The 72,089-nt window shown below is 43.8% G+C and overlaps 1 protein-coding gene across 2 annotated transcripts; it reads left to right on the forward strand.

Annotated features, from left to right (window-relative positions):
* The first annotated feature begins 9,600 nt into the window (after positions 1-9,600).
* Positions 9,601-59,594, forward strand: flrt2 (fibronectin leucine rich transmembrane protein 2). Of its 2 annotated transcripts, none has more exons than XM_084031063.1 (2): positions 9,601-9,716; positions 52,646-59,594. In XM_084031063.1, the coding sequence occupies exon 2, from the start codon at positions 53,111-53,113 to the stop codon at positions 55,091-55,093; it is 1,983 nt and encodes a 660-aa protein (XP_083887189.1). In that variant the 5' UTR covers positions 9,601-9,716; positions 52,646-53,110; the 3' UTR covers positions 55,094-59,594. The 2 variants fall into 2 exon arrangements, with proteins under 2 accessions (XP_083887189.1, XP_083887188.1); XM_084031062.1 differs by lacking the exon at positions 9,601-9,716 and adding an exon at positions 49,658-50,559.
* Positions 59,595-72,089: the final 12,495 nt, after the last annotated feature.

A 72,089-nucleotide genomic window follows, 5' to 3' on the forward strand; every position in this document is an offset into this window, starting at 1 on the left:
AGGTAGCAGCGGTACATTTCCTTGTGAGTGTGACCTTGCCCCGTTTCAGCCCAAGCAGCTGCTCAGTCTGTCAGGGCAGCTGAGGAGCCATTTTGGTTGCCTGATGCATTCAACAGCTGGTGGTGCCAAGCCCAGGGAGGGCGTAGAAGGTGGAGGGAGGGGGAGCACGTGGTCGCCCGTCCATCGAGCCGTGGAAACACGGGACGCGGAGCGTAGCGGACAACCGGCACGCAGCCAAAGGGCTAAACAATGTTTGCAGGAGCAACGGGAAGAGCACTTCCCCGGCTTCGCTCTTCACGGAGCTGACGTCTAAAATGAGCTAAACTGCAGCCACATCACTCAAACTGCTGTGTAACGCGTAGCATGGAACTGGCCCACACGCTGCATGTTTCAGGGAGGAGAGGCCGGAGCTGGCTTCGGTTTCCCAGCCAGGTATGCATGTGTGCGGTAGACAAGGCAGCGATTGTGCATTTTTGGGAAGTGAGCTTCACTTTTCGAAAGTGTGGAGAAAAAAAAAGGAAAACGTGGATGATATCCCATTCTGTGTTTACATAAAATCAACCTTGGTGTCAGGTAATAGAACACTCGCTGCCGGCTTGAATGTTTATGGACACGAGAGGATATGAGGGAGGGGATCGTTTAGCGAGTGACCTTTGTCTCGGAATATCTCAAACCTCGAGCTGCGACTCGGTAATGACCGTTCTCATCCGCAGCCAGATGTTCCTCTCGGCTGCTGTTCGGAGGGCGGTGTGCAGAGAATCGGTTTGGTTAAAGTCACGTAGAGAGTGAAGGTGGAGTTTCCTGTAAACATGCAAATCCTTCTGCATCTCTGACCCGACACTCCTTCATGTTTCATGGCTGTGTGTGCGTGTTTGAGATTCCCTCACTGCTCCCACATCGGAGCCTCTGTGTACTCGGCCTGTGTGTGCAAGGAGAGTCTGCAGAGACGACGAGACTGCTGAACAGAAGAAGGAGACAAACATTTGGACAGGACACGCCAGGTGGACGCCGAGGGGTCTCCAGATGGCACCGAGACAAATCAGACGGCCAGACGTATACGCTTACTCAGTGTTTGAATTGGAGTCTATGCAATTAAAGGTTGAGTAGGTAATTCTATTCAGAAACACTTTCTGTTATATTACGTTAAATCCTCCTAACATACTGATAGCAATGAATACATTAAATGCTCTGACATGAAATACATGTCATATGTGGCCGTGGCAGGACTGTAAATACCTCATCCAATCACAAAGTCTGGCCGGATAAAATGATTGGACGGCCTGCCTGCCTGTCAAAGTTTACTTCCTGATTGCACTCTGCTGATCTCAAACATTTTTTTTTGTGTGTTCTGGGGGAGTGACTTTGAACAGAGGTCTCAACGAAGGGGGCGGGACTTTGTTGGCTCAGCGATGCATTCAAAGTCTCTGGTTTTTCCAAATGACCTACTCTGCCTTTAAGAGTGAATGAATGCACCAATGCTGTAGATGGTAAATGGATCTGCATTTATAAAGCACCTTTCTGGACTTCTCAGCCACTGAACATGATGACATTCAGACATCTTTGGCCACTTGGAGAAAGTGACAGTAACTTGACTGTCAACGTCTCTGGGGAGGTTTGATTTGGCTCACACGTCTTTGCTGATTGTTTCTGGCTGATGTTGGGTTAAATAGTTTCAGAGATTTCTGGTGTTTCCACAACATTCACCTCCATCTTGCATGTGGTTTTGCTTTCGTCCGGCTGTCCTCTCTCCTCGTTCTTGTTTTTGCCTTCAGGCCTGACGCTGCTTCTTTCATGTTTCACCGTCTAACCTCTCACAAGTCTAACAGAGGATTCAGGAAATGGCATAAAAGATCCATCGAAAGAATCACTATTCATTCAAATGCAGATCAATATTAATCTATATGCATATGAACACCAAGGTTTATCACACAACCGAGGTTCTTCTGCGTGATTAGCTGGGATCGGACAGACTGCCCAATCAATAATCAAGCCAATCATGTTTCTGCAAAAAAAACAAAAAAACAACTCAGATGGTGCACAAATGTCCACTTTCATTTGTTTAAATGGTAATGTAAGATGTCGATCCGTGACAGATGCTGCAGATTAGCTCCTGCTCAGCACTTACGTACACACATCTGCTGTTACTTCCTCTTACATGCATGAAACAAGCTGTCACATGATCCGCGTTAAATAAACAAACAAATGAAGACATCATTGCGATTATCATGATAACATTACTCACCAAAGTGAATGCTTGTGTCTGGATGCACAGTGACGTTGCTCTGATACAGTCCAACAGGCCAGGAGACTCAAGGTTGTAAACAGTTATCAGTTTTTGATTCAGTTAGCGATTTAAGGTTTACCTGAACAATCTGTGTTGGGCTTTTTTTCAGGGATGTGATCAGACTGTGAGAGTCTAGGATAAGATGATGACTTGGTGGCCAACATATGACGCTGAATGAATGATGTGGGTCCTTTATCATAAAACCCTGATGAAGACGGCTTAAGTAACCAGTAAACTCAGTAAATGAGGGACATTAGGCAACAAAACTACTGTAAAATGATTCACAGTTGACTTGTGTTGGGACACTAACAGCAGTCTCCTGGGTGAAAGTCCTGTGTTGGTTTGACCCGTCCAACCTCCACTCAGTCATGTTCTGACCACCGAATAATGATGTTGGTGGGTTTACACTGGAGTCTAATGGGATGCCAATGGCCACCGACCAAGCAAACAGATTAGTTTTACTTTATTCCCATTTTTTCAGCATGGAGCCATAATTGGGTGTCACGATCACTTATCCTGATCAAGATATAAAACTCACTTTAAACTTAAATGTTTACTTTTCATCAAGGATGGAACAGTTATTTTTTGTTGTCAAAATCGTAAAGGTCAAATAAATAACGTATAAATAGAATAAAAAAAAAAGCAACATTGTGTGAGTCTGTTCCTTCCGATAATTCCTTTTTCCTTTTTTTAAACAAGGTTTTTTTCCCACTTCTCTCCCATGATAGTGAGCGAGACAGCTTCATTAATCCACTCATGCGACGATATTCACCATCATCCTGATCATGGAAATTGTCCATAATCAACTTATTTTGAGTGTCTCACGATCAGTGATAAAATCCTACATTCCTTAGTCCCTTTACAATGTAGCATGTAGCATGTAAAAAAGGAATTATCAATACAACCGATACGGAGGGAACAACGAGTGCAGGAGAGACCAGTTGAATCTAAAGTCTGCTGCCACATCCAATCAGGAATAATGGCCTGATAGCACACATAGCACCTATTTGTCGACATGCTGTGTATTTGTGTGAAGGATCCTTTTCCCCCTCGAAGCGATCCCTGAAGTACAAATTCCTCTCTGTTTCCTTCATTTGGAGCGATTGCACAGTGGAGGCTCACTTTTACGATGGTTTACTGCGATTAGCCGCCTTTTCCACCAACGCCGCCTGCCACATCCTTATTCGACACACTGCGCCTCCTCTGCTGCACCCAAGGTGTGCCAATGAATATTTCAGAGAGTCCAAAAGGAGAATTCCTCCTGAGTCAGAAGCACAGGCTGCATCGCTACAGGTGGGGCGGCAGCGGCGGCGGCGGGCACGCTCCGAGCACAGGGGTAATGTGTCGGAGCTTTCCGGGCTCAGGCCAGCGGCTTCTTCTGCTCTGACAACAGGTCGCCTGCTGAAGACTAAGCTGCACTCAAAGAGCACTTCAGGAGGACTGTGGCAGCTTTGGCAGCATTTTGTTTCCATCATATATATGAAAATCATTTTATCCACATGATCATCAAAATGTGCTTAAAATGGCAACAAAATATTCAGGAATCATTTTAAATTTTGTTAAGAAACAAAGATTTTGATTGTGTCACAGTTAAGACACCCTCAACATCTGTGTGAAAAAACAATCAAACAATCTGAAATAATATGATCATAAAACATGTATAAATAAAGGATTAATACAGTATTTTTGTATGCCTGATTTTTCAAATCAGGCATTTTTGAATCACTCAAAAATATTTCCCAGTTATCCCAATAATGGGATTTCACCATGATCAACTTGCGAGTGTTTCTTTATCATGTGATCTATGATAAAATCCCATATGGTTCCACCGCACCATTCGTTAAAGTGGCCAATGAGTTCAGATCTCTAACATTCATATTGCTCTGCATTTACTAGCACGTTTGCCTCTCAAGGATTCTGCACACCTCAATTGCTTTATGTTAATGTGGGTTATCCTCGTTTCACTACACACTCAAAATCCCCACCTGCTTATGTATGATTACAATGCACTAGTGAGCATGCTAACACCAACTGGAAGGCGACTCTGACTCTGCCTCTAGCTGTTTGTGTGTCATCCACAAGACTTTAGGCAATCAAGTCCTCACGTCACAAGATAAGCTGCTCTTACAGTTGCTGTACCTCGGTGCTGTACATGTACATAACCAGCATCCTTCCTTCCCAGCAGGATTGGATGAAAGAGGAAATGTGAGTGTTCTTTTCTAAAAATCTCTAAAACAATGCAGGCTTAACAAATGGTAACTTGGTAAACCGTACAGCCAGGATCTTATAAGGAGCCATTCCTTGGCACATTGACTGCATGCTACAGACTTGTTTGTCCAGAACATCCCACAGATACTCGATTGGATTGAGGTCTGGGGAATTTGGAGGCCAAGACAACATCTTGAACTTGTTGTGTTCTTCAAACCATTCCTGAACCATTTTTCCTTTGAGTCATCCACCATCCGCCATCAGGGAATACCGTCTCCATGAAAGGGTCTACATTATCTGCAACAATGTTCATGTAGGTGGTATGTGTCAAAGTAACATCCACATGAATGGCAGGACTCGAGGTTTCCCTGTAGAGCAGTTCCCAAAAGCATCACGCTGCCTCCGCTGGCTAGCCTTCTTCCCATAATGCATCCGGGTACCATGTGTTCCCCAGGTGATTCATCAGACCAAGCCACCTTCTTCCATTGTTCCGTGGTCCAGTTCTGATGCTCACATTCCCATTGTTGAGCCTTTCAACAGAGGACAGGGGTCAGCATGGGACCCTGACTGGTCTGTTGACAGGGGTCAGCATGGGGACCCTGACTGGTCTGTGGACAGGGGTCAGCATGGGGACCCTAACTGGTCTGTGGACAGGGGTCAGCATGGGCACCCTGACTGGTCTGTGGACAGGGGTCAGCATGGGGACCCAAACTGGTCTGTGGACAGGGGTCAGCATGGGCACCCTGACTGGTCTGTGGACAGGGGTCAGCATGGGGACCCTAACTGGTCTGTGGACAGGGGTCAGCATGGGGACCCTAACTGGTCTGTGGACAGGGGTCAGCATGGGCACCCTGACTGGTCCCATACGCAACAAACTGTGATGCACTGTGTTCTGACACCTTTCTATCAGAACCAGCATGACTTTTCAGCAGTTTTATAGCCAACCAAAGAACCATTTTTTATCCGATTTATAATTAATTTATCAAAGTAATAATTTGACGGATTAATTGATTATCAAAATAGCCGTGGTCGCAATCATGAGGTTAACATTTGTGGGGGGTTTTCTGTAAAATATCTCATCAATTATTCACTAGATTGATTTATGATTTATGTTCCCCTCAGGATGAATTGCCCTCTTTATTGCAATTAAATCACAGTACAGTCAATACAGTCAATAACGCATGGTGAAAACCTCCTGTACTGGGTGAGGAGGACCTGCTGAGGAGGACCTGCTGTACTGGGTGAGGAGGACCTGCTGTACTGGGTGAGGAGGACCTGCTGTACTGTGGACCGGCTGCTGGAGAGAATGATGTGTGTTTTCCTTTTCCGTGGCGTTTCCCTGAGCAGGTTTACACTGCAGCCATATGCTCGAGCAAGGAAATGGGCTTTATTAATATGTTTAAGAGCACACCGGGCTCTGCTGACTTATATCACACATAAAGAGGGGGAAAGATGGAAAGAAAAACCTTCTCCTGGGGCCTCGGTGGAGCCGGGGGACCGCCTGGTCTCAGGCCTGCCACGAGGGAGGCGCCTGTTTGAGCTCAGCCTCTGCGTTCCAGGTGTTGCTTTTTAATTGGCAATTCCGCTAGCAATAAAGCATTTCACGTCCTTTCACTTGTAAAGTGCTTTCATTCCATCTCCAAATGATGTAATTACGCCGGCGTCCCAGGCGAGAGGGCAGCAGCTCGCTCTCTCCGCCAGCAGCCTGGCCAACGCGTTCCTGGACTATGTTTTCATTTAGGAATCCAAACACCATAAAGTAAGGTAGTCGTTTGCACAATAAACACACGCTTTCATTTCAAGCTCCCTCTGCTCTGTGAGGGGAAAATATATATATATATATATATATATATATATATATATAAATATAATTATATATAGGTTCTCTTTGATGTATGAAGGCCAGAGTTTGTTCTTTGCTCCTGGACACAGATGGCGACTGATGATTTGTGTTTTTTTATGTCCAACAATAATGAACATTTAGCTGCAGGTGGACATTTTTTGTTGGTTTGAGAACTTCTTTAAAAGAATAACACAATGCTTTTATCATTTTTTTCTTTCATTCGTGCTGTGACTTCACAATATTATCCTGATAATTATCCTCCCATTTAAACCTCTTAAAATGGCACAAAATCAGATTGGAATCACATCACATTTTGTAAAAGAAACTAATATTTGTATTTATTGTCACAGACAGGGGTGCCTCATTAGCACTTGAGGCCCCTGGGCTATGGAGATTTTTGAGTCCCCCCACCATATGCCACTGTAGAGCGATGTGCTCAATGATTTGGTAGTACCTCCAGAGTCCGCAACGTTTATCATCATTATTATTAATAATTATTACTAAGAGGCCCCTGGCTGAAGCCCAAGTAAGCCCGTGCATTAAGGTGCTTCTGGTCACAGATAAAACACACATCGTGTCTTAATACGTCAAATAAGGTAATCATAAATCATAAGGACTAAGCTTGTTCAAGTTACTCATGGCGATATTCACCATTATGCCCATGATGAAAATTTACCAGTTTTTTATTCCGACCCGTGATAAAATCTTCTATCATCCCGTCTCTAGCTGCCATACATTCACAACTTCACTCGCCGATCCAGAGCCAATGCAAATGTTCCGTACTTTTACAGACTGATTTTTTTAACAGGTCTGCGGTTACGTATGCTAATGCCGACAGCTTACCCGTGGAGTGATGTTATCATTTCAAATTTTACAGGAAGGGGAGATTTAAAAAAAAAAAACATGTTCCTGTTTGTGCAGCGTGGAATTCCCTCTGAGACACAAGAAGGTCAAAAGCGAAGCCAAGTTGCCTGTCGGCCAAGCGTGTGGAGACGTGTAACACTAACCTCAAGTCAGTTGACTAAAGCGGACCTCATGATCCACCTGAGGATTGTGAACCCTCGAGAACAAGTTCAGCCTGTCAGGTTGCAGCACGGAGCATCAGGTTGTGAAACATGAACCCCATTTGATCAACATCGCCCGCAGATGAGTGAATTCCACCGAAGCCGTATGACCAAATACCTCGACGGTGTGATGAAGCAACACAAAAGGAGAAAGTCAAAGACACATCACATCTACCTGGCAACGTTTTTGCTTATCAGACCTCCCCGGTGCCTGTCAGCCTTCCAGCAGCTCTGCCAAATCACACAAAAACAAGCTGTTTGGTATTGCTGCTGTTCCCATGGGAACAGGCCCGCAGAGGGTGTGTCCACTCCAACACTCATCTGCACAAACGGTATGCGAGCCTGCATGCCCCCCCACCCCGGTCCTCCAAGAACCGGGGCCTCATGCAGAACCCTTGCTATCAGTGTAAGCGATTAGCTGGCCCCGCTTGTGAAAAGTGCCACAAGGGGAAAAAGGATCAAGATTCCTGAGATGTTGGGCCTGCAGTGCTCATTCACACACACTTCCTGTCCTTAATACGGACCACACATTCCCGGCGGCCGGGGCAACGCCGAGGCCGGCCGAGCTGCAGTTCAAAGCTGGAGAGAAAGTTTGCAGCAGGAAGTCGGCTGGCTATAAACAACAATACACAAATAAATGCCAGGCCACTTCCATCGGCCTCTTTAGTGAGAAAGGGAAAGTCAGGCGGACATTATTCAAAGGCTTCCTTTTATTTATGCTAATTGGTTTAATTGTCTCCTCACAGCTCTGCTGCGTGTCACAGGTGGCACAAACACAATGATGCAAATCATCAGAAGAGGGAATTTGTGCATAAATGAACATTTACTTTACTACGTTGTCATTTTTGTTCTGTACACATAGTTTCTATTACACTTCCATTCCTCTGTAGCTCTCCCTGAGGATTTGTTCCTTTTTTCCCTGTTAAAAAGGTATTTTAGGGAGTTCCTCCTTTGTGGATGGAGCGTCCCGAGACAGAGGATGTCATACTGTATGGATTATAAAGCCCCTCTGAGGCAGATCTGGGATTTGGCACTATATAAATAACATTTTATTGAATATGAACTGCCATTTCCACATCGCCTTTTAGTATCTTGAATAGGTAAAACAGCCATTTCAAAGAGTTACAAATTACAAATGTTGTCATGCTTTGCTAGCTAACTACTTTTAAAATCACACTCCAAATAAGACAGACAGTCTCTGGTTTCTCCACATAGTCTGGTCTGGTCTCTGCACTAATGTGAGCTACTATCTAGACCTCTGGGGGACCACAGACAGTCTGGTTCCTCCACATAGTCTGGTCTGGACTAATGTGAGCTAGAATTTATTGCGTTAGCTGAAATATTTCATGTATGCTGTCTTCAACCAAAGAATTAGCTTGGTGTTTGGTGTGAACATTAGAACTGTATTGTATCTCCTGTATTTCGCGGTAGTTCCACAATGATCCGGATCCGCTTGTAGCGCTGAACTAAATGTTCTCTACAAACCCGTAGCAGGATTGTTCTGCCTGCGACTGTAGTCATCCTCTTTAGCTCGCTGCCCTCTGACTGCTAACATGTGAAAACTCTCAAAAAGCTTTTCTCCCTGAGAAAAACAGCCCGCTATCTAAGTGAGCAATAAATCTGGCACTTGGGAGAGGTTGTCTGTGTGTGCGTATGTGTGTGTGTGTGTGTGTAAATGTGCGTGTCTTTGAGTGTGTTAAATGTACTCGGGTGTCCTCGAGTCCAGAGCCTCCAAGAGCTGTCAAATGTTGCCTGGCCCCTGCAACATCCGTAACCCGTGACCCCTGTAACTCCTGTTTTGTTCTCGGCACTCCTGGCCCCTCAGATATCCCTCCACGGGAACTCCCCCAGATGACAGACCCCCCGCCCCCATGCCACCCCAGTAGCCTTTGACCTCCCTAGCACCTCTCTGCCTCTCTGCCCTCGCATTCCAGTAAAGAAACCTGAGCCCCGCGGTGAGCTCATCGCCGGGCCCGCGGAATCAAGAGTTAAATGATACCGAAAAACAAGAGAGGGAAGAGAAAAAACGGAGAGAGGCGGCCGCTGGCGGAGGACAGGTCTGGAACTGGTTCTGTGTCTGCTCGGCAGCACTGTTCGGGGGTTAAGTTACACCAGAGAAAGCGGGGAGGAGGAAGAAACCGCTGGCGTCTTTGAATCCTCTCTGCCTTTTGTCCGTCTCCGCTTCCTCTCGCCGCCCTCGTCCGGCGCTTAAGTTAACGAGCCCCGTCGGTGTCGCGCTCGTGTCCGGGATGTGAGCGTAACGGCGTGAGGTCGCGATCTCTCTGACCCCTCAGCGCCCACCAAGCGTCCACACGCGGTAAGTGTCCCTTTTCTAAACCCTCTGCCAGCGTGAGTGTGTGTGCAGCGTGGGGATTGTGTGTTGTAAAAAAGTGCAAGTAAAAAGAAACAAGAGCTGTAGCCCAAACCTCTAAATCATTCTGATTCCCATCTCATATTGTGATGAGTCCCATTAAGACCCTTAATCACTGCAAACATAATTAAACCAATCAGAGTGTCTCATTCAAGCCGAGTCTGGAGGAAGACGGAGCTTTTCCAGCCAGCAGCAGCTGAAAACAAAGATCGACTTTTCAAAGTTTTAAGAGCACCATTAGATAAACCTTTTTAAGCATGCATTATTCATGGACGCCGTGTTTCTTTCTAGTTCACTGGCTGTTGTTCACCGTGTCTCTCTCTGACCTTGTGCACTTGTCTTGTCAACCTGGGGTGACGAGTCCCTCTGAAGGCGAGTTTTAAGGATTTTAATGGGTGGCCTACAGGAGACACTAAACAAAAGGTTGAGAACACGTTATTATTTTCAAAAAAATAAAACTGAATAATATAACAGTGTCAGGGCCAGTTTACACTCGGAATTCTGCCGCCTTCTCTTTCTCTTGTGCAATTTAAAAATAATGTTAAGCATTTCCACCGGTAACTTGAAGAATGTCTGAGGTCTGTAATGGTCTCATTATTTAAATGAGTGTGAAGTGCTCTATTGCTCCTCGCGAGCAAACACACCATGCTTCCTGGGAAATAATGACATATCTATGATCAAAAGCTTTAAGAAATCATACTAATGCAGGAAACATGGCCCTGAACGCACCCTTAATTTACAACGCTGTTTTTAACTCCCAGGTTTTCAGCCTGATGCTGCACCGTGACTGACTAAACATTACTACTTACTCTCACAAATACAGTCACACATTTCTATGGATTTTACCTGATCTTTTCCCCACAGCCAAGTGAAAACAACATTATTATACAATTTGATTTCTATATTAAAATGCTCAGTATCATCTAGAACCCTCGTTGTCATTAACTCCAACGATCTAGTTCCAAATGGGATCTTTTAATTTGACCCTACAAAGGCGATCCACCCATTTCAGCTCATTATTTGAACCATTTAGCACTTTGAGCTCCTTTAACATCTTTTCTCCTCAGCTTATTTTCACACAGTCACCACGGCAACTTGGGGCTTTAACCCAGGGATGTCAAACTCATTTGAGTCCACAAACAGTGGGCCGGACCAGTAAAACCAAACAACACAGTGAGGGAACAATCCGTTCACAAAGAGGTGAACAGCTGAGACTAAAAACAGACAATTCCCTTTATTGTCTATGTCATCCTGGCAAGTTCTTATGTTTCTCACCATGATGATGCTGAATATTATATTCCATGATCAGAAAGATGCTGTGGACACACCAAGCACACTGGCTTATCTGGGAACAAATAGGAACCAGTCTATTTTTCTTAGAACACCCAACACCCTCTGTCCACTTTCCTCCTTTTGACTCTCTTCTCTTCTCTTCTCCTCTCCTTCCGTCTCTCTTCAGGTGTGTTGCAGGCATGGCCGTCGGACCCATTGTAGTTACTTTGGACCCGCCCACTTTTACCGTGTCAAAAGTCAGCACATCTGTCTGTCCACTCTGCACTATTTTCAGTTTCAGTTGTGAATGAGTTTAGCATGAGTCCTTTGTAAGGGGGATTCCCTGTTTTGATCAATAACAGCAACATGTATTGTAGTTAATGACCAGGATGAGAAAATTAGTTCTAAATAGAAGCTCAGCTCACGTTGTTAGGACTTGTTATTATCAAAGGGAAAGGGAAAATAGAAGGAATAATCCACAACAGGGACATGTAGTTTATTGGAGAATGTACTTTTGATAACATCAACAGAATTCATTCAACCGGAAATCATTCAAGACAAATTAAAATTGCATGCGAGCATTAGTAGATTTGAACATTTCAAATATTTGACTGATATGGGATTTTGGGGCTGATTCCATTGTTTCATCTAGTCCTAAAATCTAACTTAACTATGGAGTAAAAAAAAATTGGGAAATCAAAAAAAAACTACATTTATAAAATAATTTATAGATATAAATGATATATAATAATAATTATTATATACTACAATATGTAGCAGCAACTACTGTGTTTGATTCTTCAAAAGTTCATATTTTACATCTGCACATATTGACCAGCAGATCATATATCATATATTTCTGCAGGAGGCTAATATCGGCCCGTTAAATTGGCAGAAAGATAAATTGTTCGGGCTCTATATTTGAAAACATCATTGTTGGCTCAGGGAAATTGTCATGCACATTTTTCCCTATTCTCATTAACTGATTAATCAAGAAAATGATTGTCAGATTAATCAACAAGGAAAACAATTGTTTTGGTTGCAACATAATTGATCACATTTGCATTTCGAATCTGCAAAAGCAACTAAGTGGTTTCAAATTACCATATGTTAGTGCAATCTTTCTTTCTTAAATCCAGCGGGGTAGAAGTTTAAATTAGGAGGCCAAACTGAGGTGACATTTGCAAATCTTTCAGAATCACTGCAGATTTCATGCATCAATTTGGCAAATATGCCACTAAGAGTTCAGCGCAGGTGGCAGCTCAACATGCACCTCTCTGGAGAGGAGGGATTGGAGTGCTGAGAGTGAGCTCGTTCACCTTAAATTGCTTTAGGGGACAGGCAGGTAGTCAGAAACAGTTTTATAAAAAGGTACATGAATGAACATATTTGACAGCTGGAATGTGTCTATGTGCGGCGTGGGGGGAAGAAAGAGCCACTGGTTCAAGCCTCTGTTTCACACTGTCCATGTTGAGACATTTAATAGCATAACAAGTATGAAAACATAATGGGCCCTAGTTTCGTGGCGCAGCGCAGGGCGGCGCAGGGTGGCGCAGCCGGCGCAGTGCAAGTTTCGACCCGCGCAGCCTTGCGCACGGTCAGTTTGGCAGTTTGGTGGATCGCCTGCGCCAAGATGGGTGTGGCGGCGCAGCAGGGGGAGGCGTCACAGATTCAGCTTGGCGTAGCGGAAGTTTCGTGGCAAAAAGCCTCGCCGAGACTGCGCTGAAAGCTCGCCAGCTCCAACCTGGTCTACTTTCGGCGCAAGGCGTAAATAAAGTCCATTCATTCAATGCGAATCACAGCTGGCGGAGTGGAAGTTTGGCTGACGGCGCGCAGTGCGCACACGTCACCGAGACCTCACAGGCAGGTTTCCACAGTTCCAGGCACATTTAAATGCAATAAATAATCACAACAAACACTATTTAATGCAACTAATTGAATCAACACGTGAATTTATATCTATATAGATTGTCCCGTCACATCTGACGTCAGATCAAAGGCGGATGGCACGCGTAACGGAAACTCAGCCTCTCGGACCAAAACATCTCCCTCTCTCTCTCCTGTTTTTTATAATATCGGCATTGTTATTATTATGATACGCGCGCACAGCGCGTGATGCGCGTGGTGGGAGCAGCGGCGCTGCTTCTGTCATCGGGTTGTCAAATGACGGAACTTGCACTGAACCTCCCCTAATGGTACAGACACACCAACTCCGGCAGCGACGGATACGGACGGAACGGACGGTCGAACGCACCGGCGAGTGGGCGGTTCTGTGTTCAAGTTGGATCAATTGGATAGACGTCCTGGGAAGTGGGCGGGACTTGAGTTTCGCTCTGCCGTTTCCAACATGGCGGCCGGGCCACAAACGATCTCATTTTACAGTTAAACTACACGCTATAGCATGTTTCTGAAAACATTTGAGGCGGGAAATGTGTAGTGCAGTAACAGAATCTGGATTAATATTTGATCAACACTGCCTAGTTTGATAGTTTGAACGAAGTTTCTGGAGCCGGCGGCATTGCGTTGGACGGACGGCATTTGCATAAAGTTCAATCTATCGAACTTTATGCAAATTCACATACGGCGACTGGGCCGTCAACTCGACGTGCCGTATCCATCATGCGGAGCTCCTGCTCTACATAGACAATGAATGGGATCCGTTGATTTGACGTCCGTTGCCGGAGTTGGTGTGTCTGTACCTTAACGCATTAAAGGTGAGGAGAGGAGCTCATTTGATTGGTGAAGATCTGAATCGGCTGTATTAAGGTGCGTGTCCACAGGGGCGATTTTAAACGCGAGTGGACGCGCCGCTTCCCAGTATTGCACGCTTGGTGGGCTGCCACGAGAGGATGATTGACAGGCGCTCTCCTTTAAACAACACATTTTTGCGAGCGTTCGCGAGCGTTCCCGAGGTGGCGAGACGAGCCCGGCGCCTCTGATTAGCATAAAGTAGATTCGACTTCAACGAGGAGCGGCCAACTCGCGCGCCGTCTCTCGACATTCGCCGCAACGCTACCAGAATGCATTGCACAGCTTTTCACATAGACAATGAATGGGACGCGGGGAAACACCACTGCCTGTGGACACGCACCATTAATCCCAGTCCACGCCTCGTCTCCCACTCACGCCTTCTTCTCCTCCCTCTATCCCACTTGCGCCGGTGGGAGAGACGGGAGGTGTGCCTGCGCGAGCCTGCGCGGTGCACGAAACTTGCAAAGTCCAGGCGGACACACCCCGTCGGCGCGGCGCAGGTGCGCTGAAAGCTGACTGCACCTGGTCTACGAAACTAGGGCCCAATGTGTGAATGCATTATGAATCCATTGTAAAGACAATCAAGTAGGACAAAATAGGGGAAATGTTTCTTATTCATGCACATTATCAATACACCCAAAATGATGAGTGTTTTGGCAGGAAATTAAAATTATCAATATCAATCCATAAAAATCCTTAGATAGATCTTTTAATATTCACTATTTCCTGTATCCTCTGACGTCATATCCTGTGATATGACGGAATCCACTCCACTGAAAGCAGCATCAGGCCCGAAGGCCGATGTCTGGCAGCATTTTGGATTTTGAAGTATGAGGAGAGGAGCGCTGGACAAAGCAAAGCCATAAAACACAGCACGTCTCTGAAACCACTTAACCAAACATGAGCCAGACGTGTGAGCCCAATCAAAGCTCCCTGGAGACGTTGACAGTCAAGCTACCGACACTTTCTCCACGTGGCCTCAAAGAAGTTGCTGTAGTGACGTTCCTATGAAGGATATATGGCCCTACGCTGTTGTGACGACTTGTTGATGTACTGGAACCACGCTACGTGTTAGCTACTCACGAATGGAATGGCGATTGACTCAGCTCATCTTCACAATTTGTCCTTTCACTGCTCAAACGTAGATCCACCGCCTACAACTACTGCAGAGTTGATCTGTGGACTTCTGGAGTGTGGTGGGTCATGTTTAATAAAAAAAAAGTGCTTTCCGGGTCCATTTTTAATGTAAACATTACTATTTTTTTGTAATTCACAAGGTTTGAGAGTTCCATCTTTGTACAGAACTCTTTCATAAACACTAAGTGTGGTATTAAAACTGAAATATCTCTAAATGAATCGATTCGGAAAGTTGGTTTTGATACCCGTGTACCACTACGTGCTACAGAGTCAGCCGAGCAGCCAAGTGAAGCCATGAATCAGACGTTGTCTGATGCTGGATATGTCCCGGGGGCAGAGCTCAGATATGCTGCAAGGCTGCAGAAGGAGAGGGCTAAAAGGAGAGCGTGAGGAAAGCATTGAGAAAGATCCGTGGGTGAGGAGGGGGAGATGCAGAGAGAGAGGGAGAGAGAGTGAGTAGATCATAGACGGGTTCTCTGGCTGACTGGGAGATCCAGCACAAGGAGAAGCTTGTTCACTGTTCTCTGGGCACGGAGCAGGAGGACACGGCCTCTCTTGGATGAAAGGAAAATAGACTCAAATACCAGAGGATAATGTGATTACAGGCAAAAAGGAGAATGAAGGTTAATTGGAGTTAAGTGTCTATAAAAAAACCCTCCCTATATATACACACATCTGTACGTCAGCCTGCATTCTGCCAACAGGGCTTGAATTCTTAGTGCCTCTTTTAAAATAAACACGGTCGATAGTTCAGAAGGAATGCTGGCAGTGTATATTTTTGGAGGATAATACCTGGACATTGGGAGTCCAATCATTATCAGATTATAGTCAATGGTTCAGACATGTGATTAGAAAAACATGAAGACCAATGTGAAAAACACGGAGCCGCCAGAGTGACCTCGCTACGGGTATCTCATGTCTGGAGGTCGGATGGAGCGATTTAACGCCACCCATGATCAATCTCAGCAACGGCTCTTTAAATCAAACACTCGTAATCTCCCACTGGTGACCCCGTTTATGTGGGAGCTCTCATTCAGAGAGACAGTATCCTCACTAAGGTAGGCCTCAAGGACAAAGCCAAACATGGGAGGGAAACAATGATATAATTTTTCAGTACTTCAGCTTCTCTACTGAGCTCTACTCTATGTACTCGTACATATCACACATCAGATATCGATGAACGGAAACCAGTTCTGTTCCATTCTGTCAGAGCTTTAAGTTTTTACACACATTGACGCTGAATAGGTCCACAGGTCAGGTGCTAGAAGGTTGAGTTAAGACCAGGGAGAAACCTGAATGCTGGAGTGCCTTAAACGTGCATTCTCTTTACTGGCCATCAGGGGGCGACTCCTCTTGTTGCTACAATAAGTCTGATTGCATGGAAGTCTATGAGAAAATGACTCTACTTATTATTATCTCCGTAAACATTGCCAACATGAGTTTAAGGTCTCAAAGTCTGGTTCCAAGTCTTCTTCACTCCAGCATGAAGATTTCGTAAATGACGGTCTATTTCATCACATCAGATCCACCCGTCGCTCCTCCACAGTCCAATATGTTAACTTCCTTCACTGGTTGCAAAAACCCAACATGACGATGACCAATATGCCGAAATCAAGGCTTCAAAATTGTAGTCCTCAAACCAATGGGGGATGTCACCATGACTACGTCCACTTCTGATATAGTCTCTGGTTAACACCAGCTTTTTGTGGCCTCCATCTCATCCAGAACATTGTCTTTCAAAAAAGTAAGCAGTAGGCACCGTTCCTTGGATTGTTGTGTTGTATAATCCCACCAAACCAGACTTGAATCAGATCAAAGACTTGTGCATTTCTGGAAAAAGTTGGTGTCAACTCAATGTAGCTGACAACTCAAGTAAGAAAACCAGGACAGTCAAACCTTTCATTTGTACAGTGATGTTGAATAGAATCTTCTATTCCTCTCATCTCTGACAGATGTGCGGTGGATCTCAATATTCATCAGTTCTAGTTCATTACTTTCCTGTTCAAAGCGATCATAAAAACTGTCAAACTGATTGTTGTTGGCACACATGATGTCTCTGACGGGCACAGAGCATATGCCAATGTCCACAAGCTCAGTTTGAAGACGACGAGACATCTGTCGGGTTAAAGACGCCACATATGCCATCAGGAGAAAACAGGTGGACATCAAATCTTGGGGCCATAGCGAGGGTCTCGTCGTCCCAGCCATCCAAGGTTTTCATCATCTTCTGGCAGTGAGCCGCTCAGTGTTGGAGGCCTCAAAAAAAAGGTTCACTGTGGATTGTGAAACCAAAATTCAAGTAAAGGGTATATCAATTTTTAAATTTGGCTTCAGGCACTTCCTCTTTGATTTGTGCCTGTTATGCTTTTCGGCCATCACTGCAGCTCCATCATACATTTGTGTGATAAACTTCAAAACAATACTGATAGCTATATCAGTGGTCAGGATATTAAATCCCAAAAAGGCTTCTTTTTCTCAATTGTACTATTAACGTATCTCAACACTACTGATATTTGAGCCGTGTTTGTGTTATCCGTGTTGTAACTGCAACAAAGGATGCTGCTTGGATGTCATTTCTGACTCCTGATATCCGCGGCAAGGGCTTCGATGAAATCCATCTGAATGGGATTGAATGGGCCGTTAAACACAGTTAAGGAGCTTAAATGTTTGGCTAAATTATCATCTTGTTCCACCGACACATGCAACAGTTCAACACAGTTTCCATGATTGACAGTGCTACTGCTGTCAAGCTGGGGCTTGCTTGTGGAGGTAACTGGAGGCCGCGCTGCTCACCCATGACTGTGTCAACGCCACTCCAGCAGGCTGAGTATACACACTATATATAGTGTGTGTATACATGTATTTGGTGGATAAAGCTAGCGTGTAACGTTACACCAGCGAGAAATTACAAACATCAAGTCACTACATGATTAACTACATGACATAGACTGAGAGCTTTAACTTTATTTAGTTTTAAAATGATCAGTGGTCAACATGTTTCGAGATGCCACCAGTGTCTTGGGTTAACCAGTCGCTGGGTTTTTCTAGTGGTTGGGTTTAACTAGTGGCTGGGTTTATCTAGTGCCTGGGTTTAACCAGGGACTGGGTTTAACTGATGGCTCGGTTTAACTAGTGGCTGGGTTTAACTAGTGGTTTGAGTTGAACTAGTGGCTGGGTTGAGCCAGTGGCTGGGTTTAACTAGTGGTTTGGGTTTAACTAGTGGCTGGGTTTAACTAGTGGTTTGGGTTTAACTAGTGGCTGGGTTTAACTAGTGGCTGGGTCAAACCAGTGGCTGGATTTAACTAGTGGCTGGGTTAAACTTGTGACTGGGTTTAACTAGTGGCTGGGTTTAACTAGTGGTTTGGGTTTAACTAGTGGCTGGGTTTAACTAGTGGTTTGGGTTTAACTAGTGGCTGGGTTTAACTAGTGGCTGGGTTTAACCAGTGGCTGGGTTAAACTCGTGGCTGGGTTTAACCAGTGGCTGGGTTTAACTAGTGGTTTGGGTTTAACTAGTGGCTGGGTTTAACTAGTGGTTTGGGTTTAACTAGTGGCTGGGTTTAACTAGTGGCTGGGTTAAACTTGTGACTGGGTTTAACTAGTGGCTGGGTTTGACTAGTGGTTTGGGTTTAACTAGTGGCTGGGTTTAACTAGTGGCTGGGTTTAACTAGTGGCTGGGTTAAACTCGTGGCTGGGTTTAACCAGTGGCTGGGTTTTACTAGTGGCTGGGTTAAACTCGTGGCTGGGTTTAACCAGTGGCTGGGTTTAACTAGTGGTTGAGTTTAACCAAGCTTGTAGTGACGGAAGCTGTTGAAAACACCACTATAACATGTAGATGTCCTTGTGTCTAGTTTTACTCGAATATGTGTAATAAAATAGTTAATAATAAAATAAATTTAAAAAAAATAAAGTTATGAATCTGAAAAAAGGATCAATGCATGCAGGTCATGTACTCGTAACATACTCTGGTACTTTGGTGACTAGGCACTGTCCACCCTGACTGCACATCACTGCTTCAAGGATTTTTTTGTTTTTGCAAGTACATTGACATTCACGGCGCTGTGGTCAATGTATCTCAGCATTACAGATGACACTTTTTTTTTACAGGCAAATCACTCGACATTTACCGGGATTGTTCTTTACAGAGCGATAAAAAAGAAAAATCACCGCTTTGATAGCTACAATAACAATATTCTGAAGAAGACCTGCAATTCAAACCTCAAAGAAGCCTCATAAACATTCAAAATGGCCATTTAAACCTGGATCATCTGCCAAGAAATCACACCGGCTACAACTGACAATGTGGGAACAGTCATTTGATTGCTTACAATGTCAGTGTTGCTGGGATCTAATTACTTTTTTCATTATATCACTTCAATTCAAATGGACACACAGGCCGTCTACCAGCTGGGGGGGGGGGGGGGGGGGGGGGGGGTCGGGTTTAAGACCCCTTTACCGCCTTTTCTTTTTTTTGGGAGTCTATCTTTTTGAGCACCTTAACTCCTCTCCCTTGAAAAGCAATGAACTCTCCTGTAGCTCTGTCTCTCTGGCACAACTGTGTTCAATGAGGGGAGGACATTATCCTGTATAGAAGTCACAGCTAGGTGATGAAGTTATCTGTGTAGCTAATGCATTCGTAGCAACGGTACTATTGACGGCTATCAATCAGCAGGTAGCCCCGCCCCCTAAAGCATCCCCTGCTTTCTAGTCTGGTGGAATCTAAATGGACCATAATGTACTAAATGAACATCATGCTGGATTGAAGAAGACACCTACTGCTGTAACATGTTATTTCAAATGTCACAAGTAAAAGAAAATGTTATGCCAAATGAAAAATGCAAAAGATAAGATAATATTATGAAGACGATTTTATCCTGTGGGTAATGGGGGCGGGACTAGATAAGCCTTGGCTTCTCCCGCTTTCCCTTTCGGCCATGTGTATTTTACTATTTGAACAAAGATGTGTGATGATGATGATTTAACTGACATGCGCGAAATAAATAAATGAGTTAGAGTAGGTGAGCTCCTGATGGGCAGGTGGCTCCTATGGCACCAGTATATGAATGTGTTTGAATGGATGAATGTAGACATGTAAAGTAAATCACCTTGAGTCCTTGAAAAGACTAAAAAAGAGCTATAGAAATGCAGGTCAATTAAAGTAAATACCGCTAGCTATAAAGCCGGGTAAACTTAGCTTTTACATGACATTTTTTCATGATGTGACTCTTTTTCTGAAGCTTGTCAGCCTGCTTTTGTAGTTTCCACTTTCTGAGTAACTTAGCGAGATAAATATCCTTCCAGATATTTAATGTGTGTATGTTATAACAGGGCTGATGTCTTCGCTAATGGCAGCCAAGAATGTGACCTGCATCATTCTCCATAGGGTATACAGAGCCATGAAGCTGTTTCCACAAATATGTACAATTACATCAAAGTCACACTTCTCAATATAGTTTCATGTTCTCGCAGAAAAATAACTTTTTTTGTTTGACTTTCAAATTGAAAAATTCATCATCATGATTGTGAAATCACTTTATTTCTTCACATCGGCTTGATAAGGAAATGTAAACACTTCCTGGCATTTATTGAAGCCCACTCTGTGTATGATTGAGTGGGCTGACACACAAGTTTTACAGCCTGCGAGCAGGACCGCTCTTGTTTGCTTTGGAGCCTTCTGAAAGCAGCCAAAAAAGCAATGGCGGATGAAAGCCAGAGCGGCTGCCAGCAGGCGTACAGCACACAACACAGAGACCCGCTCCTTGATTTTCTGCTCAACCACACTGAACTTTAAGGAGGCCTTATGCTGCTGGCGCATTTCAGAGCCAAGCAACCCTCACCCCTAACCCTCATCGTTCCCCCGTATCTTATATTTTATGTTCACAACTCATAAAAACTAAATTTCTCCCTTAAGCCTGATCTTATTTTTTAGTCATTTACAAGAGATGTTGCCGTTTGTGTTCCAGCAACGAGAACCCATGGAGAGGAGTTTTTGTAGCAGAGACGCCGCTGTGACTCATTTTTTTTTTTCAGAATGACACCCACACAGCAAACTGCAGACTAGACACCAGAGACGAGGAAGCCATGATACAAGAGGTGGAAGTACTTTACAGTGTACTTGTACTTGACTAGAATGTTACACTTTTCAATCAACCACATTAATGACGCAGATAAGGTTGCTTTTCAGATTAAGATCCAAACTTTTTGGCTTGTGACTCCTTATCTGAATGTCTGGACATCCGTTATTTTGCTTTGACTGTGTAAAATGGTTTCATTTAAATAAATGTTCAGAGACTGAAAATAATGAATATATTGTGTTTGGTGCTATATTAGTCCCAGAATCTATCAGCTTTGTTCTATGGACAATAGTTATAGCAACATCAGGTTCTGACCAGTGAAGCCAAAGCTTAACTGCCTGCATTCTCTCTACTGGCCATCAGGGGGCGACTCCTCTGATTGCATAAAGAAGTCAGATTGCATAGACGTCAATGAGAAAATTATGTTCATTTAGTACATTATGGTCCATTTAGAGTCAAACAGACCAGAAAGCAGGGGATGCTTTAGGGGGCGGGGCTACCGGCTGATTGACAGGTTGCTACCACGCTACCAGCGACGAAGATGACTTTAACCCTTAGCTGTAAAGTTGACCTTGAATTATGAAGCTATTTGCTAATTGTTAGCAGCTTCACACCAGAATCCAGATGGATCCAGATCCAGTAAGGTTGCTGAATGAAATATGATTTTTGGCTCCATAGTCAGATAACATGAGTTACCTCTTCTATGCTCTTTATAGTCAAACACAGCTGGTTGCTAGGCAATGGGCGTGGCAAAATGGTGGGGGCGGGAAACAGCTGGTGACGCCAACAGGAAATCCTCTTTGGACCAGACCGTCTCATTTTGGAGACCGCTTGGTTCGGCCTTCATCCAAACCCATACTCCGTTTTTAAACCAGCGATTATTTTTGTGTTTAACGCATTAATGATCTCACAACCTCTCAGATGGATCTGGTGATCCATGTGAAGGGCTGCCATCCTCAGGTTGGGAACCACCTCGTCCAGCTGCAACAGGAAGGTGTCAGTTTTAACAATCTTGTCGTCTGAAGATATATCACATCATATATCATCCACAGAGCAGTGTGCTTTAATACTTCTCTGCTGTTTACTGACTGGAAGTCGGGTTTGGACCGCAGAACTCACAGCGGAGCAGTTTTATGTTGCTGCGCTGGCACGTTCACATACGATACCACAGTGAGGACTTTGTTCACAGCCAGATGTGATGTCACCATCATATGTTCTGTGTTATGCCTCACAAGTGACGTAACGGACAGTGTGAGATCTGAATTGAGTTGCTTAGTCCTTTAAACATTCTATTTGAGTCTGATTTCAAACCACCTATGACTTCTCTGATTCTGACCGTCCACACTTTAGACTCTGGTCTGAACTTCACCATGTTCCTGCTCGGTGACATCATCCTTTAGTTTATTGTGACTAGTCATGCAGCATGTCTGGTCTAGTCAACCCTATATGGGACAATTCTTCATGATAATCCCCTCAGATTGATTAACTAGACCAGACACGTTGCATGATTAGTCACGGTATTAGCCCCATAATCATCGAGTTCTGTTTAAAACTCTCTGGGAAATGAAATATACTTAGTCACATTTGATTTTGTTAAGAAACAAATATTGTTTTAATTAACATCGTTATTTTGTGAAAAACAATCTAATAATCTTAAATAAGATCATAAATCATAAGGTCTACCTGCATAAATAACCCTGAATACAGGGTAAGCGGTAGACGATGGATGGATGGATGGTAAAATGTGTGCAACTGTTATTATCTATTAATCATCATCAACAATCATTTTTTCTATTGATAATAATTCTTTGTTTATAAAATGATAAAAAATGCCCATTTGCGTTTCCCATCCCAAGTCAACAAACACAGCAGCTTCGACTTCCAAATGTTACTCACAGCCATGATGAAACTCTCTGGATCTCCTGTTATTGCTAAAGTTTGTCTTTATTAAACTTCCTCACAGAAAGGATGAAATGAAACAATCCTTTCATCTGGGAACAGATGTAATCATTCTGTCCCTGTACTGCTCTGAGACCAGCTGATTCAGTCTCAGTGAAGCACGCCTCCCTGCCCGTCCTGCTTCCAGTCAGACAGCTCTGCTGATGGATGGCCGGGCTTTGACAGCAGAGTCTGCATGCTGGCTTCTCTTCAGATACGTCTTTTTGTTTGCTTGCGTTCCCTTCCGCCCGCCTCCCTTTTCTTGTTTATTATGTGTCCCTGTGTTGTATGGATGAGCTTCTCTTCTGGCACTCTACACCATTATTTTTCTATTTTGCATGTCACTTGCTGAGTTAGCTCCTGCTGTCAGCCGCCTGCTGAGTGATCCATTCGCCTCTATCTAAAAAGCCTCGCAGTAATTGCCGGGTAATTGTTTGTCCAGTAATGCAGCGTGCAAAAAAAGTCTGCTCTCTTATTATGTCTGTTGGATTTTGTTGAAACGATACACCGTCAAACAAAATAAAAAGAGATTTCTAGCTTGTGGCAAGATTTTGTCACATGTTTCCAAACCCAATTATTGAAATAACCTGGACTGTATTGAAACAGGGAGGAATAATCTCTCCCAGGTGGCATACAGTTTTCACTTGGTTGTAAGAAAAATAAGCTTTCTTGACTTCCAACAGCCTCTGGCAAACATCCAGCTCAGCAACATTCCACTTTCACATGACCTTCTCTCAGACCTGGCCTGCAGCGAGCGTCCGTCCCTGAACACTCTGTTTGACTGGCCTATATAATTCAAGGCATGCTTATCTTTTCTTCTTCTCCTCCCCCTCCTCGGTGTTTACAAGTTTGACTCAACTCCAGAGGTGCAATTGGCTTGTAAATTTCATTTATGTGTATTTACAGTTTGGTTTTACGAGGACAGGTTCGTCCGTGTCCAACCGCTGGAAGCCTTTGAAATGCATCTTGGTGTCTGGGTGGTGTCAGGGCTTTCTCAGTGTGCAGCGGGGTTGAACATTTATTTATGGTTATGTTTAGACAGTTTTAATATTGAAATCAGTCAACGTGTGCTGAAACAACAAGTACACTTTTTAAATTGAAATTCGAAATGCAGTGGCATTGCAATGGCAACGTAGTTGTGTAGGAGACAGGATTGGTCTCTTATAATATATCTACCATTGGTTAACTTAGCTTAGCACAAAGACTGTTTCCATTCTTGGACCTCAGATAAGCTGCTGGCTGTAGCTTCGTATCCAGATATAAGTCTGCTATCAATATTTTCATCCAGAAAAGCCAAAAAGCCACTTTCCTGAATCGTCAAAGTATTCCTTTAAGGCATTCATTGAGTAAAAACAGTTTGTATTCACTGATTTCAGCTGCTCAAATATGAGGCTTTGCCTTTTTTCACTCTTGTTTTTCTCTGGAAACATCATATTTCATAGATCATCAATCATTTAGCGGAAACACCATCAACAGATTGCTATATAACGATCATGAAAACGCTCATTATTTGCAACCCCACAATCCACTGCAGCAGTCTGCTCTGGGTTTCTATTTACTTGCTGAATAACAGAGGGGAGCTGTGAAGCCGGCGTCTAAAACAGGAAATGGAATTTTGCAAATGTTGGGTGTGTGTTTGCATGAAGGAGTCAGACAGGCGGAGCGGCAGGCAGAACTTTAATATCCCCAATAAGAGCAGAGAGACGGGGCATCTGTTCGAGAATCCCACATCAAACGAGACGGCGTGTCAGCCGAGGGTTATGCATATACTTCCCTTGTTCTCCCCATCCAGCAGGAACAGGGGAGCCGATGACTGGGAGGGTTCGATTGGGACCAAACAGAGAGAATACAGAGATACAGTCAACACAAGGCGATGAGGAATCGATGATGTTATCGGGGCTTTGGTTGTTCTGTGGTGGCGCTGGCGGCGGTGCCGACTTCCTGCGAGGGCATCTGGAGGAGATTAGGCATCCCGGTGAAACATGACTCAGGGATGAATGGAGGCTTTTAGACCTAGTGTCTGTCTTCCCACACGTTGTCCTGCTATTCTTTATTTGTCCGTCACCCAATAAAACACGCACGGCGTTATCTGATACCCAATGCTCCCCGGGCAAACAAGCTCCTGCCGATCTCATTCTCCGCTCTGAAACCTTTACCTTCACGTCAGACGGGGTTTCTCATCGCGTATGGAAGGCAAAGCTTTCGGAAAAAAACAAGACGTCACCCGAGATATTATTAATTTCAAATCAGCTGTGGGCGCAGACTATACATCATTGGAAGAGAATGTAATATGTACGGTCAGCGAATGTCTGTTTTCCCTCTTGTAGCAGAACAGGCAGCGTGAGGGAATGTACCAGAATAACACGAGTCCAGTCCAGCTGAGACCAAATTACCTGCAAACAGTCGGCACTCAGAGGCCCTGTTTTCATACCGTCTGCATTGCTGCGGGTTGAACTCTTAGTAGATTCGCCCTGCGTTTTCACTTGAGGCTCAGGCGAGGCCCTCGGACCCCCACAGCCGACATCCAGTTACATCTGGGAGCTTGCATCGTTCCTCATGTTATGGACTTCCCCATTAATGTTAGGACACGCAATGATGATCAGCTGGGTACCGATACAGCAGACACTTAGGAGGATATGTAGTCGGCATAGGATCATAAGAGAATAGCACGTCATGATTATCCTGTCGAGATCATTAGGGGTCATGATATTATTCAGATAAAACATCTATAAAACTCTTAAAAAGGTGCATACACATACTGGAATCCCCTCTTCATATTTAAAATGAAAAAGAAATAATCAAACAATCTTAAAGGTAATCACAAATCCTCAGGTCTCCTTGAATAAATCAATGATGAATATATTGTTAGCACATTGTGATTATGATACTGATTACATGGTTTAAATCAGGCTTTGTTTTGATTTATTATGAACTAGACAGCTTTTTCTTGTGGTGATATTCATGATTATGCCAATAATGACCATGATTAGCTTATTGCATTATTGTGTTTTTCTATGTATTTTATCATCCATCCCTATATTTTTATATTTATTTCTTTAAATACACACACACACACACACACACACACACACACACACACACACACACACACATATGTACGATTGATATTGAAACATTGACTTCCTGTCACTGTGTTATGCTCGCGTTGGACTTCTATATGCGTGTGAAAGCTGTTTTGTTGCTTCCATAATTGCCCGACTAGATGCTGCCACTGCTGCTGCTGTCATCTTTACTTTTATTGTGAGGAAATGTGCGAGCCGAGGCGTCGTGAAACAACACGTTAACGTGGAGGCGGATCGGTTGGTTTGCATGCTCAGCCTTACAATCCGAGGATGTGTGTGTGTGTGTGTGTGGGGGTGAGATAGAGAGAGAGAGAGAGAGAGAGAGAGAGAGAGAGAGAGAGAGAGAGAGAGAGAGAGAGAGAGAGAGATTCAGGAATTGTACATTTCTTCAACTACACTTGAAATAAACAAATCTGTAAAAAAAAAAGATAATGTTCTGTTTTTCATCAATCCCTAAAACAGAAAATAGTGTAGATTTACAGGATGTAGTCTGTGCCATTCAATGCCATCAAAAAATAAATTGCACTAAAAAATAAATACCACTATCAAACTTGCCTTAAGTCTAAAAATGAGTCTGCAAATCTTCCTGGTGTATCTGGTAACATCAACGGTTCACATGGTTAACAACAGCTGATCAACTCTCTCTAATAAAACCAAACTGAGTAAACATCAACTCCATAACATAAATCATTTTAATCTGCATTACTTTGTAGTTTTATCACAGAGCTGTGAGGAAGCTTTCTCCAAATCTGAAAATCAAATCAAAGTTTTGGTGGGTGATGGCCGCTACCTCTGGCTACTTCCACGCTAGCGGAGGTTCTTGTTCCCACAATGCAATGCAGAGTTAAAAATACGACTAAAACCCCTCTGAAAGGTCGATACAGCAGATTCCTTCATATCAAAACAGTACATTGGCCACATTTCTCCAGACTTCGACTGTTGATCTCCATGAGAGTGCCACTGTCCCTTCTTGGGTTTCAATTTCAACTCCCTCAGCACCTCAATTGCTTCCTACAGCAATTTATCACGGGGCGGATTGAAAGATTCCAAGATGCGAGTCCGTTTGTGTTGGCCGTCAATGTGACTCCCTCCGTGCCTCCGCGTGGCCGGAGCTCCGGCTCATCCCCATCTGGCTTTGTGGGAGCTGCAGATATTGTAACCAGGTCCTCAGGAAAGACAAAGAGACACGGAGAGAGAAAAAGGAATTTTCCAAAGCAAAGACGGAGGATGGCAGCGGTCCCATTAGCTGACCACCAGGCGAGCTCTCTGGAGGCATATTGGCTTACGGCCGTCAAAGCTGAAGAATATGCAGCGTGCAGCATCAAAGCGCGGCGCCGGGCGGCCGATCGCTCGCGGTGACATTGTGCTGCGGGACAGAGCGCTCACCGCCGTCGCAACCACGACTCCCCTCACACGGTCTTTTCATAATCAATTTTCCGTTCTCCTATACGGTGCCGAGGAAGAGAAAGAGAGAGGGGACAAAGAGGCGGTGGAGGGGCCGAACGGGGAGCCGGCACAGAACGGACCCAAGGGGGACGCCGGTCTAAACGGCCCCAGACGTGGGGAAGTAAGAGCAGTTTAGCGAGGGCCATTTCTTTCAAACCGAGGAATAAAAAACACTCAATTCCTGCAGGGTCACACTTCAGAACGGTCACCCTTTTAAATGAGCCAATAAACGGTTTAAAGCCACATCATTATTTGCAACAAAATGGCCTCATTTACAGGCACAAATATAAGCAGCCAGTCAGTGAGGGAGTGCTGCTTCTATTTATTATCAGCGGGGCTTTTACATTCAGCCTGGTATAGTTTTACACGTCATCTGTGTGTGTGTGTGTGTGTGTGTGTGTGTGTGTGTATGTGTGTGGGTGCTTGTGTGTGTGTGTGTGTGTGTGTGTGTGGGTGGGTGGGTGCTGAGAATGCACTCATGAGTGGAATTTGTTTTGATTTGGTTTAAATGTCAAAGGAGGCAAACTGTCAAGGGAAGAAGGCTGCTAAGACATGCACATCTTTGTAAGCCAGATGTAAAATAGAAATGGAGCTGTGTGGGAGTGTGTGTGTGTGTGTGTGTGCGTTCACCCCCTTCCTGAAAGCATTCTTGATGGAGGTGATGAACCCACATTGCAGTGACATTCTGTCCACGTGTGTGTTTCTGCGTCTCTTTGACACTGATATGCAGGAGGAAGTCGGCTCCATGACTGTGTCGGGGAAATATGACCAAACACAGAGACAATGGAGGTCAAGTGCTCTCAGGGACACATCATGGACCCCCCCCCCCCGGGCATGCAACCGGTTGGACGAGTGACGCCGGTTAAAGGAAACAAATGGTGTGATTTATCTCCCGCTTCTTCAGGTCCGCCGGCCTGCGCTGAGCCCTCCGAGTCTCACGTCGTTTAATTAATGATAAAGTAATAATCTGTGACATTTGCTGCTCTGTGTGGAATAGCAAGAGAGCTTCCGCTGCTTTCTGCGATAAACTCGGTGCGACGGGAAGGTCTGGTGACGCACGGCGACTCTACTAGCCAACGTGTTACATTCACTCCCACGCCACGCAAGTCACAAGCCGCCGGATTATTTGTGTTTATCCACGTCACTCTTGCTGAGAGGAGGCGGGGCTTACCTCCATGTCTATCAGGTTTCCTCCATCATGTCTGAAATCCCCACTAGTGCTGCTTTATACACGTTGAAGTCCAGATCCACCAGGAAACCAAACACCAAGCTGGATTCACTGGTTTACCACAGCTGGACGAACCCAGAATAATATATTTAGCTGGGATCGTGAAGGGAGTCTGGATTGATGGGTTCTAGGCTACCAGGACTACATGAGGAGAATCTCAACGCTGATGAGCTTTAGTGACACACCGTCACCCATGCTGACAAGCTATTTCTCACATTGGTGACGGGTATTTTTTGCTTTTTTCTGACACAGAGCAATGATAGTTAAAGCACTTCAAATGCTGGAAAAAATAACAATTGAAGCAGAAATTAGAACATTATTCATATTCACAGGGAAATGTTTGTGTGCTTGCTAACAACAATGTGCAGATGTATCATTTAAAATAGAAGAAATACTAAATAGTCCAAATTCCAAAGTGTACCTGTATGCACTAAATGAAGTTGAAGTGTCAATTTAAGTTATGTTGAAGAAAAGGTGTACAAAGATGTCAGTTGATGTCCACAACGTCAGAGAGTTGGACATTTGATTGACGGACAGATGATCTCTGGGGGATCGCTGGGTAAAACAGAAGCTTCCCTTCAAATAGAAATAGAAACACGGCAACACAGGAGGATTATTGTTGTTTTTCCAAAAATCAAAATCCATCAAAAATCTCACTGACATGCAGTGCTGTCAAGGCAAAACCACACCACTCAAAAGTGAGCGTGATCGCTGCTACTTGGACATCATTTAGAGACCAAACCAAAAAAAACAGTGAAACAAGAGTCAATATTAAAAACAAATGTTCAAAATGAATCACTTCTGCTGTGGTTACCTCACTGGAAATTTAAAGAACAGATGACAAAAGCGCTCTAAAAATGTGGAAATGATTCAATTTATAAGCGGAAAATTTACAGTAAATATTTCTATGGTCAGACATAATTATTTATTGGCTCAAAGCGTAGGAACATTTGGGGAAAATCACCACGTATATTTGTGTAAATGCTGAAGGTTTTTTGGATTTTCTCTATAAAGTTCATGAATGAAGCTGCAGCCTTCACTACACAGACAGAATACAAAGTGAAATACATTGGTGCAGCTTGTCACTCTATTATAGCGGATCATTTATATTGTATTTGATACAGCGCTTATGATTCACAGACTACAGTTACTTTAACAAGATAAAAACTTGAGGTTTTTCTTTTGCATCTCTCCTGGTGCAAAACATTTGGAAGATTTTATTTCAAAATGTTATAATAATAACAATAATAATAATAACTTTACAGACTCAATTCTTTTCACAGAGATAAGTTGAGTGTAAGAGGACTCCGTCTCCTCGTGGCTGGCTTCCTGAACCCCCCCACGCTCTGCTGGAATTATGTGACTGCTTGATGAGTAGTTGTGTCGAGTTGGAAGGTCTTTGGCGAGAGACCTTGGGCACCGCTGGAAGACTATCAGAGTGCAGGGTCATTAGAAATCCCTCATTCCCGCTCCGCTGTGTAAACGGCTCGGCGGCCTCCATCTGAACGGGCCCCGAGGAAGGATCACCTCCGCCGGGCTGAAATTGGATCGTGCACACAGGAGGGGAGTCGAAGGGGGGGTTATGCGTTCCTATTTATTGACTCGGCTGCAGAGATCATGGTTTCAAGGGAGAATAAAGTTTGGGGAGTTTTTCCCATAACCACTAAGCGGAATGACGAGTTGCTTTCATAAAAGCCTTAAATGACTATGGAGAAGAGAATGCCATTGGAAATGTGCGTAAACCCACATCAGCTCCACTATTTATTTGGTTTATTTTTCGTCTTAAGTAGTAGTTTTTAATCCCAGCACAGTAAATGTCCCTGAACACAACTGTAACGGAACCAAACTGTTTATTTGAAGAAAAAAAATGACACTAAAGAACGAAGCCCAAGTGCACCACCTGCATAATAATAATAATTCATTTAATTTATAGCGCTTTTCAAGGACCCAAAGTCGCATAATCGGCACAATTAATTAAATTTAATTACCAGAGGAAGCATATACTCTGTACACTCTGTGCTTTATATTCACAATAATAGTTTGAGGAATTAAAACATGTTTTTGCACATATATTAATCATATTGAAGGCCATTATTTGAGCTTGATTGCATGAGTCCCTGAATCAGTCCATTATCCTCCAAATGATTAGAAATATGAATAGAATATGTCATAGTCCTCAAGGTAATTATTTCAGAGGAATGTGACCAGAATAAGAACTCCTTCAGTCACGGGAAATAGCAAATATATAAATGAATTAATAAATGAATAAACAGAAAGAAACCAACGTGACTACATTTTTTTTTATGTTTGCTTTAATACCAAAAATTGATAAATGTAGCTACTTGCACTTCCTGCAAAATAAGGTAATTTAAAATATTTGTTTTAGCCTAACTCTATAGCTTTACACCTCAATAAATTAGACATTTCTGTTAGTCACTAATTAATATTACTGAAAAACGTAATTACTGCTACTCAAAAATAAGTTTAGAATTTACCAAAAAATGTGCAACATTAATTCTATTATATATGATATATGTGTAGTGTAGTGTGTATGTGTTTTCATCTGTCAAATGTGCCTTTAAACAACTCTGAACTCTCCACATGTACAAATATACCCGGTTCAATCTAGTTTAACAAGCCAGTCATGCTTACCGAGCATTGACAGCTAGCAGACAACATTAGCTTAGCCGCAGTGACAGCTCTCAGTCACAGTACTCGTGATGACCTCGCATTGAAGGTATTCACACTCACTCCAACTCTGACTAACTCAGCTGATTCCTAAATGTAGGCTTAACAGTGGCTAACATTAGCAAAACAACTGAGATGGCCAGTGTCTAATGCTAGCAAGGCAGCTGAAAGTAGCCAGTGGATAATATTAGCAAGGCTGCTGAAAGTGGCCAGTGGCTAACATTCGCAAACCAGTGGCCTGTGGATAATGTTAGCAGTCAAACTGAAAGTGGCTAGTGGCTAATGTTAGCAAGGCGGCTGAAAGTAGCCAGTGGCTTGTTGCAACAACAACAGGTAAATATGGCAGTAAAACAAGTAGTTGCATAAAATTCTTGTCCACATATGAACCCATACATTGATTTCTACTTATTTATATGCTCTTCCATATTTGCCAGAAGTGGAGGAGCGTACTTGCGTGGTCAGTCCATTCTATCTATCTACCATTCTATTTACTATCGAGGCATAAATATGGACATCCTGAATGGTATCCTGAATATCTTTTGTCTCAAGTGTCAAGCGACCCACAGAAGCGCGCCTCGATGTTTACCACAGTCCGAACCACAACGCTGGTTCTAGGAAGCAGGCTCCTGCTCAAAAACTGATGTTGTTGCAATGAATGTGTAATCGAATCCATCATTTGCAGTAATGTAAAATGTCCTTACATGACTTTGGAATACCAAAATGACTGCACCTAAATCATCCAACCCACGTCCAAACTGCAACAAAAGAACAGGAGTGGAATACACAACATTCTGAGTAATGCCTCACATTTTAGTTTGTTTTGGCTTCTTTCACAAGAAGTACTGAAACTTCATGTATCGTAAAAGTAACTCATTAAACGCCATAATGAGCTGTGTGATTGAGTCACAGGAGTGGAAGAAATACAATACACATGTTGTTTAAAAATGATGGTGTGTGTTTGTCAGGCAGCTGTGTACTTTGTGTTCCACAAGCTGCTTTTGATGGATTTCTGCAAACAACAGGATTTTGTGACTAAAAGGAACAGCCAGCGGACACTTCTGACTGTTCCGGAGATAATAGCACGCCGGAATAACAAAGTATTAACACCTCGGCGCAGCACAGACCCGTCCCGTTTGTTCAGTTACATGACAAGTAGAGAGCGAGTAATGCAGCGCTCGGCCTTGAAACTGCTGGAGAGCGGGAGCTGCATTTTACACGCACTGTATATTTGTGCTGTATTGCGTACGTGCAGCGGTCCAAGGCTTTTTGTTGGCATGAGTGAAGGAGGCTAAATGCGGTGGAAGAGGAAGTGTGAGGTCTGCAGAGGAGAAAGGAGAGAGAGAGGGAGAGAGAGAAACTGGTAACGAACGCTGTTTGTAATTAAATTCTGTCAAAAAGCCTTTTCATTCAGGAAGGCCATGTTGAGAGATTAGCGAGGCAGGGGAGAGGCTGTGCATTGCAATGTGTTTGCTCGGCTTCACCCCGATGAAGGAGCAGCAGCCAAGGAGGTGCAGCGGCTCCTCTCCTCCTCTTATCAACCATTACCATCACTCAGCTCAGACTTTATGTTTTTCTTTTCTTCTGCATTTGCCTCTCTCATCACCTCATACACGGGTATGCGCTGTATATCTACCTTGAACTAACCGTATACATCAGAGACAACAGGCCGCAACCGATCATGTTCAAATAGTTTATGTCGTCTGCAGGAGACTTTAATAGCAATGAACCGAGCAACTCTCTTCACAGAGACCATTCTTTCAAGGTGATTCATGTATGTAACTGTAATTGTAACTTCCACCATCCGAGTGGTATCTTTTTGCAAAACATGGTGTCACTTTCTCGATTATAGTCAGGCAACAACCTCCGCTAAAGTGTCTTAAACTTGCATTCTCGTTACTGCCATCAGGGGGCGACTCCTCTGATGGTAATAATTCTGATAGCATGGCAGTCTATGAGAAAATGGTCCTACTTCTCTCTTGATTTATTATCTCACTAAACATTGTAAACATGAGTTTTTGGACTCAATCTCTAGTTTAAAGTCTTCTTCAATCCAGCATGATGTTCATTTAGTACATTATGTTCCATTTAGAGTCCAACAGACCAGAAAGCAGGGGATACTTTAGGGGGCGGGGCTACCTGGTGATTGACAGGTCACTACCACGCTACCTGCAGTTAGCTAGTAAGATGACTTTAACACTTAGCTGTAAAGTTGACCTTTAATTACAGAAGCTAACTTTGTTAACAGCTTAACACCAGAATCCAGGTGGATCCAGATCCAGTAAGGTTGCTCTGCCACCCATCGTTCTTCCACAGTCCAAATATGGTCACTTCCTTCTAGGGCTTTGACTTTTGCCCAAAAATCATATTCGAAGTTTGTTTGTTTATTAATATTAATATTCGAATATATTCAAATAGTTTTCAGAACCTTTATTTATTTAAGGTCAGACACAAACTGTGTATGCATTCGGTTTCGTCAAAATAAAGATAAATAAGCCATCAAAAATAAAGCCAGTCAGGCTACACTGAAAAGACAAAATAAAGGTAGGCCTAAAAACAAAACCCCATCCTACCAGCCATTAACGGCCCATTAACAGATTGTTTCGCTCACATAAAGATCTGACTGGCTGCAGTTTATTTGGCTACAGACTTTTTTAAGTTATTCGCCAAAAATACCAGGTGATTCACATGTTCAGACATTATCGGGGCCGTCAGTGGCGACTGTTCGGCAGTGTTTGTTTGCCTATTTACCGGCAGTATTCCGGGCGGCGCGTCTAGAGTTTACGGTTCTTTGGACGGAGCGCGAGTGCGGGCTGTTGTCGATGTTGACGCGGCCATTGTTCTGCAAAATTGCCGCAAACCAGGACGCTAACATCACCTATAGGAGCCCAGATGACCAATGATAGCCTTGCTAATGAGCTCGCGATTCACACAACTTCACCAGGCGTGAAAAAGCCTCGGAATCTGAATTGAAAACAACGTTCAAGCAAAGACATTTACAAAAAATAATGCCCATAACAGGTTTGAATATTAAGGGCTGTCTAATATTCGTTCGAATATATATATTTTTTTTGATATTCGAATTATATTCAAATAACGAAGTTCGGAGTCAAAGCCTTACTTCCTTCACTGGTTGCAACAATTTCAAGATGCCAAAATGGCCAAAATGCCAAACTTGAGGCTTCAAAACGTCCACTTCTAACTGGTCTATGATCGGGATGGAGACAGGGGACTATGAGATGAGCCTATGTCGGCCCGCTCGCTGGTGATCAATGTCTCTCTGTCAGTGTTGAGCTCAACAGGTGCTGAGATTCAAGCTGTCCTGACAAGCAGCTCCGTGTGTTGAAGTCTCTGATCAATACCTAACGTATCAATACCAACAAAGTCTTGTTTTGGTATTGATAACACCGCTGAAAATGGACCCGTCTAATGTTAGATTGTGTTCTGTGCACATGGACACCTCGATCTCCATGCACACACGCTTGGTCGAGCTGCCGTGTGCATGTGGACCGCGTTAGTCCGGAGAAGATACACCGTTAGCATTCTACTGCTACGTACAGTTACACAACACACCATCATGACTTTATACCTCCCTGTCTTCTTCATGTAATTCCTCCTGCCTGAAAGATTCAGTTTCCCGTTAGTAGACTGTGTGTGTGGGTGTGAGAGGTGCTACGATGAGGATCTAGAGTGGCATTCCTGATGTCAGCACTGCTTTTGTACCTGTGGGCTACGTGTGTGTGTGTCTGTCTGTCTGTGTGTTTAGTCTATGCGTGTGTGTGTGTGACATCGTCGATCACTGTGTGTGTGTCTGTGTGTGTGTGTGTGTGTGTTTGTGTGTGTGTGTGTGTTTGTGTGTGCTTGTCAGTTTTGCGTAGACCCGTGTCCATCTGTGAGTTTATTAAAATCTTTGATATTTGCATTTTGGTGTGTTTCTAGTCTGTTGATGTTTCAGTGTGTGTGCGTGTGTGTGTGTGTGTATACAGCAGGAATAAAGCACCCCATTGATAAGAACAAGTTCTTCTTGTTAACGTATCAGCAGAGCTGGACCCGAGCCAGTGCTGAAGTCTCAGGGGCATATTTCTACACAACCCCCCCCCCCATGACATGGCAGTTACTACACACACACACACACACAGGGCTGGATAGCCCGGGAACATAACATGTGTTAACACTCTCTTTCCAAGAGATACATTGAAGAGGACATTGAGCAATGTTTCATCTTACATCTCTCCAGCGGCCGCCAGTCGTCTAAAACGCTTCCATGTGCAGTCTCTACATTCCAACTACCTTTCTGAGGCATTTCAAGACTCTCCCCAAAGATACCGGACACCCAGGGGAAAGCAGATAGTCATGAGAAATACCTGCTAGCTCTTAACACTTTTAAATAAAAGGAGGGGGACTTTTTGTTGTTGCAAGTTCTCTTCTTCTGTTATTGCACGTGCCAGGTATTGTTTTCCTCTTCCTACAGAGGCTTTTTGATCACATTCACATTGACCAACTCTCACAGCTGCAAAAGGGCATCAGCTCCAATTAGCTGCACTCTCAAGTCCATAAAAATATGGGCCAATATACTGTTCTAATACAGAGGAATTTCCCCACTGTTTTACCAGAATTTTTAACTGCATTAAATTGTTGGAGCAAGAACCTCAGCTAGCAAAAAAGTAGCCCGAAGTAGCGGCCATCGCACACAAAAAAATAATAATTTGGTTTTCAGATTTGGGGAAAACTTCCTCACACTTCTGCTAAGTTGTCAACTCAGTATTCTTACTTTTGTTAACCCATCGATGTTCCTAGATATGCCAGGAATATTTGGAGACTCATGTTCTGAGTTTGAAGCATCATCCAGAGGTGAAATTCACCAAGCTGGATTCATTGGATCTAGCAAGACACACGATGGCTGGTTTATCACAGCTGGATGAACCCAAAATAAACTATTTATATGTGATTTAATATCAATAACCAGATGAAAAGGATGCTGACATTACTCCATAATGATGGTGATCAGTAAAGTGTGAAGTCATGCTTTGTTAGGTCTGTCTGCAAGACCACAAGCTGACAACTTTTAAAATGCTTGTTTTCTGAATGGAGTCTGGTTGATGGGTGCTAGGTTATGCTAACATTGTAACTGCTCCATCAACACTCCAAATAAGGTCATCTAGACATAAATACAGCAGAGACCTTGTTGTTTGTTTGATAGACAGTTTCTGAGATACTATCGTAGACCTCTGGGGGACCACAGACACAGAAGACAACTTTGTTTCCTCCATTTAGGATTCAGCAACGTCAGGACGACATGAGGATGATCTCAGCCCTGACAGGCTTTAAAGAATTTAAAAAAATGGCAGGCTTTCATTTCACAGCGGCATGTGCATTTTTTGTTTGTTGTTGAAATTTGGCTCATTTCTTCAATTATTTGCATTGACTTTGTATGCAAATGCAACACGCGAAGACTTTGCTTGGCTTTTGGTGTGAACACAGTATAAAACATGTTTTAGTCCATGATAGTTGTCAAAATAGTGTGTGAGTGTTTTTCATTTTAGCGTTTTAGGGTAAAGGAAATGTTGGTAAATTTGACAAAAAAGATGTTATAATGATAATTTTCTGCTAGGACATTATGTGTTTTTCTTGTGAGTTTTTTTCTTAAAGCGTGTTGTGTGGCACTCCATGTTGTCATATCAAAGCGTGTGGATGCAGGTCTGGGGGGGAGAACAAAGACCTTCAGTGTGCAGGATAGACACCTACAAACCGTTCCAGCATGTTGTCTACTTGTTTAACCGTCACAGAGCGACACTTGTTGTTGTAGAGCCCTTCCACACACACTAAAGTGGATCGGCATGACCAATGTGGGCAGAGCATGCTGGGAGCCCAAGCAGCGCATTTAGTGTGAGATTGTATTTAATACAAAAACAACACATTTAAGGCTCATCAGGGGCCATGTTGTTCACATCTGTTTTTGTACATACCGTAGATCAGGAAATGTGAGGGCGTCTGCGGATGAAAACAACCACAATGATAGACGAGGCTTTCGTTTGCTGCATCTCTATTTAACGCCACCGTCCTCAGTGATTCCCTAACTCCTCAAACACAGGATGTGATGTGGAAATTCAAGAAACTGGATTTAAAGAGCACTAACGTGCCTCTAAAGTCAGGCCGGGGCTTTCAATTTCCAGATGGCTTTGATAAAGATCAACATTCAGTGTCACCACTGAAGCACGCTTTCTATTAGTACGATTGTTTAAAGCTTTACCTCTTAAAGTAAATGCAAAGTGACAAATCCAGAAGGGTTCCGACAAAGAAGGGGGCAGCTCTTACAAATGGAATTGTCCCCAAGGGCCAACCACATAATATTCATATCAAACCTGATACATGTAGCACTTGAACTCCTAACCATGCAATCAGGGCCTCTGCCAAGTAAGTGAATACACCCTGATCATTGTGATGATAAGAAGGGACCAGTGGGGTACTGTGGCTTCGTGAAAGGCAGAGTTCTTGTTCGCTATCAGACATCTTGAGTCACTTCAGATATTAGCTCATAGCCTGTTGCAAAGCTTCAAATCTCACTTGACAGGAACAAAATAATCCCACGAATGGTACAAAGTCCACTGAGCTCTGGATTTAATGGTCTTCTCAGCTGTTTGGAGGAGCACATTTTTGACTAGGCATAGCTTGTTCGTGGTGGAGTTTTTGTATTTAATATATATTTGTATCAACCATACCGGCTCTATGAATGGCTATGCCGGTCTGCCGGTTGGTCCACCGCTTTGTTCTAAATCTCAGCACCTTCAATTTCTACTCTTCTCTTCTCAGTCCCCAGACCTCAATGCTACTGACCCTAGTATCCCCTGACTTTACGTCTAGCGCCACCATGAGGTTGACATTTGTGAGTGAAATGCCCGAAATTTGAATCCCCCTCCACAGACCATCTATCCATCATCTACCGCTTATCCTGTATTCAGGGTTGCGGGGGGCTGGAGCCGCTCCCAGCTGACAAGGGCGAAGGCAGGGGACACCCAGTCTATCACAGGGCTGACATGTAAAGACAGACAGACAGAGAACCCACGCTAAGACAGGGAGGACATGCAAACTTGAGTGCTTATAAATGTCACACGCTAATAGGGATGCACCGACCCATCGGCCACCGATCATTATTGGACCATATTCATTCTTAATAGGTGATCTGAAAACGTGGCATCTAACAGAGCACAGTCCACGTCACGGCTCACAGGGAGCTGGAAGGCAACTGCTAGTGGACCTCAATCAACTCCACCTCCACCCGCAGCAGCAGGCATGGAGGCATCCTTCGTTAGCCCCTGACAGCAAGCGGGCAAAAGGTGTCACAGCAAAAGTGGTGGACTTCATAGCTGTGGATGATCAGGCATTCTCTGTTGTCGAGGATACAGGCTTCACAAGGCTTTTGTCACACTTCGAGCCCCGTTACACTCTCCCGAGCAGGAGATATTTCTCCAGCACTGCCCTGCCTGAGCCGTACCAAGCAGTTTACACTCACATCGATTCCCTTCCGCAGGACAACCTCACATCAATAAGATTCACTGCTGATATTTGGAGCTCTAGCGTGAGTCTCGTGTCCATGCTGAGTTTAGATTCTGACTTCCAGCTCCGCGTTTCACTCACAAGAATGGCCATTTGAGAGCAAAAGTGGAATATTCCAATGGAAAAGGTTCATGTTATCCTACGAGATAATAAGTAATAGTGAACCAGGGGTTGTTCGCCCAGTGCACAATGACGTAGTAGCCACTGGTAGACGGATCATCGGCCCCTTCAAGCGTTCCCCCCCCTGGCAGCCGCACGACTACATGCCAACCAGGTGGGCTAGCACCTTTATGATGTTGAAGAGTCTGGTCGAGCAGAAATGTGTGTTGGGTGCATGTGCTTCTGATTTTGATCGACCAGCCACATTCATGTCATCAACTTGCTTAGCCCATTTAAAGGGCTCACCCGTAAAATAAGGGCACTGACACAAAGAATGTCCCTGCCACTGAGCGTGGGGTAAAAACCACACTTTTGGAATCAGTGGAAACAAGATTCTGCGACTTCGGAAAAGAAGCCCTGAACTGTGTGGCTGCAATGGTTGATCCAATAAATAGGCCAGTTTTTATTCTGAAAGAGAAAATAGCCTCATTAGGCATACCACATTTCCTTGAACACAGACCACAATGTATAGGCCAAGTTTTATTCTAAAAAGATAAATAGGCTGATCACATTCACCTCGAAATGCCATGTAAGCTATTATAAAATATAAGCCTAACAACATGTTTTTAACTAGCTATTTTTCCTAAGTTGTATTTCCTCTTATATATATATATATATATATATATATATATAATTTCCTCTGAGAAATATATGCAGGTTATTGTTGTAATTTTACTCTTTAATTTAATCAAATTTAAACTGCCGGTTGAAAGAACAGTAATTCATTTTTCGGTGTTGGTGATTAGAAAGGACAAACACTTTTTTATTTAAAAAATATAAATTTAGGTCTTTAAGCTATGTTATTTGTACATACAAAATGAAGGAAATGGAAATTAAAAAGCAAACATATTCTTTCCTCTCCTCTCCTTTGCTTACACTGCTCGGACAATGCGTGCTGTTAACTTAATTAACCAACCGTGCTGTGTTGACATGGCAACCTGATCAACATCTGACAGGACATTGTTGTAATGAATGTCTCCTCCTTCCGAGGTTATTACTTTCTGATGAGCATTAGTGCCAACACTGCTATTAGTGACCGTTCACTCTGCTCTTTTAGTGCTGTTATTCTGGGCTGCGGCTCTTATAAATAACTAATAAGACCAAAGCTATGATGCATTCATCTTAATGCTAGGTGGCATCAGGGACAGGTGCGCTGGCTCATTCCCTACCTTTTGTACAGCCGAGCAATTAATCTGCTTTGTGCCAAGTTAAGAGCAAAGAGTGTTGAAAGAGACGAATGAAAAACCAAAAAGGGAAAGTCATGAATTATACAGTGAAGTCAAAGCGATGAGCACCTGACCTTGGCTACCTTCTCACTTCTCTTTTTGTGTTGAGCGGCACTCCCTTAAAAAATAAGTGGAAAGAGTGAGGTCGTCTGTTCCCCGAAATAGAGCGCAAACGAGGATAGGTGGCGGTAGCTCGTGCCGGAGAGGGTGAAGTGGGGAGATATTAGCCATATGTGATCCATTTGCAACAGCATGCTTCAATTAATCTGGGCCGCGCCGGCGTTGGGCCTCGTGCCACCTGAGCGAGAGAGCAGAGTGATCTGCTGCTCCGTGAGGGATGAGCAACGAAAACAGATCCCTCCCAATCGATAGGCCCAACATTATCGCTCACACCCAACCTCCCTCCCCTCCCCTCCGAGCCTCTGTCCTCCCCCTTCCTGGGCCTTGAAGACGAGCCTCTGATCCATCAGGCGTCCCAGGAGCGCCCTGAGAAGAGCGGTAATTCACACGCAGGCGTCTACCTCGAGACACCCTCGGGATGTTTTGTGAGACTGTTCTCAAACTGGGCCGGCATGCTGCGGCTGTAAGTGAAAGCGGGGGGGGGGGACAAAAACTGGCGAGGGGCAGAAACCACAGTGACCAGATGGAACCGCAGATTGTTTAAAAGGGGCGACTGCCTCAGCAAAACCATATGGGGGCAAAAATGCTATTAAGCAAAATCTCATTTCTGTTGTTTTTTGTTCACGACATGGTGAGCAGCACCGGAGGATCTTGTCAACAAACGATAACGCTGTCAACATGTGAAGGGGGTGAACCCGGCAGACCTCATCTGCATCCGCGTGTCTCCGGGGCCAGAGTTTCATTTCAACTCGTGAGCAACGTACCAAAAATAAGAGGCAGGCTTTAACAGCGTGAAGCGTCAGGTTACAGCGGAGCTCGCCAAGTCTTGTACCGTGATCGTTACTCCAGTAAATAAGTGGTAAAATAAATAGATGGTGATGAACGAAGCAGACAAAAAGAAACATTACGCAGGTTAGGAATATTAAAATATGATGGGAAACGACGAGGATCGTATGGCATTAGGATTAAAGGCGGTAGCGTCTGACAGTGGCGTTATATTTTTAGCCGTCAGTGTTGTAAGCTGTTTCACCTGCCTTCTGATGTAACCTGGATTCATCCACATTCCTGCGTCATGCATCGGTGGGACCTTAGCTCACGCTGAAAGACGAGGCTGAAATAGTGAAGTCGAGCCGTGCAAACATCAACACACTGTGTGCTTTGGCCGTGCTGCCAGCTGAAACGGCTCTGTGCTTCCCAGGCAATTAAAACGCTCCACCAGGAATAAAGATTGGCGTCATATTTAATCTGGAAGTGAACACACTGGAGTATAGAAGTGGAGTGAAAACGAACAACCTCCCCCTGCCTCATCCTCACGGTCTCCGTTGGATAATCTGACTAAATTAAAGAACGGTGATAATAATAAACACAATAACAATAATTATCTCCTCTTTGTTTCGCCGGGCGTCGAGAAAATAAGCGAGACTAGCGTGTGTCTATGCAGCTACCTTATGTGTGCTATATTGTAATTAACGGTAATTAGAATGAAGTAATTAATACGAGGCTCGGGTCACGTGAGTGCAAATTGTTGCGAGACGTTCTCCACTCAGCACATTAATAAATCAGCTGTACAGAAGCTGTCAGGAAGAAGGGGGGTTCAGAGACTTTTGGTGTTTCAGGGTTTAGTTAATTAGTTGGAAGGGAAAGACCAAGATAAACACAGATCGTCATCCAAGTACAGACTAAGAGCCTGGAAACAGCTATATATATATATATATATATATATATATTGTAGGTAGCAAGATTTATTTGAAAGAAAAATTACTTTCATTGAATGCTGTATTATATTGTCCATCCATCCAAACATATGGATAAGCCTTTCATTTGTTTGTTAATAGTAATCTGGTCCCTCGTCTCTTGTGTTTAACTTTAATACACCGGCCCAAATGCAAGACAATAACAAACAAATTAATGTCCAAACGCTACACTGAAAATTGAATTTCATGTTGAAAATTATTGGAATGCAAACAGACATAAAAGAATGAAGGAACACATATAAATCCACGAGTCATTCATTTGACTAATTTCATATGACTTTCTTGCAGATGTCAAAGCAGTGTGGATTTAAACCATGCATAATGCTGTTTTGTCTGTTCTAATAAATAGTTTGTAAGTTTTAGCTACCATGTTAGTCATGCTAGACGTCTGTTATGACTTCTACTCTCCAAGCCCAGATATATCTTGATTTTCTACAGCTTTAGAAGCTTGGACATAATGGTTTTCACAGGCTGAGTGCTACTCTTCATCACCAGTTATGTACTCAGATTGTTAATGGTTGGAAAGACTAGAGAAGCACTAAATAAAAGCAGGTCCATTTACCAGCGTCGTGTGTGGATTATGTAGTTATCGAAGTCAGCTATCCAACAGAATTTTTGAAAAAAAAATTAAACATTGTCACAACATGTCACAAACATTTTCAACATTGTCATTAATGCATGATTCATATATTATTGCAGATTTCAGCTGTTAGTATAGCATTCACCTTTTGCTGACTCTGTTTTCAATAACTTCATAAGCCAAAAACCATACACTGTAGAAGGGGACGTAGTCACCATGATGTCATCTACGGCTCCATGGACTACTGTTTAGAATTTTTACAATTAAGTAATTGTTTTCTATTGAATTCTAAATGATTTCTAAATGTTATGCTCTTATTTGCCAAATTTGGAATCTTTGTTGTTAAACATAAAAAGCATTGTGTTTTAAACTAAATAGCCTGGAGCCGGTTCTCCAGCCCATAATACAGAGCAGTGACCATTCAAGTAGGAGCAACTGGGGAGGGAAAAAAGAAGGGAACAGTAGAGAAAACCTCATGTAAAAATAAAAACAAATTGTAATTTTGGATGGCAAAATGAGAATGTTTTTTCTTCTTATTTCCTGCCCCTTTAACCCTGTGGTGGGGTGGGGGTCCCACCCTGCAGGTCTGAATCCTCTGGACTATTCACAAGTAAATGTTAACAGTTTGCCTGGTCGGCAGAATAAAGCAGTGAGAAACAACGCAACTCAATGCAATGTCTCGGGATGCTTTAACTTCAGATAATAATACAAATAATCAAAATAATAATAATTTGATGTCCTATTATTCCAGTTGTCATCACTGGTCCACTAGAGTCTGGATCCAGGTCTGCTCAGTCTGCTTTAGTGACTCATGGATCTACAGTATTTGTACAGTCTAGCCTGGGAGGCAGGAGCCCCCTTCCACCCACCCAGAAGACTTCCTCTTTGCTCAAGTCAGAAGGGGAAATTTAGCCCAGATGTGACTTCAAACAGAAGAAAAGCTGCAGGGATTGGAGGTGGGATCAGGCCCATCTTTGGCGTGACCCCGAGACCTGCTCCTTCCTGGCATCTGTCTATTCTTTCTCCTCTTCTCTTTGTTTCTCTGGCAACCTCTCACGTTCCCGTCTCGTGGCTCCTTTTACTTCGACTCTGTTTTCCACACAGTCTCTCTGACTTCAACATCACGTATGAACGATAAGGAAAGCTGTTCAAGTCCTCGTAACACACACTAGAGCCTTTTAACGGCGCAACAAACCACACATGAAGTGCTTAGCATGTTTTTGCCGTGTGCAGTTGAAAAGTCAGTAATTAAACAAGAGGTTTTTTGGAGATAACGCCACACAATTAATAAAATCAATGGCATCGTTCTATGTTTCTTTCGTTCTTCTTGTCATGACGATGTTCTCTCAATTTTTACCCCCATGGGCTCACAGCACAAGAAATGGATTGAAGTCTCTGGAGGAAATGACTTAAATGAAGTGGAAGTACATGTTGATTGAGAGTATGAATGACAGGTCTGGAGCTGGACCCTCTGACGCTTCACCACCACATTTGAGTCACAGCATCCCACGCTGCAAAACATTCACCTTGTGCTGCCCAGTTTCTTCTCTGCCGGTTAGAATGCCGATGCGACTGTTTGTTGTTCGTGGTTAGTAGTGTTGAAATGACACTAGCAGCCTTCAGTGACTGGGAGGACTGGGATGTGAAATACCAGAAATCACACACGAGGACATTTGAATTCCTCTGTAGGGTTTGTCTTTGCTCAAACAGCTTTTGACAAACTTTATTGGGAACCTATGTGGTGAACATTTTTTTAACCTTAAATTTTGTTTTTATAGCTTAAAAAATGTATGATGGAGTTGGCTGTGCTGAGCAAAGAAATCAGACGTTCACTCTAAAATGGAAGTAAGTTCCTAAAGAGACGCAGGAGCAGTTCATTACAAGACTTCCATGCTGCGTTCACACCAAATGCAAAACAGATCTGTCACGCCGTGCTGTCGCATACAAAGTCAGTGAAGATGCAAAACACAAGCAAATGTGCGTTGCAATATTTCAACTCGAGCGAGATATGATCGTCCTCCCGGCGTCCTGACAACGGACAGAGATGTCTCCTGTGTCTGTGGTCCCCCAGAGGTCTAGATAGTAGCTCACATTAGTCCAGAGACCAGACCAGACCATGTGGAGAAACCAGAGACTGTCTGTGGTCCAAACAACAAGGTCTCTGTGTATTCTTTCATGGTAATCCATCCAATAAACTCAAATGTGGACCTGCGGGTGGACCACTAAGATCAGTAGAGTTCATCCTCTGGGGACAATGAATTATTATTTTTGGTAACAAACACACTATTTATCATCCAGGTGGTTAGAAGAGGCGTTGATGATTCTGGAAGTAGTGCATGTTGTTAAAACGCATCTATTGTTTTTGTGTATTATTATAAAAGACACAAAAATGTGCTTATGCAAGGTGTCCATGAACACGTAAACTGGAGACATCTCTCTTTAAAGACATAATAGTTTTCATAGCAGAGAGCAGCACATGTCGGAACAAAATGGCCTCCCCGTATCTCAACACGTCTGGCTAAGTCGGAGTATTAAATCCAGGATGACATGTCAGAAACAACAGTAATCCACAATCCTCCCTTCCTCTCCTCTTCACAGTGATTTTAAACCTCACCACCCCTTTTCTTCTGTCCCCCCCCCCTCCTCACCCCCCCTCCCCCCATCCCTCCCTCAGCAGAACTACAGGGCCTTGCTTGTTGTCAACTCAGTGTTTTTACAGCCTGGCATTAGCACAGGGCAGCATTCAGTCAGGACACTGATTCACTTTGCCTCCCCTATAATTCACACCGACAGACTCTCCTCTCTAAAAGCTCCCGGCCACACCAACACATCTCATATACCTACTTTGAAACGCACACGTGACGCCTCACGTCACAACGTTTGTGTGTAAATGGAACGTCTGATTCGACATTTGTAGGAATAAAATACATTCAAAAAAAGTTGATTGTAGTACATTTTCATTAATTAATCGTCAAGTAGAGCCTGGTTTAAAAAACTACAGGAAGTATCATGTAATTAAAAATCTGCCATGTTGTCATCTTTAAAAAGAAGTATGAATTGTTAATTATGCAGAAAGACCTTATGATTGATGGTTACATTTCTCCACAATGTGAAGGGCTTCCAGTTTGATAAAGTGGCATTTTTAAGAATGTTAAGCATAGTTTGATCATTTCAATTATTTTGGCAGGATAATCGTGACATTTTCATCTGACCCCATGCATAATAATCCCTGTATACTGTATTTTTCCATGTCTCTTATGGCATGACTTGTTCGCACAGGAACAGAGCAATAAAAAAAGAAGTGAATACACAGAATGTTTCCTCGGCTGTGGAAAGGCACCGCTGTCTTCTGGGAGACACGCTGCAACATTAGTTGCGCGTAGATTGATAACTGAGGGGGAATAAACATAATTATATTGCCTTAGAAATTAATGAACACATTGATCGCCCCCTCTAAACATTATCAACATATTTGACTGTGAGCCAGTGGAACCTCGAGGGGGCCAGATCCTATCGCGGCTCCTGCTCCTCGCCATATCTCCGTGCTTCACTTTGACACACTCGTGTTGTTGGCACCTTTGAAGTGCCTTCCAGTGTCCAGATGTAAACCCATGCAGGGAGGAATGTGATAAGCTAATGATGTCTCCGGGGACGGGGTTGAATATAACCAGGGGATAAACATTTCTGCATATCTGAGTGGACCCCCCCCCCCCCCCCCCCCCTCCTTTACAAGCGTTTGGGTGCCTGAACAGGAGCAGATGGACAGAGCTAGCTTTGATGTACTCGGGGGGTCATGTGTATCTGCACTCTTATCAAGGTACACAAGCGTGCAGAGTAAATACGCCACGCCAAACCTTTGGGAAGGTCTCTGGGCACAGCACAGGACGGGAATTTCCACTGTGAGATTCTGGAGAGGGTGTAGACTGAAATATTTACTCTGTAATTGTGCAATACGGACCATAAATATATACAGTCCGTCCTCCCCGAGCCTGGGAGCGAGGCTCGGGGAAAAGAAAACACAACACAGACCTTTCACTTTTCCAGATTGAGATCAATTCACTTTATTCTAATCTTATTTATCAAATGGAATCAGGATCTTTTACATCCAACTCCTGTTATTATGCTCAACAACATCGAGCCACATCAAATTAACATGGCAGATAATGGCTTGAGCATATTCGCCTTCGTTTGCCCGTTTCACTGTCTGTCATCTTTATCCCCGTCTGCCTGCCAGAGAGTGAGACATTCCATAACGCTGCCGCCGCCACAAACAGAGCTGCAAAACATGTCCATCAAGGAGAAAATAAAAATAGGCTGTTTCCTCTAAAGTCGCTCAATCAATAATTCATGACGCGCACAGAAACTTGATTTATGAAGGAGTTAAATGCTGTGGACTGAGGCCTCACAGCGGCCGTCCGTCCCGGGGGGACGAGCCAGCCAAATTAAACTTGAAAGGCAAACGCCGGGAACAACCACATCACCTCACGGAGAGGCGAGGGTTCTGCAGCACGCCTAACGGACAGCCTGATTGGACGGAGTGACATCGGTTGATTTGAGTCGGAGCCACGTAATTTGCTCGGAGACGTTCCATGAGTTATCCACGTTGAAGTGGGTCAGCGGGAGTCACGGAGCGGTGTTAATAGTATTTGGCAACCGGAGGAGGAGATGAAAGGCAAGCGAGCACCTGCTTGACCCGCGGGATCATGTGACCGCTGAGTGACACTCTGACCCTGGCTTGGGCTAAACAGGAAACGCACCACAGGTTCAAGGCTGAGTGAAAATTAAATTCCCCTCTTTAAAATATACAAATCACAACAATTACATGACAAAAACGAATTTATTTGTTTTTGGAATAGCATCAGAAGGAACGTAGAGAGCAGAAACGACAACAGTTCTCTGGTCAGATAAGATGGCCGACATCGTAACATTCAGGGAAACGTTGTTCATCATCTCTGACTGTCTCAGCATCATTCATGTAAACACAGAGTCCGAAATGCAAAATGCTTCCTTTCAGATCTCCTTTAGCATCGGATGCTTCCTATAAGAAAACGAAAGGAGATTACGCCGACCCACAATTCTTTGCGAGAGCAACATTTAAAGTGACGCACACCTTGGCCATTCATGAAATAAAAGATATGCTTATTTGCATATTTAACAATGACTTTCATGCAAACATATAGTCAATGGAATTGTGTTGCTAAATGTGTGTGGACAGTGATCCTAATTTAATGATATTTTTATTTATTTCAATCATCTTACAAATTTGACAAAAACACATTTTTAAAACCACAAATGAAATATAAATACAGCAAACAGTCAAACAGGAAGGAGGATCCCTTCTTCCCTTTGAGTCCCTTTGAGTTCTCCTTCCAACTGTCCTTGACCTTTTGACGTGTTCCCCCGAGGTCAAAAAGGCATTACGACCTCATTTTTTAACTATTCGACCGCAGTCATGGTCTCTGTCCAGGGGTCAGCTTGATCCGGGGTTCCAAGATGGCACCGGTCTCAGGGTATCAGAGGTCCGAGACCTCCGGTTGCTGGGTGACCAACACACAACGTCCAATCCGATGTGGGCGGTGACCAGGCCGAGTCGTTCTGCTCTTTATCTCAGCTTCATGGCATCTTGGGGAGGGGGTAGAGCGAGTAGTTTGCATGGGATTATTGTTTGTAAAAGGCAACTAACAAGGAGACCGAGAGTTTGTGGATTATATGTGAAGCAGGAGAGAAGCAGAGGAGGAACCCTGCAGGATGGACAGAAGCATGACACACATTATGTGTACAGAATAAACAAAACAATAATTACAACATAGCCAAATATGACAGAAATGATGCAGCAATCAGAGTGATACACGCAGCAGCATGACTGCTTTCTCCTGAAAGTAAAACAAGAGTCCACACATTGATTCTATAGTATCAGTTCTACATTAACATCTCTTCTGTGAAGCTTCGGTCAAAGCTGGTAAATCGGGCAAAAGTGTGTTTTATAGCTTACGAGTTCAACCTATCATTTGTAAGAAAGTTAGTAGACGCTTTGATTTTAGCTCTAAAGTGAATGTCCTAAATGTGTGTGTTTATGTTTAAATTATTGAGTTTGAGGAGTGGAAGAGTGAGTGCAGACTGAAGGCAGAGGGATGTGTCGGCGTGTGAAGAGGGGGCCGAGCGGCAGCAGCTCTGCTGAATCACCGTCATGATGAGATCACTTTGGCTGCGAGAAAGTAGTGGAAGTACAGACGAGAGTGCGCTCGTCCCTCGGGGATCATTATCCAGCTAATTAAAAAGAGCCGGGGTTAGTGGGCCTGACAGAAACCTTAGAGCAGGGCAGGCCCACGGACACTTCAGCCGGGGCCGTGAACGCATCACGTCAGGATTATCCTGTGAAAAGAATTGTGATTCACGATATTGTCCCAAATTGTCTCAAAAAAAAAATAATAATAATAAATTGGCACCGAAACATACTAGATTCCCTTTCAATTCTGTTAAGAAAACGTTTTATTGCAACACATCTTTTGTAGTGAAAAACAAAAATGAAACAATCTTAAATAAGGTAATCAGAAATCAAGGTCTCCCTGCATAATAAATACATTTAAAATGATTTCATAGTATTGTTTTTTTAACAATAAGAAATAGATGTGGTAAGGCACCGTCCTGTGTTCGTATATGCAGGATCATTTCTTAACTATAATGACATCACTTCATTTTTAAATAGACTACTTTCCATTATGTTTGCACAATACATTTAGGCTAAACTATTTCTATAATATAAATACAGCTGAAGAAATTGCAACATTGTGTGCGTTTGTTTTTGATGACATGATGATTCCTGTATTTTAATTCCACGTCTCCACCATGACACGAGGATCCCAACGAGGATCAACTTCACGGACGTGTGATCCACGATGCAAGCCTCGTACCGTCGGCACACGTGGATCCGGGGATCCGGGGGGTCCGCAGGAGACCCGGTCCTGCGGTGGTCGTTCATCGAGAGTGTGACTCCAAGTAGAATTCCTGGATTTTGTGATTAAAATGCAAATGAGGGGTTTAAAGGTAGAGCAGGGGAGCAGCGCGCGGGTCTTGAAGTGTGCGCGGAGAGAGCGACTCTTTGTGCGGTGTGAGGGCGGCGGGCGGGGAGGATCCGTGGCTCCGAGCCATCACGGAGCTGCTGGAGGAGACATTCTTCATTCTGAGGAGGGAGGAGGGACATGAGAGGGAGGGAGGGAGGAAGAGAGAGAGAGCGAGAGGGAGAGAGAGAGAGAGGTGAGCGGAGCAGCACACACGTCGCATACTGGCTCCATCTAAGAAAACAAGTCGCAGGGAGTCCGGCTCTGAGCTGCGGAGATACTGAAGGCAAGTTTTGCGCTCCGCACCGAAGAGCGCACCGGAGGAAACGGACGCGGCCGGCCGACATGGCCCGAGGCGAACACTTCGTCACCGTTGGGCCACTGTTTGGAAGGGGAGAGGTGGGCGCTGCGATCACCCTGACGCCGCTTTCCTCGCTCCTCAGGCGGTGTTGAGTTCACGCACAGAGCAGAAGAAGAAGAAGAGCGGAGAAAAAGTGCGGACGGACGGACGCGCAGCAACAGCACCGAGCGGACCCACGCAGGCAAATATGCCGCTCCAGAGACTCGCCGGGTTCACGCTGCTGCCGATCGGAACCGACTCGCACCGACGTTACCGGACGGAGCTTTACGCGCGGTCCTACCGCGGGGCCGCATGAGAGACGGAGGTTCGGACACGGCAAAAGTTGTACGCGGCAGCGGGTTAGTAATGGAGAAAGGCTCGCCAAAGGTACGGGGCTGTTTGTCGGTCACACACGAGCGAGTTGGGGGGGGTGACGGGCCCGCGTCGGGGTGTAATATGTGGACCTCATCCTATCCATTAAAACCACACAGATTATGAACGTTACACTGAAGTTGGCATTAATTCCCTCTCACTTCTTCACATCCATTGAAACGGTCGGCCAGTGTGTCGCGTAGTCAGCCGTTTCATGGAGTTAAAGATTAGCGAACTACAAAGCGCATTTTTCACCCGAGAGAAAACCTGACTTTTTTTTCTCTTCTTTTTCCACTCTCAATGCGCCGCACGGCTCTCAATCCCTCTTCGAAATAATTCATCCCGATGAAGCGCGCTCTCCGGCGGGCTTTGAAGTCCACCTGATCCGCCTCTTAAACACCCGATCCCCTTTTTAAACTTTTAATTGCGTTTCTGTCGCTAAATCCACTTCTAATCGGATTGTCCCGGCCGCATATCAGCCTTCATCTGGGCTGTCGGCTGGAAATGAAATCAGAAGGAAAGAAAAAGAGGAGAAAAAAAGTCTCAGCCCCCCTCAGTGATCAGTCCACTGTTTACCGCCTTTTCCCAACTAATTCTCTAGGCTCTTGGGGACATTCCTGCAGCTATAATAATAATAATAATGATAATAATAATCGTAATATTGATGCTGCTGCCTTCTGCTGTTGGTTCTCCCGCTGTGGCAGCACATTTCATCGCCTCATGTGGTTGCTTAGACCCCCACCCCCAAGCTCATTTGATTAAATTTAGCTCTTTCAATTTGGAAAAGTAGATCACAGATGTGTGTCAAAGAATTATTTCTCCATCTGTGCCAGAACGAGGCAGCATCTCATCAGCAAACAGCAGCAGGAGTATGAAGAAGCAGAGCCACCAAGGCAAACACATGGATTTCCTTTACTTGCTATTTTTTTATTTGATCTTTTTCTTTTTTTATTTGACAGAAAAAAACAAATAAGAGAGAGAAAGAAATGCTGTCACTGCTGCCGGAAATCTGCAATCTAGTTTCAGGAAGTGGGACTATTTTGTGACTAACTGTGTGCTCCTTGCTTAACCAACCCACGGAGGACATCTTAATCCTGCACGCCGTGCTTAACATTCAGCCATCGCTCCCGTTATTGTGTGTCATTCTACTTCGATGTCAACTGGTATCTTTCAAGCATGTGTTTGGAGGGGGGGGGGGGGGGGGGGGGGGGTGTTTTGATGGCTCGTAAAATTGAAATAATGGATCAAGTGGGTCTACTGCGATCCGATGGCCTTGTGCTTCACTACAAGCCTCCCCAAGCTGAAAAATAGCCTGTATCGATCATTTATTGGTGGAAGGCCTAAATTATTTTCCAATCCCATTTCTCTGACAGCTTGTGTATGTCACTCCAGCAGCCAGCGCAACAGCAGCTCTTCCTCGATTGCCTCTCCTTTGTTTTCTAATCCCACTCTTCACAGCCTCAAATCATGAGTTTGGGTGACGGTGTGTTCAGGACAGCGCGTAGCAACGAGCTTCTCCTCAGGCCACCGGCAAAAACAATGGCCTCTGTTTACTGTAAGCACTTGCGTGTTTGCTCGTGTATGTCTGCACACACAGTATCTCCTCAAGCTGACGAGAAAAAAAAAAAGAGAGCCTTTACTCCTATTCGACCTGTTTTTTTGTCGTCCACGTTGGCACACAAAGGCGTGATGTCTCCATTAGCCTTATCTCTTTTTCGCATGTTTTCCATTAAGCGGCGTCGATGCTGCTCTGTGAATCCGTGAGTGTGTGTCCTTGCAGTTCTCTATTCCCTCCTTTGATACAGCCGAAGGGATAAAAGCCTTCTTTATGTCTGTGAAACCGGATGTGCAAGAGCTGTTCTGAATATTTATCAGATGATTTGACTCTTTCTTTTTGTTTTTTCGTTGAATGGCCGGTGCATAATTTGACATGGAGAGTATGGTATGAACGGTATTTTTTGTGACTCAGAGAGCGGGGGATGGAAACACAGTCGACGAGTTTGCGTGTCAAATAAAGGAAGAGAGGGAGAAGAGAGGCCCCCCTTTTTTGTCCGAGAACATACTAAATATACTAATCCGACGTTGCTTTGTTTTTCCACAGGTCTCTGGATCCAAATGTCACCCCCCTTGGACTCAGCCCTGGTCGGGGACCAGCAGTGTGTGACGGACAGGCGAGTGGAGCCTGCGGTGGCGTTCAACGGCGTGGCTTCAAATTGGCCCTGGCTGAGCTCTGCGTGGAGAAAGGAGTGAAGAGTCCTGCTATGGTCTGATGTCTCAGCATGCATGGAGTCAGTCAGAAGACTGGCCGCCACTAATGAGACCATCGCTCTTCAGCTGAGGACTAGCATTTACAGGATTACTCCCACGGTTTCCTGCTCTTTTCCCAGCTAACTGCATCATTACTGAACGCTCCTTGTTGGACTTTTCCTGGGTCTGGTTTTTGGTGGATATATATACGTCATTGCCTTTCTGATTTTCATATTCGTTTCATTTCTCTCCCACTTCACTTTTTTATTGTTGGTTTCCCTTTTCTTTTTTTTTTTTTTTTTTTTTTTGCTTTTTCAATATGGAGTTTCTGGCTGCACCCTGGAATAAAGATTGGGCTTCGTTCTTTCAATTTTGGTTGACTGTCATCCTAAGCCTCCAAATGCAGTTCAGCCCGGGTGCCTCTTGCCCGGAAGAGTGTCGTTGCGACAAGCCGTTTGTCTACTGCAACGAACGCAGCCTGACATCAGTGCCTCTGGGGATAAAGGAGGGCTTCAAGGTCCTTTTCCTACATAACAACCAGATAAACAATGCTGGCTTCCCTTTGGAACTTCACAATGTGGCCACCGTGGAGACCGTTTATCTCTACGGTAACCAGCTGGACGAGTTTCCCATCAATCTGCCCAAAAACACCAGGGTCCTGCATCTCCAGGAGAACAATATCCAAACGATCTCCAGGGCGGCCCTGGCCCAGCTGACCCGACTGGAGGAGCTGCACCTGGATGATAACTCCATCTCCACGGTGGGGGTGGAAGAAGGGGCCTTCAGGGAGGCGATAAGCCTCAAACTCCTCTTCCTCACCAAGAACCACTTAAGCAGCGTTCCCATTGGCCTTCCCGAGGATCTGAAAGAGCTGCGGTTGGACGAGAACCGCATAGCTCACATCGCGGAGGAGGCCTTCCAGAATGTGACACGGCTGCAGCGCCTCCTGCTGGACGGGAACCTGCTGACGGACGAGGGCATTGCACCGGGGACCTTCCAGGACCTGGCTACCCTCCGTGAGCTGGCCCTGGCCCGCAACTCACTTACCTTCCCCCCTCCCCTCCTACCCAGTCAGTCACTGGTCAAACTCAGCCTGCAGGAGAACCAGATTGACCAGATCCCAGTGGCGGCCTTTGCTGACCTCATCAGGCTGGAAAAACTGGATATCTCCAGCAATCAGCTTCAGACTCTCACACAGGGTGTGTTCGATGGCCTGTCGAGCCTGAGGCATCTCATGGTGCGAAATAACCCATGGCGTTGTGACTGTGCAGTGAAATGGGTGGTGGTGTGGCTGAAGTCTTTACCCTCCTCCATCAACGCCCGGGGCTTCGTGTGCCTGAGTCCAGACAAGGTGCGTGGCATGGCGATCAGAGAGCTCACGCTGGACATTATCGAATGCCCGCTGGGTACCGACGAGCCGCCCTGGCCCACCCTACGCTCCACGCCGCCTCCCCCTCCCACAACCACCCCCATCACCACCATGATCTCCACCCTCATCACCACATCCGCCCCCTATTACTTTGACTCACCCTCCCCTCCCTTACCCCCGATCCATAACAACCCTCCCGGGCCCCTGCCTCCTTACGAGGACCCCCTTCAGATCTCCTTCCACGTGGTCAACTCTACCAGCATCGAGGTGAGCTGGGCTTCATATTTCACCGTCACAGCCTACAAGGTCACTTGGGTCAAAAGGGGCCAAAGCCAAATAAACGAAGGGATGAGGGAGAGGACGGTGACCGGGGACCGGCGGCATATTGGCCTCACCAACCTGGAGCCCCGGTCCGTGTATCGGATCTGCGTGCACATGCTGGACACCCTTAACTCCTACCGGCCCGGAGAGGATACTATATGCTCCGAGGCCAGGACCAAGGCCGCGGCGTCCACTAAGCCTCCGGGTGGCGAGCAGGCTCCCCAGGAGAGCATCATCTCCACGCTGCTCATGGCGGGGATCATCGGCGGCGCCGTGCTCGTCATCCTGGTGACGCTGCTCAGCCTGTTCTGCTGGCACATGCACAGGAAGAGCCAAGCATCTTCGACCAAGTGGAAATACAACCGGGGCCGGAGAAAAGACGACTACGGCGAAGCTGGGACCAAGAAGGATAACTCCATTCTGGAGATGACTGAGACCAGTTTCCAGATCGTAGCGCTGAACAATGAGCAGCTGCTCAAGGGAGATTTCCGCATCCAGCCCATCTACACGCCCAACGGGGGCATCGGGTTTAGAGACTGTCACCTCAGTAACAACAGCATAGCCTACTGCAAGAGCAGCAATGTGCCCAGTACAGAGTTCTGCCACACGTGATGCAGCAGCAAACAGTACAGCGGCATTCACACACACACACACACACACACACACACACGTACTACTCACACACACACACATACCCCATTTGTGAAGACAAAAAAAACAAAAAAAAACAATTCTAGTGAGATATAACTGTACTATATATATTTCCAAGTTCTGTCTACGATGTAATTTATACTGTGGATAATAATGTGGGATTCTCTGCTATCTTTTTTATTCCTAGAAAAAGAGATACAAGTGTTACTTTCTTCTTCTTTTTTTTATAACCAGCAGGGTTTTGAAAGTTGTTTTAATGGTCAGTACTGTACATGAACATGGATTTGTACAATCACGGCACCCTGGGTGTAGCTTCTGACCATCAGCCTCGGAAACGTTGGGGGCTCTCAGAGGGCTGAGATCCTTTGCTAACCACAGAAGCAAAATATGGCCTTTTCTCTTTGAAACACTGCAAAAACCCTCGGCAGTACAACAGAACAGTATAAAGACAACACAGCACAGGGGAAATCCAAACACGGCTGATTAGAGGGCCGTGGAAATATAGCACCGGTTCATTGGTGGTTTGTTGTAAAAAAAAAGAAAAAAAAGAACTGAAGTGCACTTTCTTATTAATGGAAACGAGGCAGGAAATGAGCAGAGGTGGTGATCGCATGTAAGGGATTGTGGAGCGGTGTGTCGGGAGAAAGTCATCGTAGCTGTTGAAAGGCCTGGACTGAGATTTCCCAAAAGTGCCTTTCACACTAAGAGCGTCTTTGTTCACTGTGGAACAAAGGTGGGCTTAGTCAAGAGACACTTTTTTGGGGGCGGGAAACTCTGGAAAAGGATGTCTTATTTACAAGATATTTGTTGTTTTATCGTGAAGAGGTGCAGAAGAGAGCAGGAGAGAGGTGCATGGAGGAGCCTTTTCATGAAATTCTCTCATTTCTGATTCTTTTTGTCCCTGGTCTTGCAAGTGAGGCCACAAGGGGGCAGTTTCCCTCAGCGCCATGTGTGGGACAAGACCAGAGGGGCGAGCATAGATCACTTTTCCTCCGCCGTTCCCCTGAGGTACATTATCCCCCGACAACATTACTCATACTCCAAACAGCATTGTTTGGAGTATTATTGCTCATCGAGCGACTTAATGATGTGGAATCATTTAAAACTAACAATGTTTTCTGTGTTCGTTGGCTAAATGATATGGATTTTCACCACTGTGGTCTGCCTGTAAGTGTGTGTGTGCGTGCGTGTGTGTGTGAGAGAGATGAATATCGAGAAAGCACACACATAATGATAATTATACACCCACTTATTTCAACCCATGTCCCAGCTTTCATTAGGCTTTTTGATAAATTAGGGAATTACAACAATAAGATGACTCTCCGCCCATGATCCTCACAATGCTGCACATCGTTTAGCGGCGTGTGCATTTACCAGACTTGGTTCATGGTTTCGCTCACCTAAACAATGCCACTGCTCACCTCACATCATTAGGTATGATCCTCATCCCCGCGTCCCCCCATTTCCTGGCTTTATTTCCCCTTCCTGTCCGTCTCTGCCCTTCTGATCCCGGCGTGGGCTCCATTAAATCACTCGCTGCACCTCAGCTCACTCTTTTTGCATGCAAGGTGGCCACCGAGAGCTCTTCATTATGCACTTCTGAAGCAGACTGTTTATGATTTGAGAAGATTTTATTTTGAGGAACCAAGCTTAAAGAATCCCCCCCCCCCCATCTCTCTCTCTTCATAATCCTCCACCAAAAAAGGGAGAAAAGTATGTAGACCTTATTTTCACTTGGCGGCACGGAGCTCACACTTGGAGACAAGGGTTATTAACTCTTTGCGAGGCGCACGTATTTGACATGACTCACAAGGGGGCCAAGCATTTTTAAGTGAAGCGATTTTTAAGGGCTTGTACTCAAAGGTATTCCAGAGTGTGGAAGATTATCTCTGAGAGGATTTACCTCAGCGGTTGGGATATCTCAAAGTAGCTGTACTTATTGTAATTACAGCGATGGCTCCAATCATGATCACTGGAATATGAAGTGGTGTGCAGTCTTCCACAGCCGCAGTGATGAAAACACAATGAATGAAATCTGTCAGAAAAAGTTGTGTAGTGAAAGATTATGTGTTAAAGTTATTTTACAATAAGACTTTTTTTTTTGCTGGATTTGGTATTTTTGAAGCAAATGTGAATATGCTGAAAAGACTCAATTAAGAAGACATTTAAAGCAGTTGTTCCATTTTGGGAAATACTCTCTTTCTTGCTGTGAGTTAAGTGAGAAGATTGATGCCACTCGCTTAATATGAAGTCGCTGCTGGCAGCCACTTGGCTTAGCTTAGCATAAATACATAGAAGGAAAATAGCTAGCTTGGCTCAGTCCATAGAAAATCTGCTGTAAAAGTACAAAGTGTCACCTTTACACCTAGGCTAGCTGTTTCCCCATGTTTCAAGCCTATAATGCTAAGCTAACTGGCTGCTGCTTTCACTTTAACCATACAGACATGAGGGCTGTCATAAAGGGCATACATGAATTGGACGTAGTCATGGTGACATCATCCATTGGTTTGTGGACGACAGGTTTGAAGCCTTGAGTTGAGCATTTTAGCCATTGTGATCTTGAAATTTTTGCACCCAGTGAAGGAAGTGACCATATTTGGCAGTGGAGGAGTGGCGGGTGGATCTAATGAACACAAGCAAACACAAATTACTGGATCTGGATCCATGTGGATTCTGGTGTTAGCTTAATTAATCAAGGTCAACGTTGTAGCTTAATAGCTTAGTCTTAAAGTCATCTTAGTAGCTAACTGCATTGGTAGCGACGTGTCAATCACAAGGTAGCCCCGCCCCCTAAAGCATCCCCTGCTTTCTGGTCTGTGTGACTCTAAATGGACCATAATGTACTAAATGAACATCATGCTGGATTGAAGAAGACTTGAAACTAGAGATTGAGACCATAAACTCATGTTTACAATGTTTACTGAGATAATAAATCCAGAGAAAAGTAGGACCATTCTCTCAGAGACTCGCCCCCTGATGGCCTGCAGGGAGAATGCAAGTTTAAGGCACTTCAGTTTGGCTTCACTTTTCAGAACCGGAGGTTGGCGTCTGAGGGCGATCAATCTGCTAACAATTGGCAAGAAAGTGAATAATATCTTTATGAGGCATTGGCATGTACAATGAATTGATCTCCATGGTTATGGTAATGGCAGAAGTACACTAGTTTGGAGTAAAATAAGATTTTAATACTTAATACATACTGTTTGTTTAGAAGGCCATTTTCTTTCATCTTGGTTTCATGAATACTCAGATCTTCTGTGGTTATCAAAGCATCACCACCTCTCCCTACTAACACCCACAGCTGATCAGAACCCCACCTAGAAACACTTTAACATTTACATCAGATATTTTTCATTATTCCTTGTTACAGATGAAAACTATATAAAGTCACATGCTGATCAATTAAGGGGAGGGGGGGCGGTTACAATCTATAGTACTATACACCCCCCACCCCTTCTGTGAATGTGTAACGGAGGCCGAGCAGATATTTGCCTTACCTTTAATGCAGGAACGAATGATGAGCTGGAGAGAGCGCTGAGTGGGAGGAAGAGGAGACGAGCCGGCGACGAGAACGCTGAAAAAGAAAGCACATTTCTCCAACACGTTGCTGCCAAGGCAACAATAGCAGTATTAAGAGGAAGAACAACACTAAGCATGATGCACAGAGAGCTAACGAGACTGTTGAGCAGGAGTGCCAGACGTCGAGCGATGCATGGCTAATGGTTCAGTCAGACGGAGCAGAAGTTCTGGCCGTGGCTTTGCAGCGTACATTACTCTTCATTTTATATTCGCCTGATGAAAGAACGCGGCTTCGGCGGCGTGACCAATGGAATTACACAGAGCGTATTACAGCGTCAGGTTCTTACTGTTTGAGGGTGCCGAGAAGTGATTTCCCTTAAAGCTCTTTGAATCATGTTGAAATAATTGTGTTTAATCTAGGAGAGGTCAATTAAAAACAAAACATGCAAAAGTAGTTGAAAGAAACCACCTTTTCTTCCTTCACTGATAATATCTATTAGACAGCAACACGCATTCAAGGATTTTTGCATGTACTGTATTTAGCTTCATAGCCTTTCATTTTTTTTTTTTTTTTTTTATCATACCGGGTTTTGAACTGTTTTTCTGTTTCTGAGCGATCACCCAGTGGTGGTTGAGGTCTGAGCGCCCGTACAGAAGGGTTTGGAGGAGGAAGGCTGGGAAGTAGGCGTGCATGTGAAACGGTCAGCATACTTCTACTTCTCTTCGAGACGCTGCAGTGTCACGTTAGCCACCCACACCCACTTTTCTTAGGAACCAAAGTTAAAACATTTCTGTTCTCATGATGAAATATTGATGTTGTTCCATGTATGTGCCTTGAGGTTGAACTTACAATGTAAAGTCCTTGAAAACCTTTAAATGTTTTTGCACAAACTGTAAATACTTAAGTGAATCTTTTTGAAAATAAAAGAGCCATTGGATTTGAGCGATCGCTCCTTTTCTTTTTTAAATTTTAGACACATAAGTGACATTTGGATGTGCTTTAATGAGTGATCCTACATGCTTTTGTCTTTTACATGTCAGTGTTGTGTTGCTGTCGGGGGAGAGGGTTTGCACGTGAACTTGGGCCTAGATCAATCTATTTTGGGTCGGACAAGTAATTCAGGATCAAAGATTTGTGCCATAGCATACCGTGCCAAGTTATCCTCTTATTTCTATACGGGAAGCTTGAGACATCTCAGCGTAGCGACCGCAGCTTAGCGCTAAGCTGGGGAACGTCCAGGATACTCTCTCATTCTACTCGTACGGCACTAAGTCCCAGAATGGGCTCTTTCTCCAAAATGCCTGTGTTCTTCCAAACTTCCAACTTTCTTTCCTCCCCGTGACCACATCCCAACGTTGCCTGTGCAACCTCCAGCCCGCTAAAGAAAGCCACATTAGCCCAATCTTAATTCACTATGACAATTAACCACATCTATTCAGTGGAAATGCCAGAGGGTGTGCCGCGCTGGTATTCTGGGCGGGAAATTGATGCTTTTCTCAAAATCCCCACATGTCAAAATGTGATTTGTTATTGCACAATTTTAGGCTTGGGCACGAACATCCTCTGGTCTGCTGCTCCCCCCTCCGTGTGGGTCGGGTCACGGGCACCATGGTGGATCTGAAGGTTCTGCATAATGACAGCAATGAAGGATTAAAGGGGATGCATGATGCTCATTCAGGTTCATGTTTGTTTTTTGGGTTTCCATTTGAAGATGTTTTCTATGCTTTATTGATCTAAAACACTTAATTTTTTTCCTGCTGTCCGTCTGAAACGGTGCCTCTTTAAGAAACCCTCCTGTAAAAAGTCTGTTCTGATTGGCTGGTGAGAATTTGCTGTGTTCAAATCCCCATAGTAACTAGTAATGCTATTTAGTATGCCAGATTAAGTATGTCCCAATACATCATGTCAAATGCTGTTATACCAGAATATTCAACATCTGGTCACATTTCGCAGTATGCAAGAAACTAATCATTTTGAGTGACCTGTCAATCAGCAGGTAGCCCCGCCCCCTAAAGCATCCCCTCCTTTCTGGTCTGTTGGACTCTAAATGGACCATAATGTACTAAATGAACATCATGCTGGATTGAAGAAGACTTGAAACTAGAGATTGAGACCATAAACTCATGTTAACCACATTTACTCCTCCGGTCACATTTAATGCAGAATGCAGTCCAACATGCTTTTCTGGCTATTGTGACCCACAATCCTTTGTGCAGCAGCTACATGAGCAAGAGGGTCAAACTCCAAGGAGTAGTATGTCCGTATAGATCTGAATGCATTCTGCAGGCAACAGTCTGTACTATGTAGTTCTCAGGCCATGGGCGGTAGTCTCTAACAAGGCTGCATATGATACAAGAAGTCAAATCTGAATGTTGAATCACATGTTTTCTGATGTAGGAAGCCAACAGAAATCTGACTCAAATGTCTTATTAAGTGAAGATTTCAGTGAAATTCAGCTGCTAAGCAACATGGTCACACTTTCCAAGTAAAACAGCTCTGTAAACATGTAAACAAATATGATCCCGTCCTGTAAATGCATTCACAAATATATGTTCCACAGTTACTACTCATGCAGTTAACAGTATGTGATTATGGGTTATTATAGGTCAGTGCTGTTGTTTGAAACCTTCCCAGTTTACAGCACAGTCAGGTGTGTCAGACCAGCTAACTAGTGTTAGCGTTGTAGTTAGCTGCTCACCAGCTGTAGTAACAACCAGTGGGAAGTCATTAGCATTTTCCTTTTTATGCTACTTTACACTTCTACACCGCCACAATTTAGTGGGAAATATTACACAAACAACAGTTAGATGCTCGTTTCCTAATTTCAAACGTTGCATACAAATTGGAGGATGAACGTCTAAGACATGATGCTTTGGGATTCAATAACCAGCAGTAAGACGCTGTTAAAACTAGCAACACCCGAATCAACTGCAACAATAAAATGCCATGCAACACATAATGTAGCAGTAATAATTATAAACACAATAATAATATGCCATGCTACTCTAAATGCAATTATCTCCTCCTACAGACGCAACACTGTTTTCCAGCAGCGTTCATGTCCTAGCGTTTGTGAACGCTGGATGCTTCATTAAAAGAAAACAAATGGTTGTGTTTGTCATATTCCATATGGCAGGAACGGAGGAAATGTGATGATTTTTTTGCCTTTGTGTTGTTCGACAAGCAGGTGTTCGCTCGGAGTGGCTGTGTGTTTAATCTCCCCCCGCCCAAAAAGAACATTCAATTGCCTCCTTAATGCAAGCTCTCGAACGGCTCCACTTTGTGATCCTCGTTTAAGCGTCTTGTAATCAGCCTCAGTTTGGAGGAAAAGCCATTAAAAGATGTAATTTGAAGCGCTCTTATTTCAGGTGTTCCAAACGTGGACATCTGGTAGACTTAACATGGAGCGGGCCGCTTTAAAGCGCCACTCCGTTGTTATCCCGTCTTCCATTGGCCTCACTCGCCTTTAATTAAAGGCTGAATGCAGGTGAGCCCTTTGCCTCTTCCACAGTACTTCAGGCTAATGCGTGTCAGGAGGGGTCACTGGATTCTTGCCCATTTGCTGCCAACAGTGAATAGCATGAGCATCAGATTAAGTCAAATCGATTAAGGATCACCTTGCTGTACTTTGAACTTATTTGAAGAAAGGGTTCACATTTGTTCTGGGCGATGGCGAGAGAGGCTTCTGTCTTCCTGAGTGATGCTGTTTCCCTGAAAGTGCTGACTCGGTTTGATGCTAGTCTTTTTAAAACGTGACTGTGAGTTGAAAGAGACCAGAAACTACAGAGACTCCATAGGAGTTCCTCCGACAGCGTTCAAACAATTGAGCGTGCTGGATATTTTAAGCAATCATCATTTAGGGGACAGTTTGGAGATGCAAAGTCAATGTTAGATTATGGAGTTGTAGATTACCATGCGAGGGTAAACTGCAAAGAAAAACCTGTTTGTTTTTTTCCCTCAAAGAAAATGTGCTTTCTGTCAATACTGCCTGACAAGTCTTTAGTGGAATGAGAATTGCTTTCAAAACAAGAAAACCACATTACCCTCTTTAAAAAAAAAATGTACATGATATTCCTGTTTATCGCTTGTGAAAAGTACATCTCCAGCTGTCCTAATTGGCTGTAACATTTTGACCCTGGAAGGCGTTTAGAGGTGTGAACACAGTGGAAGCAGCCCTGCTGGATGCAGCATGATGCAAGCTACTAACAGGGTCCTGCAACACACACACACACACACACACACACACACATCTGTGTCCTAAGGTTGGAGCCCAACTGGAAGATTCTGCAGTGCATAGGCATATCTAGCTGTTTTTAGTCTAAATTGAGTCCCAGCAACTCTAAAAAATATTGCATAGATAAATGCAATATAAAAATAACAGTCATGTAGTTTTTTTAAACGCAAGTCCGTGTTTGACAAGTTTGAACATGGTAAAAAAAAAACCTAACTAACCCCCCCCCCCATCCCGTCATGGTATGGTATGATCCACTTTCTCTCTCTCTCCCACCTGCCCCGTTTACCCCCGTAATACCTCATAATGTTTTAATTTTAATACAATTTAATTTGTAGTACTTTGTAAAACCAAGTGATGTTTTTTTTGGCTCAGCATTAAAGTAAGATTTACAGTCACAGTGATTTCCCCTAACCCAAAAGTCTGATGTTCTTCATTCAAATGTGGGAATGATAGTCCAAAATAATGTTAAAATGTACAGTTTTGGGATCACTGAGTGCTCAGCATCCCTATAGCTCTCTTCCTATAATCGCCCCGGCTGCAGTGTACCTAAAACACACATTACGTTTCATGTTTTAAGGAGACTCTGAAGGTTTGCATGTGTTTCATTCTGCGTTTAATAAGTGAACGTGTGAATGAAGCTGCAGGAACAGTACGTGTTTCCATCACACCCCCGCTCCCTGCAGGCGGAGGCCGAGTGAGAGAGTAGCGGGTGTAGTGGAAGAAGTATTCACATCTTTTACTTCAGAAGAAAGACAAATACCATACAAAAATGAAATACTCAAGTCCAGCATTCAGAATATATTTGAAGTAAAAGTCCATGAATATTATGTTATATTGTAATATATGCAGAATAATTGGCACCTGTGTTTCATCATGACATCTGCGGAGTTAGTTGGCATAAAATGGAAATACTATGTCTTCAGAATTTTTATGAAAAACCATCATTATGGAGGAATCCTTGTTATCTGATATTGATATTAAATCAGCTAAATAGTTTATTCTGGGTTCATCCAGCTTTAGTAAACCAGCAGACGTGTGTCTTGCTACATCCAGTGAATACAGCTTGGTTAAATCCACCTCTGGATGATGTCATGAACTCAGACAGGATGGTGTTTGGTTTCCTGGTGGATCTGGGATTTCAACATGTACAAAGCAGCACTAGTGGTGATTTCGGACGTGATGGAGGAAACCTGGTTGGTGTCTACATGGAGGTAAGCCAAGTCTGGTGCATGTCGATGATCACACAAAAAAACACAAATGAGCCTGCAGGCAAACTGTGATTATTTGATTTCTGCCATGAATACCAGTCTACAGCATGTATTTATTTCCGTGTAGGGCTACCCAGAGCTTCATGATCTGCCCCACAGACTATTTGACTTGTTTCACCTTTCCTGTTGATGCAAGATGCAACAACTACCAGTTCAAAGGTCAGACGGACAGAAAGGCTTCTTGAGGGATTTACGCTGCTGGAAATCCATTTATCTTGTTGACTTTGTTAAGTTTCGTCAGTCTGGCTCAAGGCTAAATAAACGCAACTTCATCGTCATCACAGCACACAGGTTTCGGTTGCTTAGTTACGGCAGGCACTACAGGAGCACAACCACCCCACCAAAAAAACACAAAAAACCCTTGGATAAAACGGCTCAGCCGCAGTATGTGGAAAGCTAGGTTAATCCAAGTATCATAATATTAAAGTAATGTAAGTTGATTACTTTCCGTTAATTTTCCTCATTACCAAATGTATAAAAAGTTTCCCAGTTATTTATACTTCTTTTTCCGTGCATGATAATTATCAGTAGTAATTATATGCATTTAACTAAAATGCACTTTGTTAAGTACATGCTATTCACGCTTCACACTAAAAACTTTAACTCCAGACTAAATTCTCCCGAAGTCTTGGAAGCACACGTATGTGGAACTATATCGTTTTAGCATTTATTTTCAAAGATGTGGTGCGGAATAAAAACACTGATTTTTTAAAAATATGCAATATGCAAAAATCTAATTTTACACAATTTAAACATTTGAATCCTGCTAATAATCCCCATGTTTTCAAAATGTATGTGTAATCTGATTACATCTTTTCTGCAACTGTTAGGGAATACAGTTTTACCTTCTGTTAGTGTGATTACGTAACGCCGTCCCATGTGTTCCCGTGGTGACCAGTCCCTGAATGTGCATCTTAATGGTCCTGTTAAATATGCAGTGTGTATCCCCTCATCATAAACGATGATATCAGTGAGGATACTCTGTGATTCTCGGTTGCATTAAATATCAAATCTGAGCACTTCCACTTGTTTTCCAAGCCAACAATGTATGTGTGTTGTCTGCCTCCAACACACTTCTCCTCCTTTTAAAATTCATCTCCAGAGTCAAATGCTAATTGATGATTTCTCTGTCGAGCATATTGCAGTTTCACCAACAGCTCCTTGCATTTTCAGGAATAAACAACGTGAATGTTGTAGAAGGTTTAGCAGGAGACGATGTTTCTGCATGCACAACAAATACAGACACTTCACATTTGCAATGCATTTACGGTTTCCAGCTGCAAGTTGTTGTTCTTGATGAAAAAGTCATTTTCTATAATTAAATTACCACCTGTCAGGGAGACTTTGGAGCAAGTTCCCCAGGAACTAGTCTGATTAAAGTTTAACTCTCTCCCCTGGACCACATGGAGCATGGCCGGCCCTCCATATGTTGGGTCAGTGGGTCAGAGGAGCCGCCGTCCCAGGCAGAACCGAGCAGCTGTGACCCGGAGCAAGGCTCGCCGTCTGGTGAGGCCCAGAATGGATGAAGACGCTGATGAATTGTGAAGGGGAAAAGGGCTCACGGCTTTCTGGAGGTGACCAGGAGGAAACTCGAAAAATGGTTTCCCTTTATTTATTTTCATGTGACATACAAGTTGAGAATGTGAAAGGCCTCAGCTTTACTACAACTGTGCAGGGATTCAAACTGTGTGGGTTATTCATAGGGCCGATCAGGTTCTGGCTCCTTGTTCCACTCAAAGAAAAGTGCTTAAAATTATAGACTAACATACCAATTTAATATGAAGCAATTTTCTGAATCGACCTTTCAGAGGGGTTTTAGTCGTATTTTTAACTCTGCATTGCATTGTGGGAACAAGAACCTCCGCTAGCGTGGAAGTAGCCAGAGGCAGCGGCCATCACCCACCAGAACTTTGATTTGATTTTCAGATTTGAAGAAAGCTTCCTCACAGCTCTGTGATAAAACTACAAAGTAATGCAGATTAAAATGATTTATGTTATGGAGTTGATGTTTTCTCAGTTTGGTTTCATTAGAGAGAGTTGATCAGCTGTTGTTAACCATGTTAACACCAGGAAGATTTGCAGACTCATTTTTATTTCAATTTTTTTTAATTTTTGGACCAAAGTGAATGGCACAGAATGGATTTTGAAGAGAAAGTGAGTGTCTGTGTGTGTGTGTGTGTGTGTGTGAGAGAGAGAGAGAGAGAGAGAGAGAGAGAGAGAGAGAGAGAGAGAGAGAGAGAGAGAGAGAGAGAGAATGGTGCACAGGGCATCCTGTAAATGTCCTCAATATTCTGTTTAAGGATTAAAGGAAAACGTTCTGATGATTTATTGCCACATGATCTGAGTTTTTCCTTCAGTGTAGAAAAAAAAATTCCAGTGTTAAATAAAGAGCTTGTTCTCTTCTTCAGTGTGTGTGTGTGTGTGTGTGTGTGTGTTTTCTTAATGAGGGTTTAAAATGGCTGGAAAACGAGAGGATGAATAATAGACGGTGACGGACGACTACATATTCCTACGTGGAAGGTACCTGCAGGATGAAACGCTGACTCATCGTGTCACGGTGGAGACGTGACCTTCAGACATGACACCGACGATGACTCAGCAGTCAGAGTGAAGGCTCAACACGACTTATGAGGAGAAAAAGACGCTGGACACCAGACGTGCCAACGTATATTCCCTCGGCATGAATTAGCACGGTGCATGTGGTAATGACCCAGAAATAAACATGTTTAAATATACTATTGAAGTTTCTTTTCTAGGTCCTGAATGTTTCTACCACATCTCTCCTCTGCAAAATGAAGTTATTAATTATGTTGAATCACCTCTTATTTTATAATTAACTGTGTTATTATATCATTTGGTCAGGTTCAAGCCAGTCCAACTTGTGACATAGGAGTAATTGTAAGTCAGGCCTCATTACAAATACCAAGTTACTTAATACTTAATAACTAATTAATATTTGAATTATGTATGAACAAAAACTTGTGACAAAGATCAAATTAAATTCTGCATAAAATAATGAGTACATCATTGACGGCTGTTGTTCCATTGTCTTCTGTCCTGCATTCACAGCGCTGGTGAGAAGTAAGAGCAGGACGAGGGCCCTGAAGTCTCCTCCAGTCACAGAGGCCTTGTTCACAGCTGCATTCTTTGTGCCGAAGTCATAACTACCCTCTTTAGTGAAAGTCAAGCCTGTGGTCCTGTGGGCTCCAACAAAACTTTTATGAGCAATCATATTCTCCCATTAGTGATGGAAAGGCCGCTGTTTGTTTGTTGCCTGGTAAACATCTGCAGCTGATGTAACGCTGGAAAATAGCTTTTCATGTTTACTCGTTTAGTCAGGCGGAAATTTGGATTTATGTTTGGTAAGAAATCCTTAGTAATTGTTGTGATGGTAGGTTTTTATTTGCTGCAAATTGTACCAAACTAAGGTTATTATATTTTCCGACTTTATAGCACCCTGGACACATTCTTAGGGCTGTCGATGACGCCTTTAAGTGGTGCAATAAAGTCAAGGGACACTAAAAATAGGTTGTTGTACTGTAGTGTTTAATCCAAAAATGAGATTATGCGGCAACAAAACTGCATCATGAGTTACATGTCGAGGGAAATGTTCACACATTTCTCATGATAGTCTGTGGAAGTCCATGTACGGAGGGAGATTCATCCAGGACTTTCACACAGGAGGCCCCTCTGCATGTCTGGTTGGAATAGGAATGCAAAAGAAATCTGATGATCTTTTTAGAGAATACCGACATTTGAAGCAAAAGTCGGCCTTTAAACGGACTCACTGGACTGTTGACATCATCATAAATCTGGTCAATGCAGCAAATTTCACCTCAGTTTTCTCCTGTTTATCACACAATGACAAATCACTGATGGAGTTAATAACCACACATTAGTAACATTCTCACTATTAAACACCTCTGATCGACCTTAGCAACATTATAGCCATGGCACCTTCATTTGGAAAACAATATGTATGGTAGTCAACGGAGAGAGACAAATTATGTCTTGATCACATTTTGAATTGTATCATTTATCACACACCTTTACTTACATTTGGGTGTAGAATTACATTTTTTCACAGTCTTAAACTTTAAAAGTTATACCATAAAATGAGACTTTCTTAGGGTGTAAAATGATGTTTTAAATGGAAAAACTTCATATGTGTAATTTATGCCACACTTCATACGGGATATAAAGGAACACACTGGAACAGACTGTAAGAGTACATAAACAACACTGTGGAGGGGCTAGGACGTGCTAGTACGGTTAGCTTGCCACTATCCTTTCAGAAAGTCTCCCAGCTTGAAGTTTTAATACCATTTCTACAAATATACGTCCAAAATTGGTTTAAACATTTTAAAGAGAAAATGATTAAATTGTGTTAACTTTAAATCCAACTTCCACATTCATAATCATGTTAATATTATTTTTTGCAATACTAATTCAACAGCAGAAGTAGTCTTTGTCATTGAAAAGCGCAATAAAAAATGAATTTATTATTATAATTATCATTAATATTATTATTAGCCAATGTATGTTAAAGATAAGCTTTCTTTATTTACTGTAGTGTAGCTTAACTCTTGTTTTTCATGCTCCTGGATATTGCAATAGTTCCCAATGTGCTCTAAACTTGTCATGAATTACACAGGAGTGTGTGTGTGTGTGTGTGTGTGTGTGTGTGTGTGTGTGTGTGTGTGTGTGTGTGTGTGGGAGCTACATTAGCTTAAATGGTGTTCTCACAGGAACATTCATCATTGTAATCTTTTAGTTCTGTCCTCGGCTGCAGAAACCAGACAGGAAATGTGCTGCCGCCTCTAGTTCTCTCTAACGACGCTCACAACACACAACTTGTTGTCGAGACTATTTTTTGACTTGTTGAAAAATCCCAGCACCTGTCTCATTCTCTCTCTTTTCTTTCTAGTTTCATGTCTTCTCGCTGAACCTGCTCTACTTCCTCTTCGGAGGAACAAATTCCTCTCGTCCCAAACAAACATTTCAGTCTAAATTGGGAGCTCATTAGAGTATCGCACATCCGCCGAGAGCGCGGGAGAAGCGAGCTGATGAACTGATTTCTCTATATCTGGACCATGAAAGCAGAATGCATTAGCATCAGAAAAACGTTGCATTTGAGGTCAGCAGGGGGGTGAGAGTGGTGTTGAATTAAGCAGACATGTTTAACAAGCTGTTAACAACTCTCAGTGTCCCACTCTCCCCCGCCTCCCCCCTCTCTCTCGCCCCGTAGCGGAGACAAAAAGCAGCCGTGGACCTGAACGGGAGCGGGCATCCCACGAGGAGGCGCCGTCATGGAGAGGTGGTGACAGTTCACCGCCAGACTTGACTTGGGAGTCCGCCCCGAGACACAAAGCAGTAGCTCTTTGTCTCACAGCTGGGGAAGTATGGCTCAGTGCTGTTTAAATGTTATGGCGGGTAGGAACGGTTCTTATGGGCCCCGGGTCCGGAGTGCACATTACATGTTAATGACTTGGAACACAGACAGCAGAGCAGAGGCTCCAACTGCCAATTAAGCATATGCTGCAGACGCCACTGGTGTTCAGACACGACCATCTGATAGCGCTCATGCTTGGCCCGCAGATCTGAGCCTCTCTCCGTGGGACGTGGAGGCACTCCAATGGTGAGTCATTAGCCACAGACGTCCCTGAAAACCACAGAGGATTATATGCAGCGGCTGATTGGATATCACTCATTCAGCTCCGTCAGCGCTGGACTATGTCTCTGTGTACTCGCTGCTCTCTTTAGTCCTGAGGTTGTGATGTTGTTTATCTGTGAACGAGTAAACAGACTGTACTCCAGCGCTTCAGCTCTTCACTTCTTCTGTGAACGGGCCGAGCCGCTGAGAAACGGCTTGTTATTAAAGTGGTAATTAGGTTGGAAAAAGTGTTAAAGCTGAAGTGGAAGGAATTCTGGTCCTTAGAAGGACTGTGTTGTATACAGAGTGGTGCAGGAATGAGGCCTAAAACCCCCAAAATGGCAGTTTTTTTTTAAGTTGTATGCCTAAAATAAGGTCTGTGGTTAACACAATCTTAATAGTTTTCTTCAATTAATTACGTAGAACCTCCGGTTCTGAAAAGTGAAGCCTATCCTGAAGTGCCTTAAACTCTCTTTTGATTCATTGTCCCAGTAAACATTGTAAACATGAGTTTATGGTCTCAATCTCAAGTCTTCTTCAAACCAGCAAAAACCAACGGCTCACGTCACCATGACGACGTCCACTTCTTATATACAGTAATTTCAGCCTACTATAATACATTTACACAGAAAGATTTACATGAATGATTCGAGATGCAACATTTAAACACTCGTCATCAGAGAAATGGAAGCAGATGTTACACACTAGAGATGGGAGAAGATTCACTCATATCACCCGGATCCTTTAACTCAGGTGTGTCAAACTGATCCAGTAAAGGGCCGCTGTGGCTGCAGGTTTTCATTCCAACCAAGCAAGAACACACCTGATCCAACCAATCAAGGTGTGAAGGCCAATCAGGTAGGTGAATAAGTCGAGTCAGGTGTGTTCTTGCTTGGTTGGAATGAAAACCTGCAGCCACAGCGGCCCTTTACTGGATCAGTTTGACACACCTGCTTTAACTGATCCGGGTGAGTCGAGTCTGCTGTCTCCATTCACCCGGGTCACTTGCTGCTAACGCCAGTCAAAATATACCAATTCAAACCATTGATTGCGTGACTCGCTACTCTCTTTAAAACCTGTAAAATCACATTTTAACATGACCTTTAACATCAGTTTACCCGAGCAAGTGGCTGCTAGAAGTTAACACGGACAACAGAAGGTGGTTCAGTGACTTCCACGGAGTTAAACTTCAGCCGTAGCTCCAAGCAGCGAGGGTTTGTAACTGTGTATCACTCCATCTCTAGGTGGCGCTGACTCAAGTCACCCGGATCAGTTTGGTGATTGACCCAGAGATCTGAGAGTCAGCACACTGACTTGGATTTACCATTTCTATCACACACCCGGTTTATTCATCAACCGGTTCTTTTCATTTGGCTCATTGAGTTTTTGCTTAAACAAGTAAATTGATTATTTGATGGTTAGCTCTCATCTGGAAAGATCAAATCAGGCAGGAAAATCAAAACTCACAACTGTAGATAACATGTTTTTGCATCCGCAAAGCAATTCATTTTTAAAATGCTTGTTTTCTGAATGGAGACTGGTTGATGGGTGCTACGCCATGCTAACATTGTAGCTGCTCCATCAACACTCCAAATTAGGTCATCTAGACATAAATACGCAGAGATCTTGTTGTTTGGACCACAGACAGTCTCTGGTTTCTCCACATAGTCTGGTCTGGTCTCTGGACTAATGTGAGCTACTATCTAGACCTCTTGGTTTTTTTCTCCTGATTCAGTGACGACAGGAGGAAAATATCAATACTGATAGGGTTTCGCGTCACAGCGTCAACTAATGATGCAAACCCGCCGCAAACTAAAGATGCAAACCTGCAAATTTGCATCTTTGCAAATTTGGGCCTAAGACTAATGATAAAGGCACAACCCCTACAGAAACAAGCAGAATAAAAGGAAAGAGAGGCCCAGCAGAGCAGTGGAGGTGGAGATGGTGTTGATATTGATGGCAAGACTGAGGTAAATGCAGCCAAGCTTTCACATAATGAAATAAAACTTGAGTTTTAGTCCTTCGAGATTCTACAGAGGGTTGAGTTTAAATTTTGATGAGCACAAACCACTCCTTGTTTGTGTAATAGTAATAAGATATTGTGTTCATTAAAAAAGCCTGATTGCTTCAGGTTCTAATAATCAGGTTTGAGGCATATATTTAATTAAATCCCTGTGCTGTGTTTATGCATCCACTTCGGAGATTCAGTTCATAGACAATTTCCACCACACAACTGGCAGATGGAAATAGAGTAACATCAGAACAGAACACGTCTCCCATCC

This window comes from Eutrigla gurnardus (assembly GCF_963514095.1).
Source record: "Eutrigla gurnardus genome assembly, chromosome: 16".
Lineage (NCBI taxonomy): Eukaryota > Metazoa > Chordata > Actinopteri > Perciformes > Triglidae > Eutrigla > Eutrigla gurnardus.

Bases quoted from the DNA above. Each gene is read 5' to 3' on its own strand.
- flrt2 (XM_084031063.1), top strand. From the start codon at position 53,111: ATGGAGTTTCTGGCTGCACCCTGGAATAAAGATTGGGCTTCGTTCTTT.